This window comes from Crinia signifera, chromosome 6 (genome assembly GCF_055691185.1).
Source record: "Crinia signifera chromosome 6, ASM5569118v1, whole genome shotgun sequence".
Classification (NCBI taxonomy): Eukaryota; Metazoa; Chordata; class Amphibia; order Anura; family Myobatrachidae; genus Crinia; species Crinia signifera.
In genome coordinates this window covers 168,108,162-168,165,361 of record NC_139222.1, presented here as the reverse complement: position 1 = coordinate 168,165,361, position 57,200 = coordinate 168,108,162, and the positions used below count along the sequence as shown (strand labels likewise).

Genomic DNA, 57,200 nt, shown 5'->3' with positions numbered 1-57,200 from the left:
TGTGCAGTAGAGGCCGCTAAAGGTGTCAAACCTGCAGAAATGGATAAAGGTATATTGGGGTAGATGTATTAAGCCTTAACAAGAGATAAATGCAAGGGTGATAAGGAGAGATAAACATCCAGCCAATCAGCTCCTTACTGACTTTTTTCAAACACAGCTTGTAACATGGCAGTTAGCAGATGATTGGCTGGACGTTTATCTCTCTTAATCACCCTTGCATTTATCTCTTGTTATGGCTTAATACATCTGCCCCACTGACTTGACCATGTAGCCACTCTACAGAGTAATGGTGTGTACACACTATCGATTTGGCTTGCGATGCGATCAGATCGCATCGCACGGCAGCATGCGATCTGCATACAATTTGGACTAGATAGTGCAGATCTGCACTATATAGTCTATGCAGCCAAGACTTTCTGCATGCGATCACGATGCGATTTTGACTATATAGTCAAAATCTCAAGCACATTGTACAAGTGTGTACACACCATAAGTATTTGAGCTCCACCAATTCCAATGGCTCAAAAAACAATGACTGCAGAAAGGAAAGAACAAGATCCAAATCCCATGAAGCCGTGGGTGGAACAAACGGAGAATGCAACCGGACCACCCCTTGGAAAAAAACATCTGACCTAAGAGCTATTTTCTTGTTAAAGAAAACTGACAATGCTGAAACCTGTACCTTCAAGGAACCAAGCCGCAAGTCCGCCTGAAGGAAAAGCAGAAGACAGGATGCCATGAACCTCAGAGAGGCCACCCACCTACTTTCATACCAGGAGATGTAAGCTGCTGTGATATTGTTCTGAGGTAACCTTTTTTCAGGCATTAAACATGGTAGGAATGACAGCTAGGGGAATCCCCCCTGCGTCTCAAGAGGGCCCTTTCAACAACCATGTCATTAAACGTAGACCCTTTAAGGCCCGAAAGATTAAAAGGCCTTGCTTCAGAAGATCCTCCCACAGACAAATAGGCCACAGCTAATCTATTAGAAGCGTCTGTAGGTCCAAATACCAAGCCCGACGGCCAATCCGGAGCCGTCAACAGAACCTTGACACGTTCTCTTTTTATGCACCGCAGAAGGTGATGAATCAGAAGAAAAGGAAGGAACAGGTAGACAAACTGGTAATTCCAAAAAATCATCACAAGAGCATCAACCGCCACCGCTGCCGGATCTCATGTCAGTGAACAATATTCTAGTATGTTATGACCCAGGCTAGATGAAATCAGATCTACTTGTGGAAGACCCCACCGTTGAGAAAACATGCAAAAGACTTTCGGATGTAGGACTCATTCCTCTGGATCTATGTCTTGCCAACTTAGAAAGTCAGCTTTCCAGTTGTTGACCCCTGGAATGAATATTGTCAAGAGGGCTCTGGCATGTTTCTCCACCCAAATCAGGATCCGGCTGACTTCCCCCATAGCGGCATGGCTCTTGGTGCACCCTGTCGATTTACATATGTGACCACGGTGGCATTGTCCGATTGAACTCTGACAGCTTGACCCACTAATAGAGAATGCACCAGTTGCTCAGCCCGCAAACAGGATGTTTCTAGACAGTCTTGTCTTGAGTCCAAAGACCCTGGAACTCATTCCTCTGGATCTATGTCTTGCCAACTTAGAAAGTCAGCTTTCAACGTATTATGAGGACTTATATAACATTCCTATAATAGATCATGAGGAGTCAGTTCAAAGTAAGACGGTTAAGTTCTTTGCGCCACTTACGTGCCCGCAGTTAACGGAATCGGAACAACATTTGAATAAGGAAATCTCTAGCGAAGAGATTAGTAGAACAATCAAAAATCTAAAAAATAAGTCCGCTCCAGGGCTGGACGGCTTATCAGCCATTTATTATAAAAAATTTGGTGCTCTACTAATCCCACATTTAAAAACCTTATATAATAGAATACTAGAGGGGGGGACTTTCGAGTTAGAGTCTATGAAGGCCGAGATTATCCTCTTACCAAAACCAGGGAGAGACCCAACACTATGTGAAAGTTATCGTCCCATTGACAAATGTAGATATTAAGATCTTCTCAAAGATACTGGCAAATCGTCTGTCTGGGGTGATTGCGCAACTGGTTCATCCCGACCAGGTGGGTTTCATCCCAAATAGGCAAGCATGCGAAAATATCAGAAAAGCTACTAGTCTCATAGATTATGTGGATAGACTAAAAAAAACCTACACTAGTTATGAGTCTAGACGCCGAGAAGGCCTTCGACCGGGTTTCATGGTCGTATATGAATCACACATTGAGTATGTTTGGGTTCGAGGGTCCCTTTATGGTAGGCTTAAATGCGTTATATGCAAGGCCAACGGCGACAGTAGTAGCAAATGGAATTAATTCTACACCATTTTTAATTAAAAATCGGGACGAGGCAAGGGTGCCCGTTATCACCATTAATCTTCGCTCTCAAGATTGAACCACTAGCCCTTAAAATACAGAGAGAGGAAGCTCTTAGGGGGGTAGAAATAGGAAAGGAAGAATATAAAATTTCATTGTACGCTGATGACATTTTGATGACGTTGACAAACCCAATGGGTTCTCTCCCTGTCCTGTTCCAGATCCTGCAGGAATTTAGAGATATCTCGAATTTCAAAATAAATAGATCCAAGACAGAAGTATTGGATATAAATCTTTCTCAAGAAATTAAAAATAGGATAGCTGGAATGTACCAATTTGTTTGGAAAAAACATCATTTGAAATATTTGGGAATATTTTTAACAAAACATTATAACAATTTATCTCAATCAAATTACCCTAGATTGATAAATGATATATAAAAGGATATAACTAGGTGGTCAGAGATGTACATATCATGGTCTGGGAGGGCTAACGCCTTGAAAATGAATGTACTTCCGAGATTATTATATTTGATCCAGGCCCTTCCAGTAATACTCCCCAGCAGCATGATAAAGAATTTGCACAAAATGTTTACCCGGTTTTTGTGGGCGGGGAAAAAACCGAGGGTAAGATTGAAAATTTTACAAATAGCTAGTAAAAACGGTGGATTAGGGGTCCCAAATATTCAAATGTACTACTTAGCCACGCATCTGGCGCAGGCAATATTGTGGCACTCTAGCCCAACGTCTCGAAGATGGGTACAGGTGGAGTCCGAATTACTTCAAATGCAGTCAATAGCAACATTGCTATGGATACCACGTAAACTTAGACCTGTCACGATAAGTAACTTCCCTACGATAACATTTACGTTGAATATTTGGGACAGAATTACAAAACGATATGAACTAATTACCAACCCCCCTAAATTAATACCCATAAGGGATAACCCCAAATTCCCAGCAGGAAAGGATAAACTATACTTCAAGGACTGGTCAAGGAAAGATTTCTTATTTTTTAATGAAATTGTAGAATCACGTGTGTTCCCATCGTTTGGAGAGCTACAAGAGAAATATGGGCTACCCTCACACTGTTTTTACCAATTCTTACAACTACGGAGTTTCCATGGATTGATAGTGGGTGGATATAACAAGGGGAAGAAAACGGCAGTGGAGACCCTTTGTTATAAAAAATCCACTTCTAAAGGCCTCATCTCAACAGTGTATAAACTACTACTCAATTATGATACCCCTAGACGAGTAGCACATGAATTGGCCTGGGAACAAGAGTTGGGAATACAGATAGAAGATAACTGTTGGGAAAAAATTAAACAAAATATAGTATCAGTATCCCCATCAATTAGATATAGGGAAAGTGCATATAAGATGTATACACGGTGGTATAGGACACCTACAAGACTGGCACAAATGTACCCAAATATGTCCGGAAATTGTTGGAGGGAGTGTGGGAGAAGGGGTACCATGACCCATATTTTTCGGGAATGTCCTAAAATTAGAGGGATATGGTTATATATACAAGATTTAATTAAAAAGGTCTTAAGAATCCAAATACCAGTAGGACCCAATTATTATTTATTACCTCAAAATATTCCAGGGATATTAAACCATCAGCAAAAACTAATATGGTTCATGTGTGGGGCAGTAAAGATAAAGATTGCCTTTCATTGGAAATCAACAAAGATACCATCTAAGCATGCGATAATAGCAGCAATATGGGATATACTGTATAGCACCTGGAATATTTAGCTAGCGTGGTTGAAGATAAACCTGCAATATTCAGTAAAATTTGGGCCCTTGGCTAGAATATAACAGCCTCCCTCCACCGTATACATACGGGCATTGAGGGGGTCAGTTATATGGTATCAAAATAATTAAGGGGGAAAACACATGGGAAAATACCAGGGTTATATTACCAATTAGGCCTCATAGATAGGAGTAAGGGGTTGTACACGGCCAGGACAAAGGAGTTGAAAGATAGGAGAGGGGTGGGGAGTGTGTAGGTATTCAATCCAGGTGTACTTGTATTTTTTTTTTTTTATATATATATTTTATGTATGTAAATTGTATGTTTTTTAAGTTTCTGTATTGATGTTCCGTGTGAATCTGTATAAAGATAATCAGTGTGATACGAGATAGATATACCAAGATGGTGTACGACTGTGGTATGTAAATGCACTGTTTGTATTGTGAAAAATTATGAAATAAAAAGATGAATGGAAAAAAAAAAGTAAAATAGGCTATGAAACATCTCACTATCATGTTACTTGGCTAATTAGGAAAACAAAATTAACTAGGAGTTGTGAGGACACCTTGTGGCCAAAAAGTATAATGCTATTAGGTGACAAATTAGTGACTGCACAATTATGGAGTAAAATAGGTTAGGCATCATCTTCACATGTTAATTGGCAACACACACCACATATCTATATAGTACATACTATTAATACAATTGTATTGTCACTTGTATGTAAGTTCACAACAAACTTGAGAACTACCAAACTGATCTGAATAGTTTTTTTTTTTTTTGTTTACTGAAAACAGGATTTTGGTACTCACTGTTAAATCCATTTCTTCGAATCCATAGGGGACACTGGAATGTAGACTTTACAGTGGGTATAGAAGTAGTAACTGGGAGCTGGCGCTTTAAATAATTTAAATAGTGTCAGCTCCTCCCCTCTATACCCCTCTCTCCCCCCCCCCCCCCCCCCCCAAAAAAAAAGCACCAAGCCAGGAACAGTGCCGGGCGTCCAGTGTCGCCTGTAAATTCGGAGAAATGGATTTAATGGTGAGTACCAAAATCCTGTTTTATACTTCATCCAGCAGGGGACACTAGAATGTAGACTTTACAGTGGGGGTGTTCCAGATCTCCCTGGCAGGAGAGCACCGAGAACCCTGACATACCACACGGCCAAACTGTGCAGTAGAGGCCGCTAAAGGTGTCAAACCTGCAGAAATGGATAAAGGTATATTGGGGTAGATGTATTAAGCCTTAACAAGAGATAAATGCAAGGGTGATAAGGAGAGATAAACATCCAGCCAATCAGCTCCTTACTGACTTTTTTCAAACACAGCTTGTAACATGGCAGTTAGCAGATGCATGGCTGGACGTTTATCTCTCTTTATCACCCTTGCATTTATCTCTTGTTATGGCTTAATACATCTGCCCCACTGACTTGACCATGTAGCCACTCTACAGAGTAATGGTGTGTACACACTATCGATTTGGCTTGCGATGCGATCAGATCGCATCGCACGGCAGCATGCGATCTGCATACAATTTGGACTAGATAGTGCAGATCTGCACTATAAAGTCTATGCAGCCAAGACTTTCTGCATGCGATCACGATGCGATTTTGACTATATAGTCAAAATCTCAAGCACATTGTACAAGTGTGTACACACCATAAGTATTTGAGCTCCACCAATTCCAATGGCTCAAAAAACAATGACTGCAGAAAGGAAAGAACAAGATCCAAATCCCATGAAGCCGTGGGTGGAACAAATGGAGAATTCAACCGGACCACCCCATGGAAAAAAACATCTGACCTAAGAGCTATTTTCTTGTTAAAGAAAACTGACAATGCTGAAACCTGTACCTTCAAGGAACCAAGCCGCAAGTCCGCCTGAAGGAAAAGCAGAAGACAGGATGCCATGAACCTCAGAGAGGCCACCCACCTACTTTCATACCAGGAGATGTAAGCTGCTGTGATATTGTTCTGAGGTAACCTTTTTTCAGGCATTAAACATGGTAGGAATGACAGCTAGGGGAATCCCCCTGCGTCTCAAGAGGGCCCTTTCAACAACCATGTCATTAAACGTAGACCCTTTAAGGCCCGAAAGATTAAAAGGCCTTGCTTCAGAAGATCCTCCCACAGACAAATAGGCCACAGCTAATCTATTAGAAGCATCTGTAGGTCCAAATACCAAGCCCGACGGCCAATCCGGAGCCGTCAACAGAACCTTGACACGTTCTCTTTTTATGCACCGCAGAAGGTGATGAATCAGAAGAAAAGGAAGGAACAGGTAGACAAACTGGTAATTCCAAAAAATCATCACAAGAGCATCAACCGCCACCGCTGCCGGATCTCATGTCAGTGAACAATATTCTAGTATGTTATGACCCAGGCTAGATGAAATCAGATCTACTTGTGGAAGACCCCACCGTTGAGAAAACATGCAAAAGACTTTCGGATGTAGGACTCATTCCTCTGGATCTATGTCTTGCCAACTTAGAAAGTCAGCTTTCCAGTTGTTGACCCCTGGAATGAATATTGTCAAGAGGGCTCTGGCATGTTTCTTCACCCAAATCAGGATCCGGCTGACTTCCCCCATAGCGGCATGGCTCTTGGTGCACCCTGTCGATTTACATATGTGACCACAGTGGCATTGTCCGATTGAACTTTGACAGCTTGACCCACTAATAGAGAATGCACCAGTTGCTCAGCCCGCAAACAGGATGTTTCTAGACAGTCTTGTCTTGAGTCCAAAGACCCTGGAACTGATATCTGCAAGTCACCATATCCCGGCCGAGGCTTGCGTCAGTAGTAAGAAGTGTCGTCCCACACTCCGAATCTCTTTTTCGTTAGCAGGTGTGAGGATACCAGCCACCAAAGGAGAGGTAGTCTTGTCTTTGAGGCCTTGAGACCTTCTACCAATTGAGATGCCCATGCCTCAACAGCCTTATTCATAAAACAACCAACCATAGCTGGATGCAGTCACTCCATTTACCATATAAATGGATATCAAGGTACTGTTAAGCTTTCTGTCAGCAACCTCTTTCAAAGAGGTGGCTCCTGGTAAAGGAAGTACCATCCACTTAGATAAATTTCCTGCTATCACTAGCAACCTTTAGTAACTGGCACACAGCCAGAATCAAAGCTTCAATACCTAGAGGGTCTGATTCCTGCTCTGCTGAGCAGATGTCCTCCTCAGACTCCTTCCTCCAGGAGAGGTGGCTTTTCCTCATCTGATGCTTCAAATCTAAAAAGAGGCCTCTGACCAAAGTCGGAAGCCTCTTCTTAGATAAAAGTGGGGCTCCTAATGATTTAGAGGGTGTTACAACCTTTGATAAACCATATCTACTGAGTCAGTGGAAGTTGATACTTGGGAAATTCCCTCTCTTTTCGAAAAGCTTCCAGTTCTGCAGACAGGTTTAGACAAAACCTGTGTGAGTTGGGATGTCCAAATAGGAGTATCTTGACTAGGGGTCTGCTTATCAGGATCATGTTGCACACATTTATTTTGTTTTATATAAAGCAGCATATTCTGTTGAGCTTTACAATTGGAAACAGTGATAAAAAAAACTGTGTAGTAACAAACCAACATAGAGGTAAGGACCGCCCTGCTCGCAAGCTTACACTCTAAAGAACTTGTGGACTGATTTGGCATAAACTTGTCTAAACATTTTGTACAAGCGATAGCCTTCTGAGCTGCTTCTGAACCTTTTCCAGCAATAGTTATACTGTTAATAAGGACAGAAGAGACTGAACACTGAGCAGAACAGAACAATGAAAGCATAACAGGCTAGATACCAGAAGGGCAGGGGAGCAATTCCATAATGCCCCAAATAGGTTTATATAAGGTCCGTCCTCCTTTAGTAAGTGGCTTTGTTAGCTCCATCCTCCCCCGCCTTGCCCCACCCTGCTAGTCTATTTAGGTTTGCTCCTCTTCCCCGGCCATTTTAGCCATTGATGCATCTTGTGGAGAAGACGTGCAGAGAAGGGGTGTGGTCAAGTGGCAGCTGAGGAAGGTATGTGTGGGCTGCATGAGCAGTTTTTCAGAAAGTGTAGTGGATCTAATAGGCATGTAAGCATAATTACAATTTAAGTATTACAAATGTTTTTATTATGCATTTATCATATTTTTGGGGGGGTGAGTAGACTGGACTCTAGCTCCACCAATTAAAATGGTGCCTTTTCTTCATCTGGAGTATACTCATCTGCATCTGTGCCATTGCCATGCGGTGTCCCACAAGGTTCTATATTATCCCCCATGCTTTTTGCAGTGTACATGCTGCCACTGGGTGAAATAATTAGGCGCCATAGCCTTGTCTACCACTGCTATGCAGATGACACACAGCTGTACTTGTCCTTTGCTCCGGGCACTGAAAACCCAATAGCAACCCTAAATGGCTGTCTAGCTGAGCTCCAGGAATGGATGAGCGCCAGTTGGCTAAGACTGAATCCGGATAAAACAGAGGTCCTTATGATTGGACCTCAACATCAAAGGACAAGACTGCAGCACAGCCACCCAACTGGACTGACAATTGGGGGTACAAAATTACAAAACTCTGATCATGTGCGGAATCTTGGCGTGGTACTAGATGGTGAATTGACACTTAAACATCAGATATCAGCCACAATCAAATCCTCATTCTTTCATCTGAGGAACATAGCCAGAATCAAACACTTAATCCCATCTGAAGATCTGCCAAAAGTCATACATGCATTTGTATCATCTCGTTTGGATTACTGCAATGCCCTTTACCTTGGTCTACCAGCAAAAGAACTGCACCGATTACAGCTGGTACAAAACACAGCTGCCAGGCTGTTAACTAACCAGCCCCGTTCTGGCCACATAACTCCCATTCTCTACTCCCTTCACTGGCTGCCAATAAAATGGCGAATAATTTTCAAGATCAATCTACTGAGTTTCAAAGCCCTACATGACCAAGGCCCAAGGTACCTGAAGCAGCTTCTGATTCCATACTGTCCCACCCGATTACTGCGGTCTGTAGATGAAGGACTTTTAGCAGTACCTAGGATCTCCCGTAATTCATCTGGGGGTCGAGCTTTTAGCCATTCAGCTCCGACTTTATGGAACTCACTTCCCCGCACAGTTCGAGAGACCCCAACTCTAGAATGCTTTAAAAACAGGCTCAAGACTTTCCTATTTACTCAAGCGTTTCCTTCAGTCCCTTAAGTATTGTTTATGAAAAGCTTTTCTGTACTTTATTGTCCCTGTACTGTATTACATTCATTCTATCTGTTAAGCGCCTTGAGTCCTATTGGAGAAAGAGCGCTATATAAATAAAATTATTATTATTATTATTATTATTATTTTCAAATGGCATTTTTCTTTTGCTGACCAGCCTTTTAACACAGGGAATCCTGCTTTCTGGGAGCCCTGCCTATATTTACAAGCTGTCAGTGCCGTCAAGGCTAGTGTCTGCAAGGCACACTGCAGCATCCAGAAATCCTAGAGACACCCCTATGCAAACCACAGCAGAGGGGCGTCTCCCCAGCTTTCCCTAGCTAAATAACAGGAGAAGCCAGAGATGTGACCAGCTCCTGAAGGCACTAAAATAAGACTGGGGAGAGGTATAGAGGGGAGGATTTGACACTACTCAATTTAAAATGGCAGCTTCCAGTTACTACACTTCCATACCCATTGTAAAGTCTCCATTCCAGTGTCCTCATGTGGATGAAGGAGAAAAGGGGATTTTTGTAAGAACTTACCCCATCCTGGTGACACAGCTCAACCTTGGGATGTAGGAGGTGGGCAAGCCGTTACTTATGGCTATAAATAAGCGAAGAACCTCACTAAAAATGCAAAATTTTATTGCAATATTTATTAAATTGGGCGTTTGATTTGTGCACCTGCAACTTTGACTTTGTATGCAGTTCTACTGAAAGGTCTCCGCATGGTCGCACCTCTCAATTGGTGTGCACCCTAGGACCCCACCCCTGTATTACTCAGTACAACGCCTGAACATATTAATATACACAATCACATAATAACCATATAACGGCATTATTTACTGAGCGTAAGGGAGGGATCGCTGGTCACCAGGATGGACTCAGAGAAAGGTATTCGAACGGTGAGTTCTTACAAAAATCCCCTCTTCTCTTTCGTCCATCCTGGTGACACTGCTCAACCTTGGGACGTTCAAGAGCCGGTCTTTTGGGAGGGTACGCTCAGGTCTGCAGTTCTCACTGCTCACCCAAATGGAGCATCCTCCGACGCGAACTCATGGAACCTATAGAATTTGGTAAAGGTATGAAAAACAGATGACCAGGTGGCAGCCCTGCATGACTTCTCCACTGTGGTCCCATGACGCACAGCCCAAGAAGAAGCCACTAACCTAGTGATATAGTCATCAATCCTGTGGGAAACGGTCTGCTTACCATTGTGTAAGCAAAGGCAATCACCGACTGTAAACATGTAGCAAAGATCTGCTTGGAAGCAGGCCACCTTCTCTTATGTACATCATATAGAACAAATAGCAAAACAGTTTTTGCAAACATCATTTACACTGTTCACATAAACGCGCAGAGCACAAAGTATGTCCCATTTTTTTTCTTGCCTCCTCAGGACGACAAAACACCGGGCACACAATCTCCTGGTTTAAATGGAAATTTCAAATTACCTTTGGTAGAAAACTTTGTTACTGTTCTGAGAACAGCCCTATCATTATGAAAAACCAGAAATGAAGACTTGCAAGTCAAGGCCCCCAAATCTGAAACTTGCCTAGCTGAAGCCCTGGCTAACAAAAAAGTAAGGTACTTGTTTAGTTTCACAGCGGCCGAAATATCGGATGCGATATCGACCAATCTGATTTTTGACCTGTTCATAACCCCACTATACACTACGCATGGAGTTGATTTTATATAGTGTGGCGAGCGCAGCGTAGTGAGCATCACGAGCGGAAGCAGATTACTGCGCTCGCCACACTATATAACATCAACTCCATGCGTAGTGGATAGTGGGGTTATGAACAATGACCGCTATGTAATGGGCCACATTTTGGTGGCCACGAAACTCCTTATAGCACGACACTGGCGTACCCCATATGTACGAACTCTAGATCTGGTTGAATCGAGCGTACAGTTACATTGCGAATTTGAGATAGCTGGGATTACCTACTCTTCATCAGCCTTGAACCCCCTGATCAAATTGTTTCGTTGGACTGAACACTGGCTATCCCTGATACCTACATCGTCTAGCCCCCAGCCTCCGCTGACACAACCTGTAGACCTGTCCAACAGTTTTGGAAGTTAACAGGTTCAGGCATCTTATAATATGTCCCAACGCCCGAGATCCCTCTTGTTCGGTGAACCTCTATGTGTAATTTGTTTGCTTTGCAAGCACATAACTGAACGGATGTGAGTTGCCTCTCACTACTCGTATAACCAATGATTGTAACTGCTCAGAGTGTCTCCCCTGAATCTGTTCCACTTTCCCTTTATGTTTTATAACCTATCTACTGTTTACTGTCATTAATGCATTTATACTGTATTGAAATTCTCTATAAAAAAAAAAGATCTAATCCAAGGTCGGGTGTCCAGAAAAGGACATTCAAGCCACATAAAGTCTGAGGGGTCTGTTTCTCCGGCCCCAGGTGGGGGCGTTCCAGAGAGTCCTCCAGCCCCAGGTGGGGGCGTTCCAGAGAGTCCTGCAGCCTCAGGTGGGGGCGTTCCAGAGAGTACTCCAGCCTCAGGTGGGGGCGTTCCAGAGAGTCCTCCATCCCCAGGTGGGGGCGTTCCAGAGAGTCCTCCAGCCCCAGGTGGGGGCGTTCCAGAGAGTCCTCCATCCCCAGGTGGGGGCGTTCCAGAGAGTCCTCCATCCCCAGGTGGGGGCGTTCCAGAGAGTCCTCCATCCCCAGGTGGGGGCGTTCCAGAGAGTCCTCCATCCCCAGGTGGGGGCGTTCCAGAGAGTCCTCCAGCCCCAGGTTGGACGTCCACAGTCTCCAGCCCCAGGAGGGGAATCCGATATTCAGCCTCCAGAAAAGGCAACTGAGTTTTCTACTCAAAGAGTAAAGTTTTTGACCTGTTAACCCCAGAGGGGGTACTGGGAAAATTAACCCTAAAAGAGGTTTACAGAGTTTCAACCTCAAGGGAAGTATCCAGGGCCATTTTCCCTGAGGGAATTTTTAAGGCCACAGATAAAGACACAAACTCCTGCTCGCTACTTTCTGTGAGTGTATCCATGTTGGTAGTCAGCGGGTTAGGATCATTTGGTCTATAGCATGATGGTCAACAGTCATTAGGTCGACATGGGACAAGGTCGCCATGTTTCTAGTTCGAATGGTCATTAGTTGGACAGGTAGTTGGACAGGTCATTAGTTCGACAATGTTTTGGTCGACAGTCAAAAGGTCGACATGGGGTTTTTCACTGTTTTTTTAACCTGAATGTCAACACAGTCGACATGGACACAGTTCAAAGTGCACCGCATCCCTCGCTGCGCTCACAAAGCATCGGGCACGGTGCCTCGATGCGCTCGGCACACTATTTTATTCTCCCACCACACCCTAGTGGATGGTAGGGCATGAAATACAGCCTGTCAGCACATGTCGGCTCAAAAAAACTGTGTAAAACCCCATGTCGACCTTTTTACTGTCGACCTAGACAATGTCGAACTAATGACCTGTCGATCTTCCGACCTAGAACCACGTCGACCTTTTCCCATGTCGACCTAATGACTGTCGACCATCATGCTGTAGACCAAATGACAGCATCCTGTAGGCAGCATGGTCCAGGTCCAAGATGGCCTTTCTGAATTTTCGGATTTAGTTCCTGCCTGCTCAAATTCATCCGGACACAATCTGGTCCCATCCATATGTCCGGTTCAGTCTCCACCGTTTCCAGCCGGGTCAGTTGTCTCCAGATCCAATCCGGGTCTATACGTTCATCTGGGGACTCTTTCAGTTCCAGCAAATTCCGCTGTCTCTGGATCCAATCCAGTTCCAGCAGATCCAAAGACTCCTCTAGTTCCATCGATTTCAAGTCCATCCGGACACAATCTGGTCTCGTCCAAATGTCCGGTTCAGTATCCCCTGGTCCCAGTAATTCTCAGGGTTCAGCCTGGTCAGTCCGGTCCAGTTACAGTCAAGTCTACAGCCTCAAGACCTAATCCAGTTCTGTCTGTAGGTCTAAAACCTTGTACAGTTCCAGTCACTTCAAGTTCTTTCAGGCACCACTCACTTCAAAAACAACAAGATAAAGCAGCGCTTAAGACAAAATCATGAAAGTGTATGCATCAATAGTTAAAATGAAAATTTTATATCACAGAAATTTACATGAATAAAAAAGACAACAGTAAAGATTGTCAAAGGAAGGACCTATTGAAGTGTTATAGTCACCACTGTATGATTGATAGGACCTGCACTGATCTTTAGCTTGCGTCCAATGTAAGTTCAGAGGAAGTCCGTCCTGATGTTGTAAATAACCTGTGGATGCTTGGTTGTTGGCCCGTTGGCAGAATGATGGTATAGCCAGCCCGGGAAAACCTTTGTTTGTATTGTGCAATCCAATAACAGGAGTGAGGGACGGTTCACGGCCTCGAATGAAGAATTGTAGGACTGGATCAGATGAATCAGCAGGTGGTCAAAACAGCTTGTCAAATAAGGTTGGTATCTCTTCTCCAATAGGTGGCCCAAAGTCACCTATTTACTTTGATGGGGATTTATTGCTATATTTAGCACTAGTTGATCGATATCTAACCTTGGTGGAATCAGATCCTTTATGTGAAATTACTCTTTCCAACATTACTCAATATCTGTTTTTATCGTTGAGAGGAAGAGCTTTAAAGTGGGCTAACTAACTTAGGGCCTTATTTTGGTTCATTCTTTCTGACAAAATCCTTCTTAGATGGACAAAACCATGTGCACTGCAGGGGGGGGCAGATGTTACTTGTGCAGAGAGAATTAGATTTGGGTGAGTTATTTTGTTTCTGTGCAGGGAAAATACTGACTGCTTTATTTTTACACTGCAATATAGATCTCACTTTGAAGTAAAACCCCACCCAAATCTAATTCTCTCTGCACATGTTACATCTGCCCCACCTGCAGTGCACATGGTTTTGCCCATCTAAGAAGGATTTTGTCAGAAAGAATGAACCAAAATAAGGCCCTTATTGAGAACAAAGATCTGATTTTTCCAAAATTTATGGACTTTCAGTATTGCAGTATTTCAAGAATTTAGTCCAAAGCCTTCAAAATCTTTCAAGAAAATCTTGTCCAAGAAAGATTCCTGTTCTTCTCCAATCACACTTCAACAGCTTACTTCAAAAGTAGGTTCATGCTGTCCTCCCAAGGGTAATTCTACAATATCCTTTCACATGTCTCAAGCCACACTTCAAGAAATCACTCCCAAGTCATCACTGAATCCCCAGCCAATGGACATAGATCTTCTGTGCACTACTCTGTCCTCATCGAACTATGAAGATTCCAAATACTCCAATCCTCTGGTCTCATCAGTTAATCACAATGGCAATTACCCTTATACTTCTAGATCCTCTGAACCACCAGTTCTTTCAATATGTGTTGGCTCTTCCGCTTCATGCTACTTACAAGATTCCCTAGGTGATAAAACCTCCAAGGGAGAAGAGTCAATACTTATGCTAGATTTAGACTCAAATTCTGATTATGATTCAGATCATGATGCTACTGTCTTCCTAGGAGGTCCCATGATTAGTGATAAAGTCTTCTCCTCACCGAAGATTCAAAGTTCTTTGCCCAAGTCAAAAAATTATTGTAAAAAGAAGAGGCGTCGATGAAGGTCTTAAGTTGATCTACATGAGATTTTCAAGTTCCTCTAAGATTCGATGTGGGTGTCCGGAGTCCACCCTTGAAGAGGGGGGTACTGTCACGAACCTGGGTGTTTGTTCTTCTGTTTCCCAGTTTCTACATGGTCCTTCAGTATGTTCTGCCTGGATTAATTCAGCCTGCACATAGGCTGCAATCACTGTGTGTGAACTATGGTTAGCTCTCCTTAATGACACACCTGTGAGACTTCTCTAGCCCAGTTTCTGACAGCTGTAACCCCTTAGCTCCCTGCTAGCAGTAGTTAGCATTTCTCCATCTGAACTCTCATGGAATTCCTCTATAAGTAATTATCACAGCCTTGGTGCAGCCCTTGATAAACCTCTGCAAATCAGCACTTCGTATCCGGATCTGAAAGCCAGCATTCCTTGTGTATGTTAGGAGTTAGGCTTCAGTGTTTTCCGGCCTACTATGCCTCTCTCCAATTCAAGCCTGCCTGGAGTACTGACATCACAGGGTCTGAACATCTGACCATGAATCATCCAATCATGTGTCTGACTGGGTCTCTCAGAATCACCTGTCTCCAGTCATCAATCACTCAGGTATAAATAAAGACCTGGGGTGTCAGTTCCTCAAGTCACGCAGCTCAGTGTGAGCTTGGTATCTGAGCCTCCAGTCTGGAATTCCTGACCTCCCTGGTTCATAGTTACCAGTATCCTGTGGCAGTTACCTGCATCCATTGCCAGTTACCAGCACCCAGTGACAGTTACCTGCATCAGTTACCAGTATCCTGTGGCAGTTACCTGCATCCATTGCAAGTTACCAGCACCCAGTGTCAGTTACCTGCATCCGTTACCTGTTATCACCTGTGCACCACCGGATTCTGGCACCATTGCACCTCCTGTCGTCCGGTCCCGTATTCCTGCTGAATCGTTTTGGCCTCGTCTTATCCTGTATCCAGCCAGTCCAGTGGTTTCCAGTATCCGATCCAGTACAGTTCTATCTGTATCTTGTCTCATCCATAGAACGCTAATAACCTGTATAATTCAGTCATACAATACATCCATCATTCTGCTTCCAATACCAACTCCATGGTGATCCAGTGGTCAGGATACGGCTCGCTCTGCTGAAGCCCGGGTTCGATTCCCGGTCAGGGATTGATCTCTGTTGCTGTGCTTCTTAGATAAAATAAACATTTTTCGGTACTTGTGTATTAACAGGGCGCCCAGTTAGCATATGTACGCTAGCATACTGCAATAACATCATGCATCGCCCTTTTTTGTGCCGTGCGATGCGATCTCACTAGTTAATATAATAGCAGGGCGGCCGTTATGTAGTTATCGTAGCTGTGCTGTCAGAATCAGCGTAGGCTGCATAAATAGCGTAGTCAGTCAGAAGTAGAGTTCCCTCGCAGATTCAGTCAGAGCTGAAGAAGTGACAGGAATGGCTGCAGTGAGAGGTGAAGGAGAAGTGACAGTAATGGCTGCAGAAAGTGTCACAATGTTCAGCTTGCCAAAGACAGAGGAGGAGGCAGTTGTGTTCTTCCAGCAGCACAATTTGTTGCCAGTAACACAAAATTGTGCAGGTGGCGCTGCCATATCAAATCTTGCCAGAAGAAGGTGAGCCTCAGAGCGGCACATTGGTTCCCAGGATGCCGTTTATCCTTCCTGATGCTTATCAGAAAGTAAGTAGTTTTATTTATATAGCGCACTTTCTCCAACAGGACTCAAGGCGCTTTACAGACATTAAAAATAACAATGCACATACTGCAATACAAAGGGTTATCAGTACAAGGAACAGGCAACAATGGAAGTACAGATGTACATCACACATACAGATATGCACAAGACGCATTCTAATAAGGGACACGGACATGGGGAACATATTTACCGAGCTGTGCAGTACCCAGGCAGCCATTCAGCGGCGCCACATGTTGATTGCACAGCCAGTAACAGTACTGATATATATAAACTGTACATCTGTACTCTAATGAGGGACACAGACATGGGGAACATATTTACCGAGCTAAGCAGCACCGCCACATGGTGATTGCACAGCCAGCTAGGTAGCCAGTAACAGTACTGATATATATACTAGATGTACTCTGATGAGGGACACAGACTTGGGGAACATATCATTACTGAGCTGTGCAGCATCCAGGCAGCGGCGCCACATGGTGATTGCACCAGCCAGTACTGTACATATAGAACACAAAAGAACAGTACAGGGTACACAGAACTAGTCATAACACAATTAAAGCACAATTCTTAGTACACAATACAGCTGAGATATAAGGAAGTGAATGAGAATAGATGCAGGTATAGATTGTAGATGAGAGCCCACACACTAGACAGATCTGCGATCGTAAGATGTGCGCATAAATTAGCCTTGAAATCTTTTGTCCGTCCTGGACATAAGATTTCAGGCCAGCGCAATCGGCCCAAAAATCGTTCTAGTGTGTGGGCACCTTAAGGCCGGTTTCACACACTCCGGCTCCTGCCAGACGGTGAAATCCTGCACGGCCAGGGAGCCATGCCGCACACAGTAGTTTATCATGGAGAAGATGGCCACAGCCCGGCAGCCATCCCTTCCAGTGGCGGGATCCGGCTGCAGCCGTGCGGCCGGGCCGTCCCGTGTGAATGGACACAATAGTGTCCATTCACAGCTAATGTGTGCGGCACGGCTCCCTGGCCGTGTGGGATTTCACCGTCCGGCAGGAGCCGGAGTGTGTGAAACCAGCCTTAGAGAGCTGTAATTGAAATACAAGAAGAGTGCTGTGAGAACAGGAGGGAGGAGGGCCCTGCTCTAAGGAGCTTACAATCTAGAGGGAGGGGGATAGAGACAGGTGACATGAGGTGCAGGTATGGAAACCTGAGGAAAGAAGTAGCAGCAGGTAAAGAGAATGGACAAAGTAGTTCTCTCTCTCCTCCTCTTCCTCCTCCACCTGCACCCTTGACCCCTAACAGCTTTGTACCATGGGCCATGCCACAACACACCCTGCTAGGGGCAGAAAGCATGCAGAGTGAATAGGGAATGCACAGGATTGAGGAACCATGGCTCTGGTATAGAGATTGGTTCAGTATGGAGTTCATTGTCCTGGCTGTGCAGTGTTATCAGTTTAATTTATTCCTGAGCATAGGCGCTGACAACTATCAGTTAACACTAGAGGCGTCTCCAGGGTACTCCTATGTGGCGTTTCTTCTTCCATCTTCCTATACTAACAATAATCTTCTAAAAACCGAGATTACGTTTATTAATCTCTCAAAAAGAGTGCCCCAAAAAAAGAGAGTCTTTCCTGTTTGAATTAGCAGTTATTGTGAGCGACAACTGCAGTTGTCCTATAAAACAGCGGTCCTCTATTACAATTTGATGAGGGAGGCCTGCACCGTCAACCTAATGGCACAGCCCCAACAGCATATTGGCGGTCCCGGTAAAATCGAAGTAGATGAGAGCCTGTTTGTCCAAAGGAAAAGCAATGTTGGACAGATGCTGCCTCCGCAGTGGATATTCGGAGGCATCTCAAGGGACACTGGTGAGTGCTTTTTAACTCCAGTCCAGAAACATGACTCCAGTACTCTGATGGCCGCCATATATCAATTTATTGAAACGGTGACAACGATTAACTCGGATTGCTGGCGTGCCTATACTATGGAGCAGTTGGAGCAGGCAGGATATCACCATGCTCGTGTTAATCGTCAATTTAATTTTGTTGACCCAGAGACAGGTGTTCACACCCAGAACATTAAGCGCCTTTGGGGGTCATGTAAATGGCACAAGCGCCAAAGAGGCACCGCACGCCAGCATTTAGACTCCTACCTGTAGGAATTTATATGGCGGAAGACTGGGTGCTAATAATGCATTTAACCATATTCTTCATGTACTGCTTCCAAAGGCTAATGCAGACTGTGATGAGTGACTTTCATTCATTTATTTTATCTTCATTAAATATTATTCATGTATTTATTCTTGTTGAATTTTTATTGTAATTACTTAATGTTATAATTTATTCTTAATTATAAAGTAAATTCAAGTTAACACATGTTGTAATTACTGTCTCAGATGTACGATATGGCAGGTGTGAATGTGTTCCTAAAACACCCCCACTATCCATGCCAGCCCAAAGTGTGACAAGCCCCGTGAGGGGAAGAGTAACGCGTCCTCCCGACCTTTTCATACCCCCACTATCCACGTCGGCATGGAGATGATTTTATCAAGTGTGGCAAGCGCGAAGCATGGCAAGCCCCGCGGATTACTTTACATGTATTCCGTGTCCACTTGCCACAGGTTATAAAAATCAACTCCACGCCGACGTGGATAGTGGGGGTATGAAAAGGTAAAGCATCTGCTTGCCACGCTTCAGGCATCGCATGGCACAAAAAAAAAAAAAAAAAAAAAAAAAAGACCATGCAATGAGCTTTTACTAAGCATACGTACGCTAGCGTAGTGAAATCAAATCGCATGCCCCATTTTTGTGCCATGCGATGCAATGTCAGTACGCAGAATAGCCCACTAAGCAGATAGGGTAGTGGGCACCGTATTATTACACAAGTACCCATTTTTACCAAGTGGCAAGGGGGGGGGGCTAACATGCCTTGGTGCAGCCATCACAGACCAAGTGTGATATTGAGGCTATTGACACCATCTAACCTTCTTTAGGTGTGTACACAGATTAGAAAAATCAAATCCAAAGCCTGTCGAAATCAAAGCAAAATAAAAATTGTTTAAGATTTTCGATCTGATGCGCGCTCCCGTTTTCTCTATTATTGAAAAGAAAAATGCTGTGCAGGCAAGGAGATATCAAATTTGATGCAGTAAAATTGAATGTGTACACTTGTTTCCTTGCTAAACCGTCACTTGAAGAACCCCTTCTCCCAGTCTAAAAACCCAGAGCCTCTTTTCCACCTTCACCTCAACTTTTACGGTAACTTACTATAGTGGGCGCCCAACTAACATAAGTACACTCATACCCCCACTATCCATGTCAGCATGGAGTTGATTTTATATAATGTGGCAAGCGCAGCAAGCCACCGAGCCTGAAGCATAGCGAGTCCCACGTAAAACTAAGCAAATAGCTTAGTGGGCACCCAACTAACATAAGTACCAACTTCACCAATTCACAGCCAGCATTAACCTCATATGTTAATCATAAATCTCCCTTACCATCACCCCTGCCAACCAACATCCTTCCCCAAGGTATCTGGTGAGGAAGTTAAGCCACATCTGTTACTTACTCTCACCCGACTATCCCCTCCTGCCTCCTCCCTGTGGTCATAACTAGCCCCACTGCAAGCTCTCCATCAGGAGCGGTCCACCGATTTAAAGCTAGTCTCCTCTAGCCTTAAAACCTACCCTTGATCCAAACCTCTTCTCCAGCTACAGAGTATATGAAGTACAACTGCATTTCTCTCCTTAGTCTGGCTTCCATCCTCTCCACTGGAACAGCCCTCACGAGTCTGCAATTATCTCAATGCTGAAAAATTTAGTTTCCACTACTCTATTCTTGATCTCTGCTGCTTTTGACACTATGGACCACCCTCTCCTTCTACAATTTCTTAATCTGCCCTCTTGTCCTACCTCTGACCATTTTTTTTTTTGTGGTCACAACTCTCCTCCTGCACCAGTTTGCCTTACTCTTGTCTCCAACCAAATCTACCATATCTTCTTGGATGTACCAGCTCTTTAAGCTGCACAGGTCTAGTGTAGTACATAGTTCAAATCGAATGTGTACACAGCACAGTGTAATTTAATCTGAATAGAAAGTAAATCTCAGTGTACACTTAAGACTGCATCGATAATCCTGCCAACTTCCCCCACAGTCTCATTATTGATTGTACCATTCCTCTAGCCCCACAAGTGTGCCATCTTGGAGAAACCCTTGACTCATTTAAGCCACACATTGAGCAATGCTATGTGCAAGGTTGTCAATTTCCCTGGAACTCCTGGATATAGTTCATATACCCTGCAATCTTACAGAAGTCCAGTGGCCACATACAGGAGTACGGCGTCATAAATACATACATATCTTCCTGCCTTAACAAGAGATCAGTCAAAGTAGCAATCAACAGGAATGCCATCTATCATGGCAGCATGCATACTAGACAATGTGATATTTGTTGTTCAGAACCAATGATCCACATCATTTACAGTTCAATTTTAATGTGTATGCAGCTTAATACAACCAGAGCCTAGGTCATTCTGCCCAACACACCAAAGTAGTAGTTTGTGGGAAGGTTGAGAGTTATTTTGTAAGAACACTTACTACACTGAATCTTTACATGCCAGTAGTTCAATAGGCATTAAATACCATCATTCAAGATTCGTTACAGTTTAGTAAAGAATGAATGACAAACATTTTCATGTAAGTGAAAGCTAGGAGCATACACTTAAACATTCTTTATTATGTGAAATAAAAACATTTATACTAGAAAAGAAAGCTACCATCTTCCATTAGAGTCAGGAAAACAGTCTTACAAAAAAAAAAAAAAGTAAAAGAACAAAAAAAAGACAAAGTGCTTCGAAACAAGAAAACATGTACAGTCAAACATATGAAAATGCTGAAGTAGTGCAGATTTGTTTAGCCCAAGATCAGACTGGATTTTCCTCCTGGAGGGTTTCTTCTGCTGGGTACTGCAGGAGGAGTGGGCTCAGGGTCTGCAGCAGCTAGGGAAGCTTTTCCAGAATCCATTGTTTCTGCAGAGAAAAATAACTGTTATAAATAGAAAAGTTTTAAATACAAAAACCCAAGTGTACAGTACATACACTGTAAAGCAAGGGTGGCCAATCCAGTCAGATCAATGGTCCATGTTTTCCAAGTCAACTAGCTGGTGCACAGCTGTAGTCATTAGTAAATGTCACATGTTTAAACATGCTGCATTCATTCCTACTATATAGTAGGTGAGACTGAATAAAGACTTGCGTCCATCTAGTTCAGGGGTGGGGGAACCTTTTTGGTGCAAAGGGTCGTTTGTATGGGGAAAAAAATATTTAAGAATTTCTCTTGCAAATTGTCCTGCTGCAGCCGTCCCATGCTCCGGCGGCTGCCACCGAATAGGACTGAGTCTCCAGTTGCTGTTGATTAAGAGGAGTCTCGCGAGAAACAACAACCTCACGTGAGAATTCCCCTGTACTTGACTCCCCGCAAAGCCACCAGGCGGGAGGGCAGACCACTCTAACTGGCTACAGGGGCCGCATACGGTCCTGAGGTTCCTCACTCCTGATCTAGTGCAACCTATTTTTAGAATAGTTTATCCCTTTTTGTATAGCAGGTTCTGATATTTTAAAGACCGATTATGTTACTTATTTGTATCCATGGATGTTTAAAATAAGATTGGATAAACATTTATTGGCTAAACATATTTAGTGTTTGACGACACCACTTCTCCAGGAAGAGAGTTCTAAAGTTTGACTGCTCTGACTAAATAAATTTTCGCTTCTAGATTAACAAAATCTTTTTCTTCTAATCTAAACTCGTGTCCTAGATTCCTTTCTAGCGGAAAAAAGGGTGTTTGACAGTTCATTATACTGGCCCCTAACAGTTACACATGTTGAGCATGTCCCCCCTTAAACATCTCTTCTCCAGTGTAAATATTCCCAAATTGCTTACTCTTTCCTCGTAACTTAAATTCCCTATTCCCCTAATAAGCTTTGCGGCTCTTTGGATTTTTTCTAATTCTAGGATGTCCTTTTTATAGTGTGGGGCCCAGAATTGTACTCTATATTTGAGATGCAGTCTAACTAAGGATTTATAGATCCACAGGTTGCCTGAGCAACATGAACTGTTGGTAGATCTTGAGGACAGGTTTGGCCACCGCTGTTGTAAAGGGTTAACATAACAGGAACTGGTTTATAAAATGGAGCATTAATGCAATTTGTACTTACCAGGTACATCTGCTTCAACCTAAAATAGAGAAGCTTAGAATTAATATACATAAAGCAAAGTGAATACAGATCAAATTTATGCTTCAAGGGTAGTAACCACTGTAAGTGCTGTGATTATCCACAGAAGAAACTTCACATGCAGATATACTCACTGTTCCCAATTCTTTTAGAAATCTTATACTTCCAGGTGGGCAGTAAAGTAGAAACTTTTCTACATAAAGGTGGCCATACATATTGATTCTTTCAACTGGTAACTAGTTTGCTTATATGAACAGCAGTTTGGCATCATATGGGCAAAAGTAAAAATCAAATTGACAGAGGTACTAATTAAGTCACTTGCGGAGGGACAGGACAGATATATTATCAAGGTACCACAATGGTCCCAGTCGATGAATTTTTGGAAACCTCTGAAATAAATCAAATGAAATAACTTTAGACCATGAGTATTCATGTGGCACTCCATGCTAGAATGTATAGTTCCACAGCATCTGCTGCGCAAATCCAGCAGGCTAAAATGGTGGCACATTGGGATGTGCATCACATTAAATAATGGATTAAGGGCCCAGACAATATACCAATTCAATTGTGTTAATATGCATGATGATATCAGTATCATTAAGATATTGCACATCATTCAGTGGGTACCCACCATATTGTCAATGATGAGCGCTCCCGCATATAGTCAGATTTGACTGTTCAGATGAGTCTGCGATAGGTTATCTGGTCAGTGACTGATCAGCTGGGGTCCTGGTGATGTCACTGAATTCTATCATTAAGTGTTTAAAGGACATAAAGCAAGTTCTGTAGCACTGCCAATAATGTTGACCAATGTCGTATGGTCATCTGAGGGTTACATTTTAACACCCAAAACTTTCTAAAGGGGTGGGATGAGCCTTAAACTACCCAATAGTAATTGGATGTAACCTGCATAAATGGATGACTGCTTTCATCAGGTTTGCATTCTTAAACAGCGAAAGTATATCTTTGTTAACTCACTTACATTGCTACAAATTAGTAGCAAACACATACCAGTGGGTGTTTACATTAAACACAAGTCAACTACTAATGCATAGTTGCCATGTTACTAAATTATAGCCCTCTCCTCCCCTCTGTAATCAAAGGGATAACTGCAGGTCCAGTAGGTCAATGCATTCCAATAGAAAGTTCTAACCAAGCCACAGGAAGTGACACATGAGGAATGAAACTGACTCAACCTCATGCACTGGTTTAGTCAATGACACATCTCTTGTTTGTATTGCAGTCAATTGTCATTGAATAAATTGTTTGAAACATTTTACTAACAAGACCGTAAAGATTTCCAAGTCTTAACATTAATTCAACAGTGTAAAGTTAGGAGCACATCAAGTAGAAAGTTAGATACAAGACTGTACATAAGCATGCCACAAGTTAAGGTATTGGACATAGAACAGTCCTAGCCTGTTACACAATGTTTATGCATTAGTTATGCCTGCAAAGGCTGGTCAAGTTCTACTCCATTTTTAGGATAGGTTCTCATTCCTATTTCACTAGAAAGAGGCACAAAGTATTACATGTGGCTGTTAAGACGGCTGCAAAAAAGGTTAATACAAACCATGTTATCTACAGCATCAATGTATTCCCCCTGTGTATACGTTCTGTGTGCAAGAGCATCTTCAGAGTCTCCACAAGCTGCACTTTCTGGAATTACTGCAAGACATAGGACAAAGGTCATACCTTCAAACCAAAGCATTAACTATGGATATAAGCCCTTGTATCAATGCAAGCAGGTAACTATGGCTGCTATCTGGTTCAGTTCCTCTAGTGGAGCATAAACATTAACTACTGAATAGTGGGACCCACATGGAGCCATGGAATGTGCTTTTATTGCCATAGTACAAGGAGGGGGAAGCTTCTTAGCAACCCTGTTCTTATACTTATGTATCTGTCATTCAATTGAACAGCTAATATATCCTGACTGAATAAGTTGGCTTAAGGCATGGGTCTTCAAACTGTGGCCCTCCAGATGTTGTGAAACTACAAATCCCAGCATGCCTTGCCACAGTTTTAACACTTCCTTATAGCAAAACTGTGGCAAGGCATGCTGGGATTTGTAGTTTCACAACATCTGGAGGGCCACAGTTTGAAGACCCATGGCTTAAGGTTTTAGTAATAGATTGCATCTGATCTAGCACAAAAAGCATGGAGTTAATCGCACTGTATGCATACCTTAAAGTCTGACCTTCCTATTCAGTTTTCACACAATGGGGCAGATGTATTAAGCTAACAAGAGATAAATCCAACGGTGATGAGGAGAGATAAACGTCCAGCCAATCACCTGCTAACTGCCATGTTACAGGCTGTGTTTAAAAAAAGTCAGTAAGGAGCTGATTGGCTGGACGTTTATCTCTCCTTATCACCCTTGCATTTATCTCTTGTTAAGGCTTAATACATGGGTCTTCAACCTGTGGCCCTCCAGATGTTGTGAAACTACATGTTCCAACATGCATTGCCACATTTTTTCCTATGAGAGCATGCCAAAACTGACAGGGCATGCTGGGACATGTAGTTCTACAACATCTGGAGGGCCACAGGTTGAAGACATGTGGCTTAATACATCATAATGTGCCCAAATACAGATGTAGCGGGATTCATCTTTGCAGGCATCGCCATCCCCTGCCCCGCCGCCATCTGTATGGCAGAAGGGGACGCGCGCACGAGGTGCGCGCGTCCCCTTCCGACGGTGCTGCCCTCGGTCGCCCCGTGCCCACACCGGGCGACCGCACCCCCCCTCCCCCCCTGTAGCCTCCTCGGGTCCCCCCCTGCCCCTCGAGCGGGAGGCGGACAGTAATGCGTCCGCCTCGCCGCCCGGATACTGTGACGTGCGTGGGGGACGCACGCGCGTCAGTCAGATAGCGGCGCCATGCTGCTGGTGGATCGCCAGCAAGGATGAGGATAGATTCATCTGTAGAACAGCTTTAGCTACATAAAGCATATAAACTACTGGGCAAACTGAAGTGCCATTTGGCTGCCCAAATGGCTTACTGAATGCATTTCAGCTCACCAACACAGGAGACTGAGCTTAAGCATTCCCCCCATGGCTATTAGTATCTTAATGGAGCATTCGATAAATTACATCAGGCAGGATCTAGTGGGACAGCTGTGAGATCAGGATCTCAGCCCATGATGCTGGAATTTGAACCCCAGGATAGAAACCTCCAATCCTGGGATTAAATTGTGCATTTGCAGTTATGCCATTCAGAGTTGAGCACCAGTGACACTTGGCTCAGAAGCTGGTGTGGGGGTGTCACTAGTGTGTCGCTAAACCGCAGCCATAGAGAAGGTTCAAATGTAGCGCCGGCTGCCAGCCAATCAGGGACGTGGACGCAGAAGTAGCTTCAATTGGCCTGCACATTTGAAATATACCTTTTATCTTCATGGCAGAGTCTGAGCAGGGCATTCCAGGAATAGGTAATCTTTCCTGTTGTGCACCACTCCCAGACAGTGACAGGGTTCCAGTCCCTGTGCTGCCAAAATGCTGATAAGCTGCCCCTACCCAGTCTGCAGGAATGCAGACTGCCAGGTGACTACAGGTATTGCGAGGGCACAAGCTATTTGGCCCCGTGTCTATGGCACTTCGACAAGGACAGTGGAATTTCAATCACAATGCCAGCCAATCATAGCTGCGGGTGCTGTATGCATCTCTATGGGGGTCGATCCTATTAGCCCCGAAGGGTGCAAGTTGTGTTCAGGGGCCATTTTAAAGTTGAACGGCAGCTGAATTAACCCTAACTGGTATTCTTCGCAGGGCTGAATTTGCTCACACCCCTATGGAAGTTCAGTGAATTCAGCCCGCCGTAAAGTGTGCCTGGTGTCGTGATTTGCAACTCTCAAATCATCCGTACAGGTCAGGGTTAATCGGATCGAACCCTATGGCTGCCTAATCAAATGCTATTTATGTACACTTACAGCCATCCTGTGTGTCCAGCCCTCCTGCCTCACTGCTACCTTCACATATCCCCATTTTTCAAACAGCAATCCCTACTTAAATCCCAGATTTGAACATTTAATAAAAATAAAATAAAAGATTGGCATCCCATCCCTACTCCTAACTGCTATTTAGTCCAGTTTACTGGGGGAAGATCATGTCAAACAAATCTTATTGACTTTTTTGACTGTGACTAAAGTAATAGATCAAGGTGGGGCTGTAGATGTAGCTTATCTAGACTTTTGTAAAGCTTTTGACACTGCCCCACATCGCAGACTGTTAAGCTTGGGATTGGATTCTAAGATAGTTGAATGGATAAGAGCGTGGTTGCAGGACAGAAAACAGAGTTGTAGTAAACGGAGTACAGTCAAAGGAGGGAAAGGTTACAAGTGGAGTACCCCAGGGATCTGTGCTTGGACCGGTGCTTTTTAATATCTTTATTGGTGATATTGCAAATGGAATTGAGGGTAAAATGTGCCTTTTTGCAGATGACACAAAGGTATGCAACAGGGTAACCAGGAGGGGTAAAACAAATGATTGAGGATCTAGGTAGATTAGAGGAATGGTCAAGAGCATGGCAACTACAGTTGAATGCCAAAAAATGCAAAATCATGCACTTGGGTCTCAGAAATCCAAAGACTGAATATAGTATAAATGGCACTATAATGGAAACTACTGAGGAAGAGTGGGATCTAGGTGTCACTATTTCAGGGGACTTAAAAGCAGGTAGGCAATGTAACAAAGCAATGAAGGCATGTCAGATGCTTTGTTGCATAGGGAGAGGTATCAGCTGTAGAAAGTCATTGGTACGGCCTCACCTAGAGTATTGTGTTAGTTCTGGAGGCCATATCTCCAGGAGGATATAAATACATTAGAGATTGTACAAAGAAGGGCAACTAAAATGGTGCATGGCCTACATCACAAAACATACCAGGAAAGACTAAAAGATCTAAATATGTATACTTTAGAGCAGAGAAGGGAAAGGGGGGACATGATAGAAACTTTCAAATATATCAAGGGCTTTAACAAGGTACAGGTGGGAGACATTCTTCACAGGAAGAGGAGCAACAGAACACGAGGACATGCACTGAAACTAGAGGGAGGAAGATTCAGGGGAAATGTGAGGAAGAATTACTTCACAGAAAGAGTAGTAGATAAGTGGAATAGCCTACCATCAGAGGTGGTAGACGCAAATAAAGTAGTACAATTTAAACATGCTTGGGATAAGCATATTGATATCCTTACAAAAAAAAAAAAAGGATCAAATATGGTTTGAGGAAACATGTTTAAAAAAGGGGCAGACTAGATGGGCCAAGTGGTTCTTATCTGCCGTCAAATTCTATAGGAATCTCAATACAGTTTCCAATCCTTGGTGCCTCTGATATCCATCCTGACCGTGAGATTATTTTATTACAAATACCTTGATTTATATGTCATTCTTTATTTAATTAATTTTTATATGCTTTAATTAAAATTAAATTCTTAATCCCATGGTTATTACTCCTCAAACTAGCGCTGTGCCACCACTTTCTTTTCTTGTTTGTGGGATTAACTACCCCACTTTTGCACAGCAGCTGAGATTTGAACCACCACCAGCGCCTGTGTCCCTTAGGGGACCATCTTTCTGCAAGCACACAATAGCCCCTGACACTCTGCCGGACATTTCCCTGTCACTCTACCTCCCCGTTACCCTCAGTCACCCAAAGCTGGTCATACTCTCTCCGTCACTCTGCCTTTCTGTTGCTCTCGGTAGCACCTAATCTCGATTACCATGTCCCTGTTGCCCACTGCTTTGCACCTTCTGTCCAATCACTCAGCCTGTTTCCCTCTGCTTGTCATGGTCATCTGTCCCAACCAAAGCCTACTTCGCACTGCCAAATGCAGCCTCCTACGCAACTACTGCAGATTACAGCCTAAAGTAAGGTAATCACACACTATTGCCTTTCTCTCCCACTTGTAGGTCCCTGCTTTTACTCTTGCAGTCCTTGAATTTTGGCTCGTATCATGTGGCATAGTGTTTAAGGGGCACTAGTACTAGATCAGGGTTAGCCAACTCCAGTCCTCGAGAGCTACCAACAGTTCACATTTTCCAGACAACCTAGCTGCTGCCCAGGTGCACTCATTACTCACTAACACGTTTAAAAAGATCCACAGGTAGATCCAATTACTTCACTTGTGATTATGTGAGGAGATCTGGAAAACTAACTGTTGGTAGCTCGAGGATTGGAGTTGGCTACCCCAGCACTAGATAGTAGAAGGTGTCCTACTATTGTGGGGTATAAGGGACACCCCCTTTCAAGTGGCCACACACCCTTTTCCAGAGCCTGCACCTTAGTCTCATGCATAGCTACTTCCTTTAGTTGTCCATATCCCCACTTTGAGCACTGGTCTAAAGACTTTGCAAAAAATACTGTAATTTAGTATTACAAAAAGGTTCCAATTTTTTTTATTTAGGTATAAAGCATGATACCATTTTACTTTAATTTAGGTAACACAACAAAATATCTGATACGACTGACTTGCTTTATACATCTCACGCAGATTCCAAAAATTCTAGCTATATAAAGTTTCAAAAAAATTTGGCATATGGAGAGTATACATGTAGTTTAAGAAACATACAAAATAACAGAACTGGAGATGGTGAGGTAAAATCAATGTTTATTAGATATCGATTGACCCTTAAGTCATAGGAAGGGACAAATGGGAAGAATGAAACTTTACAAATTAGGACATAACTATTCTCCAAGCACTGAATAGCCATTCAAATCCGCACCCTGCTAAGATGGACAATGCTGGTACTTGCAGGTGTTGGGAACACTGGTTTTCTACTGTAGTGCCCCATGGTGTATGCACTGCCCTAGTTGACCAGTTTCTGCTTGAACCCCATGAGAGGTGGAAGCAGAAGTCCAAATACATTGCCAACATCCCTTTGAATGTGTCCCTGAATCACCCCTGTAAGTACAGAATAAGTGATAGCAATGTGCGGCATTGCAGTATGGCCATCGTCCAGTCGATTAGACACTGCAGACAAGAAAATTATTGGTAGACGCTGCAGAGTCTATTTGGCTGTACACATGGGCTGCTGCTGGTGAAGGCCAGCCGGCTTCTCTGGCAGCGACTGGCTGATTTTGACTAAGCAAAAAAAAAAAAAACACTTAGTTAAGATCTCCCAACAACAGCCCTTTACACTGGTCAGGAAGCATTTTATGTGCTGGTGACCATTCTTTTACATGTCACTACTCCAAGAGCCAAACATACCCGTTTCAACAGCACAAGGTGCGGGCAGTGGTTCTTTGTCTGGAATGCCAAATATGTTGGAAGCCATCTTGTGCCGTCTAGCAGGTTGTTGAGTCTGCTGATCACCAACTCCAAAAGAGAAGCTGGACCCTCCACCTGGAGGTCTCAGGATCCTAAAGAAAGTAAAAAAGGCAAGATTCCATGTTTAGGGCTCTGCTAGAAGGTGTCGTAGGCCAAGTTATTTCCATTTACAAGCTGCAAAGCGTTTAACAAACCTTCCCTAAGGATTCTCCCAAGTGGCTTAACACAGGCATGCACATACAACTAGCCTCATTGCATATTAATCAGCCCTTCAAATGAAGTCATGGCATGACTATCCATTACAATAAGTTGCATTTGCAAAATGGTGTGACTAGGACACAGCAGCTTATGTTGAGTAAAAGGATGTGGCATATATTCTGTGCTACCATGGCTGCAGTGTTTTCTTAGAACACCTTACCTTTTGTATGCATTTGCACATGAAATACAGGCATGTCATATCTAGTCAGCGCCTGCTTGTGCACATAGTAACGCAAATAAGACCTTTTGGAAAGACCCAGCAATAATGGCATTGCACAGGACCTGTCAGCTGACTGCATCTCTGCTGCAAGGCCTATTGAGGCAATATATGAGGACAGCTGTAGATTTGTAAATGCCTTATATTTAAGAACAAGATAGATAACTCTTTAGGGGCACTAACTTTTACTGTTAAAATTGTTTAAGTTTTATTCATACATATTAAAAGACAATACACTGTACAGCCCAATCTCTCCTGGAGAACAAGAAATGAAAGGAAAATACCAAGAAAAAATATAAAATATCAAAAAAAAAAAAAGAAGAAATTATATTTCGGAACGAAATGTGATGTGTATAGGTGAAGAAAATGATGCAGATTGTTGTAATTGCCACTGCAGGAGCTACTTCGTGCTTACATGTGCAAACATTATGCCTATGCTCTCCTAACACTGTATAAATTAATACAGCAGTAAAGATTTGTGTGCAATAAATATGATACTAAGGCCAAACAAGCTACAACTGGACCATAATAAGTAATACTATAACAGAGAATGAGGATTTATGTACAAGGAATATGGTGCTGCAATTAGTCAATCTGCAGCTGGACCATGATTTGACACTAGAACAAAAATTAAAATATATTATTTAAAGTGACTATATGAGCTGATACACTTATCAATGAGCACCACTTGTGATCCTCCACAGAATCACTTTGGTCATTAGTCAACTGAGCTGATTCTTTATTGACTGACTAAATCAATATAACAAAAAAATTAGTGAAATATCATATTTGGGTGGTGTCAGCCACTTGCAGGAGACCCCAATTTCATTAATAGCAGGCATGTCCGACCTGCGGCCCTCCAGCTGTTGTGAAACTACACATCCCAGCATGCCTTGCAATAGTTTTAGCATTCCCTAAAAGCAATACTATGGCAAGGCATGCTGGGATGTGTAGTTCTGGAGGGCCGCAGGTTGGACATGCCTGATTAATAGTATCCTATGATCCTACTTCATTATACTACGCACATACAAAGAAACATGGTTATAGCTGAGCTCTTGATACAATGAAACAAGTGTGCACCCCTAGAGTATGATTTGTAAATGCCTATAAGCAGTTTATTAGGTAATGTAATAAACACACAGCTTCCACCAGTGCTTAAACCATACTTTAGTATATACCTCATTGAGTATTTAAGATACGCATTACATTTATTTTTTATCATGGCTTAAAGCAGGGTTGCCTACTTGACCCTCTCCTTCAGGGAGAAAATGCTCTGTTCCTGGGCTTCCCTGGTAATGTATGATGGATAAGAAAGGTGGTTCACCACAGGTGATGGCAATCATACATTACCAGGGAAGTCCAGGAACAGAGCATTTTCTCCCTAAACGAGAGGGTCAGGTAGGCAACCATGGCTTAAAGCAGATTTTAAGTGTACAAGAATTAGAGATGTGAATGTTTGGTTTTATGGTTCTTGTTTTGGATAGCCAATAAGAACGGAGTAAAACCAAACCTGCACATCTCTAACAAGAATTAACTTTAGCTGGTGTGATTTGCCTTATTCAGAAACATGTCCATGGGCATCATGTCAGGAGGGGAAGCCAGCAGAATAGAATCCACACTTCTGAACATTAGAAGTTTTGCACTTCAAATCCTCTTTTGGCCTGGGCTCTCAACCAGTGTTAGGTGTTCGTTTTAAGTGTATTCTGAATATTAAACATTCTAGTTTGCCATGAAAGCTGGTACTTTTACACACTAGAGAATCCAATACTGGGGCATTTTCTTCAATCCTAGGAATTGGGATTGAAACTGACCAATCCTGGTATTCCCAGGATTAGCTTCCATAATAAAACCACCCCACATTTACTTACATGTGCAGCTGGGAGCTTGGTAAGATGTAGAGGAACAGGGCAGGCAAAAAGCGTGCCCAGGATAGAGGTAGGCTGTGCGGCTTGGGCAGCATGACTGGCACATACCTTTTCACTCTGAAGAGCCACACAGCTGGGATGCAAGAAGCCAGGCAGCATCTGCTCAGATGCCGCCTGGCATATCCTGAAATCATGCCATTTTTGAGGCCAAATCCTGGGATCCTACAACTGGCCACTGTAGTACATAAGTTCTAAGCCTGAAGGAGAAAGACCTGTGTATTGGTCTTGTACCACTTTATTTTTTTTTAAACCCTTGCCCACTTACAAAGTAAGCAGAAGTCACAGGTGAGCAGTGGTCAGGTTAACAAATATATTGCCAAGGTAACCAACGTCCACTAAATACTGCATCTACATCTGTAGAAAGAATTTTCAATATCTTACCATGATCAATATTACAATACCCTTTTTACACTGGTCAATGCACGTGAACATGTAGCAATACAGGCTCCCCAAGCTATTCTAATCACAGCACTGCTAAGACATGTGCCAGCAATGTATATATCACTGGCTTATAAATAGCATTGGTGGCCAGTGGTGTGTATTCTCCAAATGTTGGAGTAAGAGGAAGGAGCGGGATGTTCTGCCAAGCTGCGTGGATGGACGAGGAAGCAGGGGTGTTGCTAGGGTGGGTATGCATGTGGGAGTGGGGCGGTCAGCCAGGCTGAAAGTGACTTATCTTTCAGCCTGGTGGCCGTACACACCTAGCAATAGCTGAAAAACCAGCCAACACCGCTAGATGTACTTTTAAAACCAGCAGATGGACCACCTTGCATCACTACTAGCTGTCCATTGCTGGGGCATACACACTAGGCAACCAAGCTCAAAGTCACTCAAAATGGCAAAAGCGTGCCATTATGAGCTGAAGATTGGCTAGTGCATGGGCCTTTACTATGATGTCCGTTAGCCAATGAAATAAGGTTTACCATATATACTCGAGTATAAGCCTACTTTTTCAGAACATTTTTTATGCTGAAAAAGCCCCCCTCGGCTTATACTCGAGTGAGGGTCCCACTTGAGTCAATAAGTTTTCCCAGTTTTTTGTTGTAAAATTAGGTGCCTCGGCTTATATTCGGGTCGACTTATACTCGAGTATATACGGTATATTGTCTGAAATAAAAGCAGAAGCCATCTATAAAGATCAAAGTGGCAATTCATATCAAGGATATGCAGTGGTGTGGCTTAAAAAATACTGTAACAAACATTACACTTTCCTGAAAATCTTTACTTGAGACGTTAATGGTCAAGAGGTGCCATCAGTGCACCCATTTCTCTGGTACATTGCGGCCATAGCAGCTAAACCTCCTACACATTAGCAAACTCATTGGCAGCAGGGAGCTGGCATTAGCACTTGCATATTCACTTGCTGGAGGGGAAGCAAACGATGGCGGGGTAGTGACAGTCAAGCTGTTAAAGAGGATTTCCCTCGTCTGAGCATGCAGGATGAGGGAGAGGTTGTTACCAATGTGTGGGAGCATGCATTTAATGATACTGTGTTAACACTTCATGCCATAGCGCCTAGTGTATGGCGCTTTAAGCCCCATACACATTACCCGATCTCCTCCAACATCTAAACATAGCATCGGCAAGTGCATACACTCAGATGCCAGGGTCATGCTGCAGCCGGTCTCGGGCAGCGTAGTTGTTGGCATTACTACATCAAAGTGCTGAGGTCAGGGGTTTGATTTCCACTATGGCTGAAATTGTGTGGAGTTTTTATATTCTCCCCATGTTTGCGTGGGTTTATCCCAGTTTCCTCCTACAGCCCAAAAATATACTGCTAGGTTAATTGGCTCCCAAGAAATTAAACCTAGAGTATCAGAATTTTATTCATGACTCCACTAGGCAAAAAGTGGATTTAGAGTTGTGGTTTTCCTAAAGTAAAAATTGTATTATAAGCAAACCTTAGGGTCAATTATGTGGTGATAGGAGTTGCTTCTGTTTGTCCACATATTGTATCACTGGACGCCACAAGCTCTGGTTCTGCTCATGTCACTGACAAATAATTTGAATTATAGGAATGTTCTGTAAAATATATGTGAGCTATATAAATATGGCTGTCATTAATGAGGACCTCCCTCATTTGAACATGTCCAGATAAGGGAGGGGGTTGTTCGTGTGGGAATGTTCATAGTTGACATTGATTTTTTTTATTTTGATTTTTTTTATTTTTATTTTTTACATACTAGGCGATATTGTGAATATTGCCTAGTGTGTATGGCAGTTAAGCTAGCTATGGACATGGGCTTGAGGCATGGAGATTGACAGCAAAGATGCAGTTAGCAGTCTATCTGCGACTTGTTAGCTGCATCCTGCCATACCCAGCTACAGCCAAATACACTATGCGGCTGCTTCGTTGACGTTACCTTGCCTGCACAGTATACCGCCAGGCGATAAGAGTCACCTTCAAAGCGATTTTGGAGTATCTAGTCAAGATCACATGGCCAAATTGCTCAGTGTGTACACCACAAAATTTTAGTTCCCTTTAACATAGCAGGCTCCCCATGTAAATATGCATTTGTTATAATTCGAATGCATAGCCTACATTAAAATCAACTCATGTGCAGCCAAGACAAATTTATTCAGCACAAGATTGCTTACTAAGCCAAGACCACCACTAACATGCCCATATTAGACCAATTTTTAAATAAAAACAAGTCTGGGGACTTGGCATTACTGTTAAAAGGCAAAAACCACATGTTCAGAATAAGAGGAAAGGTACCCTTGTTATCGTTAAGATTATGGCTTTCTTACTAGACTGCACATACCTAGAGGGCAAGTGAATACAGTAGGCTCTACACAAAGAAACTGGGGTCAAGTGGTGGTCTGACAATCAGGATACCGAAGGTCAGTATCCAGTCATCGGAATCAAACTGCCGGTGCTCCGACTTGGGGGCGAGTGCAGAGGCCCCTTGCAGGCTTGCCCTAGCCTGGGGTAGCCAACCCTAGTCCTCGAGTGCTACCAACAGTGTTTTGCAGGTCACCTCACAGAATCACAAGTGAGCTAATTAGCTCCATCTGTGTATCTTAAAATGTGTCAGTGATTAATGAGTGCAGCAGCTAGGTTGTGTCGAAAATTTGAACTGTTGGTAGCTCTCGAGGGCTAGGGTTGGCTACCACTGCCCTAGGTTCTATTCTTCTATGGAGTCAGGATACCAACTGTTGGGCATTGAAAACAGTCAGGATGCAGACTGTTGGTACTCATCAGAATCCTGACTGTTGGGCAGTCATCCGGCACCCAAGTAAAAACAGGCCATCAGCAAAATTTTACATCCTCATCTCACTAAATGGATATGGAGCTGTGCCAGAGTCACCGCTTCATATTACTCAAGCATAAGGGGCAATTACACTTCGTTCTCAAACCCAGTCTTAAGGACCCCACAACAGTTTATTTTTCAGGTCATCCAGCTGGTGACCCAGTGTACTCAATACCAACACATTTTATTATAGCCACAGGTGGAACTAATTTCACTTTATTCTGTATTGAGACCTGGAAAACATGCACTGTGTGGGGTTCTGAGGACAGTTTGAGACCCTGTGCCAGTTAAGAGTTCTCAAAGCATGCAATTAGAGAACAGTATTTCTGGCCTGCATTTCTTATTCAAGGCCTGTGCATCAGACATTTCTTTTGTTAGGTCAACCCCAATATGCTCTGGGAATAGAACAGCTGATGTGCCTCACCCAAATGGGACTGAAATATTGACTGCTCCCACCTAGTAATTCAACATGTACAGTTCAGCAACATACCACCAGAAAGTGCTCAAACAACCCCACCCAAAATGAAGTGTCAGCACAGGAAAGGATATTAGTAAAAGGAAATGCCATAATTACATTATAAAACAAAAACAAGCATGCTGTATAGATCTACGTAACCATACAAGTCTGATGAAGGCTTGTCTGTTGCTCAACACCTACTTTTAGCACTGTTGTAATAGCTTGCAATGGGGCAGATGTATTAAGCCTTAACAAAAGATAAATGCAAGGGTGAGAATGAGAGATAAACAACCAGCTCCTTACTGACTTTTTTCAAACACTGCCTGTAACATGGCAGTTAGATGATTGGCTGGATGTTTATCTCTTTATACATGTGCCCCATTGTTTGATAAGCCAAATGTCTTCAATTATATATTTAGCTAAAAGTTTAATACCCTACAGACAAACTAAAGGAATGGTACCCAATTACCATTGTTTAAACATCTGAAGAGTTTGTCAGTGAACACAGGTTCAGTGAAACCTGTTTTCACCCAATGCAGTCCCAGTTTTGACAACTTATGTCCCTTTCAGACCGCACTTTAAAAACGGTATATTGCCGTTTTTTTACGGTTTTAAAACGGTAATGTGTGCGGTCTGAAAGGTGCAGGACCACTTAACCGGTTAGAAAAAAAACGTTTTTTCTAACCGGTTAAAATGCAGGGTCCTACCCATTTCAGAACCGGTATTTTAGGCTCAAAATCGGTTCTGAAACGGTATTTAGGACCCAGCCAATGAGCTGGGTTCTAAATTCAGCACGGTGAATACTTAATGAGCGCTCATTAAGTATTCACAGCACTGGAGCCCCCCCCCTGTCGATACCCCCGCGCGCGTGTCGACGCCCCCCGCGTCGACTTACCCCGTGCCGGTATCTCCGTTGTGGTTCCCGGCACTGCAGCTCAGTATGCTCGGAAAGCACTTATGAAAAAAGTGCTTTTCAGAAAATGGCTGCCCCCATACGAAAGACAGTTTTTTTAAACAGGGTTTCCTATGGGGCAGCCATTTTCTGGAAGACACTTTTTTCATAAGTGCTTTCCGAGCATACTGAGCTGCAGTGCCGGGATCCACAACGGAGGTGTCGACACGGGGGGCGCACGTCGACACGTGTGGGGGGCGTCGACACGCGCGGGGGGGGGGGGGAGCTGCACGGAGGGGAGGGCTGAAGGCTGCACTGGCTTTGACCCTGTATTTGGAAAGTTTCCAAAAACAGGTCTGCCAGTGTCAAAAAAAATCGGCACTTAAACGGTAATATACCGTTTAAGTGCTGCGGTGTGAAAGGGGTTTTATCTGGAAGACCCGTTTTTGGAAACGTTTCCAAACACAGGGTCAAAGCCAGAGATGCGGTCTGAAAGCAGCATTATTGAGGCTAATTAGATAACAGGTAATAAGCTCTCAGGGCCATCAGCCTAAAGGTGCGTACACACGTACAGATTTTCTGTCTGATCTTTCTGGTGGGAACAAAAACCTGGAAATGTATGGAAGCAACTGACAATCAAAAAATTGTTCCCAAACACTTGAAAACAGACAGTGATCAGTCAGACAAATTGTTTAATCATTCTAATATAATAAATTTATTCAAGCATATATTTTTTTTCTGTTTTCCTGCATTTGGTTGGAAATTTTTGATTGTCAGTGGCTCCCATACATATCCAGGTTTTTGTTCCCACCAGATAGATCAGACAGAAAATCTGTACGTGTGTACGTACCTAAAGTGTCTGATGCTTTTGATGGATAAATGCAGCAATTTAAGTATATATGGTTGCCAATCATCCCTACATGAGTGTTTCCAATTAACCCCTTTCCAGCTACACAAACATTGGGGTAATAAGATTCTGCTGCCTCATGGGTGCACCTGCCACCAGCAGTGACATTTCTGCTAGATTCCACAGTAGAACTTGGCTAGGAGTGTTCTGTTTGCAAGTCCAAACCACACTTTTTGCAGTACTTTAGCAGCTTTGTGTGGCTAAACCTAGTGCATGTTAACAGCCCAACCTCAGACCTCAACGTAACCTTAAAAACAGGCCAGCTTTTAAGGTCCCCCATGCTTAAGCACTGGTCACTTAATTAGTAACTCCATTTGTATGATTATTTTATATGTGCACACGTATGGATATGAACACGGACAGTTAAAGTTCCTTGAGTTTGTAGAACCTTAAAACTAAATTGTATTCCTATGTTTAATAAGTGCTAGACACAGAAGCTTAGATGGTGTTCATTTTGGGGAGAGTTGCTGTTGTGGGATACATGTGCTATCCCAGGGTTTATGATGCCAGTGGTAATACTGACCCCATCAGGGTCTTGGAAGGAAACCTTCATACTTAACCAATAATATTCCCAGCTGTCTATTCTGTCCTCAGGATCCTGATTGATTCAAGTACTGCTGTTGAGGGGGATTGAGATGCCAGCATCTGTATACTGAATGCAAGCATTCCGACTGCTGGAATGTCAACCTCATCCCACTGTTGCAATGGCATAATTGCTGGCCTGATCTTGCAGGGACTCCTGGTTTTTGTATTCCGCCCTATAGAGCTGCAAACAAATCATTCTGGCAATACCACAAGTACTGTGTAGTTACTCACAGGGATGAGATCACCACTATTTGAAATATCCCATAAAAAGAAAGCTGCTTATAAAGAAGTGCAAGAATTCTCTTCGATACTCTAAAGGGGGGCTGGAGTTCCTGAAGACCAAAGACGGACTACAGATCATAGCAGTTATAGCATACTGTGCCAGGGCAGTGAAAGTGAAAGGTGTAGTAGTGCTGGGTACACATTATGTGATAAACCAGGGGCGGGGGATTGGGTACTTTTGAAGGATTAAATCAGGAAACTCTGCAACCAACAGTATATTGTGAGTACATCAGGTGTACAACTGATAGGATACTAACCATACCAGTGGTAGGGGATACAAGAGGTCTAAAGACAGACCTTGGCATCCTGACATGTAGAGTCACCATCTCACCATGCTACAGCCCTACTTAAACCTACCCCACACACCTAACCTTAAGTACTCCCACTAGTGCCTCAGCCCAACCCCCTTCCCATATACTCACTGATATGGATGCTGGCTTTTTTTGGCAGGCATGGAAAATGCGAAGGATCAGGATGCTGCTGCCATCTTGACTGCAGGCAGGATGCTGGTGTATGTATATTGAACACTGGCATCCTAGCTGCATACCAGTGTGGGTTGACTCCTAGGGCCTGGTGGAACCTAGGGGGACTGCCTGTCATTTGCATTACTAATACTTTTTTTAGTTAAATTGTAAATTACTGTAAGGGGAGGTGACCAGCACAGCTGCAAGTAAATACTTAACAGGGGGGTAAGGAATTTGGTCCTGCACCCTAAGAAAGCCCAGGCCTTGGACACCAGCATATCCTGACTGAGGAGCAGATAACCCTTCAGTGCTTGCATCCAGTTCTCTATGCAGCTTTACCTCCTGTACTCTGCTTGGGTACAAGCTCCAGCACTGAGCAAGAAAAACCCACATGTAGGAACCCCAATAGGCCAGCCCTGAGTGTAGAAGTAGTGATTGCTAATGCAATAAATACATCTGTAAGGGACTTATATCAGGGAGGATTCCTATTGATCTTCCAGTACCTTTGAGGAATGCAGCCCATAGGCTACAAATGCTAACACCATTTGCAGATAGCATCAACTACAAAGACCAAACCGTTTGGTAAATTTGCCATTGGATTAGCCTGCCGTCATCCCCTGTAGATACATCCCTGGGATAATTAACATTTGCAGGCTCAGGGGATATCCCACAAATACTCCTTGATTAATGGATCCCAATGTCCTATCTACTGTACGTGCTTCCATTTAGGCTGCTCCAATTCTGTAACTATACACATTTGTTCTCTTAAAAAAAAAAAAAACAGACAAACCACAAGCATAGGGTAGACTACTTAGCATAAAATACATCTACAGCACATAGTCTGGTCCAGTGGTCACCAACCCATCACTTGAGGAGCGAGCCAAGTGGCTTGTCCATGTTGCCCGCCCCTTCTGAGGGGAGGGGAGCGCATCATGTGTCTCCTTCCCTTCAGTGTATCCCTTTGACTGGGCCGTCAGCCAATCATGAGCAACAATGGTGAGTTGTGCCAGGATTTCCCAGCAGCACATTTTTTGGCATGCGTACTGCAAGCTTATTTATTTAGAATGGCATTCTAGGGGCATTGTGTAACTATCACTGCTGGTGGTATGTATATATGGAACAGCATCTATTCACAGGCCGGGGGCATGGCCAGCAGCTCTGAGTACCATGATAGTAGGTCCTCACCCCTAATTTTGGACGCATGCCTTCGGCACACGCAGATGTCCCTTCTACACACGCAGATGTCCCTTCTCTGCCTCCAGTGTTGGGAGGTATGAATGAAGCATATTGGACATTGCAGTGTGTGGCATAGTGTCTGGGCTATTTTGGCACAGCGTGTAAAGGGCATTTTTCAATTATGCAGATTATTTTTTTTAGTAGCTGTTCAGGCAGTTTATTTTGTCTTGAGTAGCTTACGTGCACCCCCCCCCCCAAATAAAAAAAAAAAAACATTTGGAGACCACTGATCAAGTCTATCAAGCATTCCTAACCTTGGGCCTCAAGTGCAGATTTTAGTATTAACCAGGATTCAGCACAGACGTTGAGTCAAAACAGGTACTGATTATGGCACCTGTGTACACGCCTGGATATCACCATATTAAGGATAGAGGTTAGGAATGCCTGATCTATATAATCAGAGTGCTAGAGATGCAAACCCAGGGCATTTTTCTAAATCCCGGGATTAAAAAATGCTCAATCTTGGCATCACTAAAAGAAACACACCCTGTCCACCCCTACGTGGGCCAGTGCGTGGCAGCCGGGCAGACAGCAGCGCTGCGGTGGTGCTTGCCTGGTGCCTCCAGGTAGGTAAAGGAGCACTAGCTGGGCAGGAGGGGAGACTTGGAGTGGTTATCTGTAGCAGGAGGCTGCAGCCTGCGCAGTGTGACAGTAAAAGGTCACGCTGCGCAGCTTCTGAGTTGGTGCTCAGAAGCTGCCTGGCATTAGACTGCATCCCGAAATTGGAGTATCCCAGACATTTTGGTGCCAAATCCTGGGATTGGCCACCCTAGCTACAAGTATACAACCATGTCCTGTTTATCACTGTAAAACTAGTGTTCAAATAGATTTCACATACTGGACCTTCAGTCAAAATACCAGTGAACCCGAACAAAACAAGCAATCAGAACATTGACTTAACATGAGAGAAATCAACCCCCAACTTAAAACATACTAGAATAAAGGTGAGGACATTCATAAAGTAAACTGTGGAAAGGAGAGATCTGATTTATGCAGACCATAAATCCAAACCACCTGCTCAGTCATGATTGTGTCCATACTTCCCATCAGCACCCAGGAAGTCCGACTCATGAATCGTTTTTTTGGCACAATCCATTGAAAGATCCAGCCGCTGCATACAACTCGTAGTCTTAAAATTGGCAGTTTAGGTGCATACACTCAAATGACACCTGTTGTATGAGCCAGCAAATGACCAATTGCATGTGCTTAAAAAGCAGTTTGCTTCCAATCACGACTGATCAGATGTGCAGCACATCTGACTAGAAAACCAACCATTTGACCCACTGGGCCACACATTGACTGATTGTATGCACAGTCATATAACCCTTCAAGATTGTACGTTTTGGTCCAGTCCCATTAAACCAGTATCTTGCCTAGGGCACATTGTGGCCTTAAGGCACCCATATATCTACAATGTATTGTGGCAACCCCCCAATGATAACATTAATATCCCTTTCACACCAGAAATGCAGGGACAATCCCGGGACATTCCCAGGTTTGGACCCAGTCACACCAGAAAAGTCCCTGCATTTTCTGGTGTGTGAAGGGACAGGAAGGAGGCCGGCAGGAGGTGGGGAGGAGGGGGGCAGTCGGCAGGATGACGTCGGGCAGTCGGTGGCGGAGGTGGGGAGAATACTCACCCCGGTTGCTGGTCCTCCGCACAAGCCAGGGATCCACACAGGTGGCGCAAATGACGGGACAGGCGGCGGATGAAGATGATGCAGCTCTCCCGAGCCCTCACGGAGAGCTGTGTCCTCATTATCCACCGGCTATCCCGTCATTTGCGCCTGCATAAAATCCCCGCTGGACAGGACACAGGACCTGGCAACCCATTCACACCAGCCAGGTCCCCAGGAACAACCCTGCTACCTAGAAGGGTTGGATTGCCTGCAAATTAGCCCGGTTGTCCCGGGTACCTTTCACACCAGAGATAGTACCGGGTTGTTCCCGGACTCAACCTGGGAATTTAGGCTGGTGAGAAAGGGGTATTATATTAAATAGGAACATAAAAAAATCCTGGTGGGACAGCAGAATCAGGCATTTTTAACATGCTTAATTTCCAAAATCCTCACAGATCACAGATCAATGCCAATCAGCAGATCACACCAGCTGGTCTACAGGATCCTTTTAAATCAGCTCTGTATGGATAGCCTAAAAATTGGAGACCATTAGTTTAAGTAAGGATGCACAATACCACTAAAGCAGACTGCTAGACTTACAGCTTCACCTTTACATAACCCATAAGCAGATTGTTATAGACTGAAGTAGGAACAATATTTCCACTTAAGCAGTCTTCCTAAACCAGAGCATCAGGGGTAACACCCATCTGCATATTTCCTGCGCACACAAAGGACCAGAGAATGGCAGGGCCATCATCTTATCTAGCACATGTGTGCGGCTGTAGCGGTACCCAACCCCAGTCTCACACAACACCGCTCAAGGCATCAGTGACAAGTCATTTTGTAGCGGTCAGCAGATGGTCGCTAGCTGCCAGCTAGGGCGGTGATACTGCTAGGGACGGATAACAACTGGCACATACTCAGCATCTGAGCAGTACCGGCAGCAGGGCGTGTTACCCGGTACCGGCAGGGCGTGTTACCCGGCCTAGCATTACACATGATGTACGCCGCAGATAAAGCAGTGGCACAGCCTAGAATCATTGCATTGCCAAAGCTTCAGTGGAAATAGTGCTGCCTGCTGTGAGAATTAGTGCCACAGCGGTGTAAGCCACGAATGCACTCCTAGAGAAATATCCCCAAGCAGACAGCATGTGCCGGGATAAGGCCACCACAAGAGGATACAGAAGACCGGACACCGTTATAAAGAACCCTCTAAAAAGAGACCCACCGCGGGGGTGAGCGTTACCTTGAACTGCTACGGCCCTCTGGGTCCAGGCCGGAAAACATGGATGTAGTTGTCATTACTCCAATACGCAGCAATTGTAAGTCCACCGGCTCACTGTTGCGGCATTTATATAATGGGCCTCGCCTCTGCTGCTCGCTGATAGGTTGCTTTATACCGTTAGGCGTTATTTCATCGGAAGGCAGACGCAGCGATTGGCAGATAGAGATGTCTTTCTAGATACGGCACCTGATGTCTGAGCATGTGACGTCAGAAGGTCCCGCCTGCTGCTACAAGCGGCCAATCAGGAGTGGAATCTGGGATGCTGAGATTTTCCAGTCTTTTCCCTTTGTGACTAGAGATGGGCAGTACGATTCATTGGAATGAGTTGAGTCGCACGGCTCAGCTCAGTAAAGTGTGTTGAGTCAGTGACTCGACTCTCGAGTCACGACTCATATGGAATTACAGGCACAGGGAGACAGTGCAGGGCTCACAGCACACTCAGGGACTTGCAGAGTCTCTGTCCCTCAGTGTGTGCTGTGTGCAGGCAGACAGGATGTTAGTCAGTGGCTTGGCTCATGAGTAGTGTGGAATTGCAGGCACAGGGAGACAGTGCAGGGCTCACAGCACACTCAGTGAGTTGCAGAGGCTCAGTCACTCAGTGTGCAGGGAAGACAGGAAGTAAGACAGTGGCTTGGCTCACAACTCTTAGTGAGTTGCAGAGGCTCAGTGAGCTGGCAGACAGGAAGTAAGACAGTGGCTTGGCTCACAACTCTTAGTGAGTTGCAGAGGCTCAGTGAGCTGGCAGACAGGAAGTAAGACAGTGGCTTGGCTCACAACTCTTAGTGAGTTGCAGAGGCTCAGTGTGCTGGCAGACAGGAAATAAGACAGTGGCTTGGCTCACAACTCTTAGTGAGTTGCAGAGGCTCAGTGTGCTGGCAGACAGGAAATAAGACAGTGGCTTGGCTCACAACTCTTAGTGAGTTGCAGAGGCTCAGTCACTCAGTGTGCAGGGAAGACAGGAAATAAGACAGTGGCTTGGCTCACAACTCTTAGTGAGTTGCAGAGGCTCAGTGTGCTGGCAGACAGGAAATAAGACAGTGGCTTGGCTCACAACTCTTAGTGAGTTGCAGAGGCTCAGTCACTCAGTGTGCAGGGAAGACAGGAAATAAGACAGTGGCTTGGCTCACAACTCTTAGTGAGTTGCAGAGGCTCAGTGTGCTGGCAGACAGGAAATAAGACAGTGGCTTGGATCACAACTCATTTGGAATTGAAGCAGGGCAGGCACAGAGAGACAGTGCAAGGCTCACAACACATTAGGGAGCTGCAGAGGCTCAGTCCCCTTGCTGCTGCTTAGTAACCGAACCAGCTTTAATAATGATTGTGCAGTTCATCTGGCAGAGGCAGGCAGCTGCTTATGCAATGAATGTTAATAATATACCAACATAGATTCAGTGTTATGTAATTACTATGTAATTTACAATTTTTATTTAAATATTCTGGTGGTCTTGGATTTACAAATATATATCTATAGATATATAAAGATGAATATCTATAGATATATAATCTATAGATATATATATATATATATCTATATATCATCCCCTATTAGCCTGCAGGGGGTGTGCCACAGTCACACTGGCTGAGCTGAGCACAGTGCACTGCGGAGGCTGCTGCTGATTCTGATCCATCAGCGAGTCATCAGATCACTACTGAATAACTGAGCCTGCACACAGTGAGAACTGTCTCAACTCTCACTGCAGGCTCAGGGATTCGTCCAAGGCACAGCAGCCCTGCACGACTCATGAGTCGTGTGAGCTAAGCTTAGAGCTCATGTCCCTGCCTCCCTCCCCACTAGAAGTTACCCAGGTTTGCTGGCCAATAATAGCTGAGCACACTGCTCAGCCCCGCCCCTGTGTCATTGACTGACATGTTTCATCACCAATAAAATTATCTCCACTCTTCCAGGCCCCCCTCTGAGGCAAAGGGAGTTGGGACTCGGGACTGCTGTCTCTGTCTGCACTAATGCTGCTGCTGCTGTCTCGACTCATCCAACAGTGAGTGGCTCGAGTCATGTATTCAGCTTAATGACTCGAGTCACTGAGTCGAGACAGCGATTCACTAGCCATCTCTATTTGTGACTGAAGAAGGCTGGAGTGGAGTGAATCCTGCTGCAGCTGCTGCGTGTAGTCACTGTGTGTGTGCTGTGCTGTGCCCAGTCAGTGTATCAGTGCATGGGGAGGGAGAATGAGCTTGCAGAAAGAATGAGGAAAGAGCATCAGACAGTTTGGGTGCGGTGTGTGAATATGAGTTCTTATAAATAACGTGGCAGAATATTTAATGTCTTTTGGGTAATTGCACTAAGAGTGTATGCTATTATAACGGTCATATAGATGTGTGTGTGATTTGTAGACAAATCTAGAAATGTATGTGATAAATGGGTGTTGTAAATCTGCAACATTACAAAAAAAGATGCTCAAAGCACATTGATAACAGTTGTGCTGTTCAGCAAAATGTAACATCTTTGTTGCACAGGCCCTTCAAATAACACGCACATTGCAGGCTATTTATGTGCTGCTTCCAATCCAATATCAAGGGGTCTGGGCAGGGGCAAATTATAATGGGGGCACAAGAAGTCAGTACCCCTGCCTCCACCCCCCCTCCATCTAGGGGCCCCCTGTGGTTGGCATGTATATATATATTTTTTTTAGCTAATGGTTTTGTGCATGGGAGTGGGGTAGTGCTGCAGCTTCACCTATCTGCCAATGTGACAATAATTAATGGTGCTGGGCATCAGGAGTCAAGGCACACTGACTGCACAAGTGTGCAATGCATTACTGGGAGACCCATAAGACTTTGCACAAGAAGTCAGAGGCTGAGAGGCTTGTGCTGAGCTCTGCTTGGTGGAGTTCATCATATGTTTCTCAGGCCCATGAATGATAGCAGCAGCAGCTGCCTTGTCATGGGAGGGTTTTTAATCAGATGCAGCACTGAGCCTGTCAGGGCTCCTACAGAGTAAGGTACAGAGGAACAAACACAGGCTTTTTGTGTGATATTTTATATATGTTTTTATTAATACCCCCTGCAGTTGACCATTGACCAAGTTTATACTGCCATTACTCTGTGTTTTGACAGTGTAATATTCTCCTGTGCAGTTTGCAGCCAGTAATCACAAGTAGGAGGGGCCCCACTTTCTAAAGTGCCCCAGGCCCCCCGAAGGCTTAATCTGGGTCTGGGTAAATACTAGAAACATAGTAAATGCCGAATATGGACAACTTATATGAGTACAAATTAAATTAATTATACAATGGGTACAATCAGCATGAGATTTTGACTATATAGTCAAAATCGTATGCAGATCGCACAGGTTTTTTTACCTTGCGATCCCAATGCGTGCTCCCATGGCAGCACAAATCAAAACCCAGATAGACAGGGCTGCAATGACTATATAGTGCAAATCGAATGTAGATAGCATGAATTGTATGTAAAAAGTACAGAGATAGCAAAGACTGTATAGCAGTCAAATCTTAAATCGAACAGCAGTACACAGCATAACCCTTGTGATTTAAAGCCTTTGATCAATTTAGAAATAATGCTACTTGACTAGCATACATGTGTACACCTGATTCGTTAAGGGGGCCATTTATCAATTATGATCATTTCCCATTCTCTGCCTCATCTATGGTACAATTGTACCATAGATGAACCAAGAAGGGATTGGGAAACCCTTAGGCCGGTTTCACACACTCTGGCTCCTGCCGGACGGTGAAATCCCGCACGCCCAGGGAGCCGTGCCGCACACAGTACTTTATCATGGAGGGGATGGCCACAGCCCGGCAGCCGTCCCTTCCAGTGGCGGGATCCGGCTACAGCCGTGCGGCCGGGCCATGGCCGTCCCGTGTGAATGGACACAGTAGTGTCATGACTTACTGCCATTGTTTTGGGTGGCAGTTGTGCATGTCCTCTATTTAAATTTTGGACTGTGCCGCAGCCACCCTCTGGAGCCGCCACTGGTGGGGTCTACTAATAAGATATAGAATTGCCATGTTTTGTGGAAAACAGGGCTTTTCTGAGCTTCGGGCAATAAACGGAGCAGGTTACCGTGGAGAAGTTCTTGACTTGTGGAATTCAAATCTGTGGTTTCTGCTTGTCCATGGTGTTTAGATTTACCATCGCAGGATGGCAGAAGCTGAACATCTGGCAGAAATTGCAAGCAAGCTAAGTGCTTCCCTGCTCTGCACCAGCCATAGCTCTTCCCCTTACCTCCCTGCAGCGTCCCGGGACCTCTGGCTCTGGAGCATGTACAGAGGCACACGTCGGCTGAATCCAACACCACAGAGGGGGACAGCAGGGGTAGACAGCCCAGCTGGAGCCCGATATACCACATCACATTGCCGCATACCTCCAAACTTTCTGAAAACACAACGGAGGTGCGTGTCCAAAATTTTGGGGCATGGCCTGTAAATCACTTTACATCTGCGAGGCCACGACCCCTTTTTCCCCACTCTGGGGGCATGGCCAGTGCTGTGTGAGCTGCTGGACATGCCCCCAGACCCTCTGTTTGTGGTAATAGAAGGAAAGCAGAAAGAAGGGGCGCTCCATAGTCCATTAAAAGATACATTTAATATACCACATCAAATAAGTAAAATCCAGGTACAACAGGTATTTGCTCATACAAGACATAAAACCCTGTGGGCTGGCTACCACATGGCGTATTATTGATAGACAAACAGCTACTGCAGATGTGTAGTCCTTCCATTCAGGAAACCTTGTGTCGCCACAAATGCTGACCCGTGTTACAGAGTCCCGGGAACCAGTAGCAAGATGAACACCGGAGACCAGTGAGACCGCATTAGGCCCTGACGTGGCTTTTGACGCTCTCCATCTGACATGATCTCACTGCATCCAATTTTTTTATTTGGATTTAATGTAGTATATTCAATTTATCTTTTAATGCACTCTTTCCACACATATACAATTTTAAACACACACTTAATTCAGCAGCAGCACCTGCATAAAAGTTCACTCACTGCATCCACCACACAGTGCAGTGGAGGAGGTGCACTAGCTGCCTCGCAGCTTACCTTGCACTGGTTGTGCTGAATCTAAACCAAGCTCAGTCGACAGCACGGGAGGAGGGGTGCTGGCGATGTTCTCCTCCGGTTTAGGCAGCAGGAAGCTCTCAAGTGCAGAGCACACTGCCAGAGTCTTCTCCCCTACCCTCCTCCTCCTGGCCGGAGGTCGCATAGCTGACAGAGGATGCCTGCAGCGGTGTCGGGGCTGGGGTGATAAGCAGAGATCTCCCCTGGCAGTTCGGCACCCCCTGCTGCTATCTGACTCCTGACATCCTGCCCGTACTCCCTACCCCCAGGGCTGGCTAACTACGCTCACTGCCCGACCCGCTCGCACCGCAGCGGGTCAGACAATAAATCACCCACCATGCGGCTGCCAGGCACATTTCTTAGGTCCACAGGCCGCGGCACCCCTGTAACAGCGCTGCGGCACCCCAGGGAGCCGCGGCGCACAGTTTGGGAACCACTGGCATATGGCATACAATGACATACAATGGCATACAATGCGATGGTATACGATTTAAAATTGTATAACATCGGCTGCCATCGCGTTACATCGCATCGCATACCATTGTATGGCTTATGGTATGCGATGTGATGGGCGCCGTGCTAGGAAACAAGTACCCTTATTTATGTTTCACTTGTGTATTTGTCATGTTTATTGGGCTGTAGGTATGACCCTTATGGGCTGCCCTGCTCCCGACGTATTGAAGATCTCTTCTACCAGGCAGAGCTAAGTCTCTAATCCCCAGAGGATGCTTCAGCTATCCCTAAGAAAGTCGCAAGGCAGAGGGGCCCATTTATCATACCTTGTGGTCCTGCTTACTGCACATGCACAGCCAGTGCCAGATTAAGCCTTCGGGGGGCCCGGGGCACTGTAGACAGGGTGACCCTTTGCACTTGTCATTACTGGCCACATGGGAGAATGTGCAATGTGGCTACCCGGCTTCCAGGTGGGTGTGCGATGTGGCTACCCCCGGGGGGGGGGAGTGGGATGTGGCTGCCGTGCTGCTTGGGGGGGGGGGGGGGGGGGGAGTTCGATGCTCACTCACCGAACACCTGCTCCTTCCTCCGGCTCTCCTGCTCCTTTGCTGCTGCTGCGGTGGTAGCTTTCCAGCTCACTACCGCCCTCCAGTGGCCGGCGCCCTAGGCAAATGCCTAGACTTGCCTAGTGGTGGCGCTGGCCCTGCCCTGCACAGAAACAAAATAACTCACACAAATCTAACTCTCTGCATGTTACATCTGCCCCACCTGCAGTACACATGGTTTTGCCAATTTTGAGAAGAAATTTGTAATGCGATCAGATCTGAATAAGGGCCATGGTGGGACAGGTGCGAAGGATTGCATCATCATATCTGTCCAATCTCCCCTCCACCGACACTCTTTAAACAATTGCATTATTGCACTTTCAGAACACTCACTGCTCTGGTAAAGTAAGCAGATACAGTAGACTGGTTAAATATCCTGTTAGTCCTGAAGAACTACCTGACATTTGAGAATCTGTATATTCTGGGGGAATAAACAAGCATCAATAATGGACTGTCCATAGTGGATAGGAGAAAAATCCCTGACTTGCAGATTTCCATACATTTCTGGTCGGAATAATCGAATTTGTGATTTCCAACATGTTTAATTTCCTTGGTTTCAGCAAAACAATGGGTATAGGGCAATATATTGCAGATATATGGACCCCCATACTGCATACCTCCCAACATGACCCTATCCAGGAGGGACACAATGCTCTGTTCCTGGACTTCCCTCTTAATGTATAACTGCCATCACCTGTGTTGAACAGGTTCATTGTGATCAGTGATCATAAATTAAGAGGGAAGTTCAGGAATAGAGCATTGTGTCCCTCCTGGAGAGGGTCATGTTGGTAAGTATGATACTGTAAAAAAAATGTATATATTTAAATTGTTTTGTAAATCCTAGTCCAAACCACAGCTACGTTTCAGTACCTCGGATTCAGCTAGATTCTGCGTACACATTCGGATGATGATCAGAACAGTCACGTTCCATCCTAATTGTAATTGTCTCTATATTTTATGATTGGTTTGCCTGCCCTAGAGGGTGCGCATTTAGGTGCTGTAAATAGATATGGTAAATGAATGGTACCTAGAACCTGCCTGAACTCGACTGGGGGATGAGCTTTCAGCATTGTGGCTCTGACTCTGTGGAAGTCTCTTCCCCGCACAGTCCACTCAAGCATTTCACTAACATCCACTGTTAATCTTTTTTTTTGCGCTGTAAGGGCAAATGTAAAGCACTTTGAGTCCTATTGGTAGAAAAGTGCTATATAACTTATGGTGTGTTCCCACAGTGCGAGTACCGTGCGATGCGATCCCGGCGCGATCAGATCGCATCGTGATCGTACAGCATGCATGCAAACTGTATACAACTTTGTCTATATAGTGCAGATCTGCACTATACAGTAAATGAGGCCAAGACTTTCTGCTTGCGATACATGAACGTGCATCGAGATCGCAAGGGTTAAAAACCCATGCTATCTGCATGCGATCCTGATGAGATTTTGACTATATAGTCAAAATCTCATGCTGATTGTACCCATGTGTACACAGCATAATGCTGTTGTTATTATTATTATTATATATTATTACAAATAACAGAATAATAAAATGTAAAAGTACAATAACAAAAGGCTGCAGTAACAAAACATAAAAAAAAGCATTACAATTCAAATAAACGTGTACAAATAAAGCAATGTCCACAACAGCAGTCAGGAGACATAGGGGCCCATTTATCAAGGATTGGAGAATATTACCACCCAGGATTGCATTGTAACGTGCAATCCCATTGGCTGGATGCCTTAAACTGGGGGGTCTGCGCATGCGCTCGCTCATGATTCCTGGACATTGATGATTCTTTGAAAATGATTTAAAAAGATTTCCCTGTCGTCAGTCCCCGGCAAAGGTGTGTTCATGTCTTTTCTGTCTCTCCCCCTACCCCTACAGCACACATCTACCCCACCATGTGCTTTTCCTGTAATGTGTACCTCCACAGATTGCACACCCTGCCTTACTGTGTGCTCAAGGGTTTCTTTTGTCTGTGACTGTACCAGGGGCAAACGCAGGATTTTCAGAAGGGGGTTTCCAGAGAGGGGCGGAGCAAAGCATAGAAATGGACACTTAGGTGACCCAGTATATGCCGGGACAGTTAAAGTATTATAGATAGACCAAATGTATATAAATAATAATAATATACATACATATATATATATATATATATATATATGAAGCAAAGGTGCGGCACTCTCGGCGTAATAAAGAGGCAAGAAACAGTTCCTTTACATCAACGTTTCAATTTAATTTGTGAAATTTTCATCAGGATCCTGATGAAAATTTTGCAAATTAAATTGAAACGTTGATGTAAAGGAACTGTTTCTTGCCTCTTTATTACGCCGAGAGTGCCGCACCTTTGCTTCATGTACTACCTTCTTGTGAAGGCACCGGCTAAAGTTATTTCTTTATTGGGAGTGCCTGGCCCCCAGCTCTGTATATATATATATATATATATATATATATATATATATATATAAGTGCACTTACCCCCCTTGAGAGCGAGGATGGAACTGGCACACGGATTTGTAGGTGAAGAAAAATACGTATTTATTGTACACACATAGTTGCACAAACAAACAGCTGTAACCTAACAGCTGTTTCAACCCACGTTTATAGTGGGGGGGTGGCGGGGGGTGCATTTAACATTATAAGCACCCATTAGGGTGCTTATACAATTTTTAATTGCATCGCATTGTATGGCATTGTATGCCATATACAATGTCATACAATTTTAAATTTGTATGACATTGTACAACATCGCGCGATATTGTATCGCATCGCATACCATCGCATGCCTTTTAGTATGCGATGCGATGGGCGCCGCTATAATACACAAGTAGCCATATATATATATATATATATATATATATATATATATATATATATATACATACACACATAACAGCAGTTTAGACCCCTGGGCATAGCAATGTATTGGGGCCCCTACCTATCCTCCAGCGGTAGGGGTGGGGGGTGCTATGAGCGGAAGCTTTGATGTCCCGTGGGTAGTAGGGGGTATTATATCAGCCGCTCAGCATGTAGGGCCTGGATCAGTCATTTTTACTAGTTACCCCTTTACTGCACAGATGGTGGGAGAAGGGGGCATTGGGCTGAATGAAGGGGTCCTGATACATAACTTCCAGGGTGGTAGAGGATGTATAATATGCAGAGATGGGGTGTATAGTGGAGTGAGCTTATTATTCATAATTTTCTGGTGGGAGGACAGCTTGCTTAACTGCAGATATCTCCAGTTCCCGGAACTAATGGAATTAAAAACTAGAGAATCCCTCCTACCAAATGGTACTGGGGACTAGGGGATCAGAGTTCAGGATTCAGAGCAATCTGCCAACGAGTATATAAAACTACATACCAGGTGTGTGGAGCTGGAGCAGTAACCAGCTGCTGGAAGGCTGATATCTCTGGTTCTGGGCAGAGTAGAGACAAGCTACTAGTGGCCTTCAAAGGAGGAGAGTCACAGCTTTTGGAATATACCCTCAGAAAAATTCTAAGTCAGAGAGAACTTGAAATATATGCCTGGGAAGTGCAATTAACAGGCTTGGATGGGGACCACTGCTTTGAAGTCAGATATCTCTGGTTCACCAGGGCCGATTTTTAAAATTCTTGTACCCATGGAAAGAGGGGACCCTCAGCTTTCAGTCCCTTAGATTCCTGGGGGGGTTCTGGATACTCAGAAACCCCCCACTGCATGCGCTACTGGACTGTACCACCAACATCCTCTGTATTGTGTGCATTGTTATAATGTCTGTAAAGTGCTTTGAGTCCTGTTGGAGAAAGTGCGCTATATAATTAAACCTACTAACTTACTTACTACTAATTCTAGGGTTAATTTTTTGGGAAGCCAATTAACTTTTCCAGTATATTTTTGGATTGTGGGACGAAACCGGAGTACCGGAGTAAACCCATGCAAGCACTGGGAGAATATACAAATTCCGTAGTTTGCAGGGTGGGAATCGAACCCATGCAGGGCCGGCGCCACTACTAGGCAAATCTAGGCATTTGCCTAGGGCGCCGGCCACTGGAGGGCGGTATTCCCCCCCCCCTTGCCGCCCGGGTACCTGTCCAGCGGCGTATATGTGCGTAAAAGCTGGCGGCGGCGGCGGCAGCGGGGGGTCCCTGCAGTCAATAAGAAATAACGAGCGCTATCTGCCGGGCTATGCGGAAGCGCTTCTGTTTTGGAAACACTGGCCGCACGCTGATTGGCTGAGATTCAGCCAATCAGCGTGCGCCGTGCGGCCAGTGTTTCCAAAACAGAAGCGCTTCCGCATAGCCCGGCGGATAGCGCTCGTTATTTCTTATTGACTGCAGGGACCCCCCGCTGCCGCCGCCAGCTTTACAGCGCCGCAGGACAGGTACCCGGGCGGCAGACACCGGGGCGCCCCCACCCCGACTTGCCTGGGGCGCTCTGGTGCCTTGCACCGGCCCTGAACCCATGACCTCGGTCCTGTGAGGGAGTATTGCTAACCATTACACCATCCGTGATATTCCCTGCATACTTACAGAGGCAGAACTACCATTGGTGCCACAGGTGCATTGCACTGGGGGGGCCCTCAGGACTTGGGGCCTTTTTCTGCTCAGACCAGCAATGAATGTCGCCTGGGCCCCCTGCAGACCATTTTGAGCAATGTCAGATGAATGGCCCAATGCAGAGAGTGTGGTGGATTTCACAGCCTGAAAGACCTGTGCCTTACTTTAGGGCTGCAATGCTAATCTGTGGCAGCTGATGGGTGGCAAGACTCTTCTATCGGCAGTATTGATCATAGCCATATATATATATATATATATATATATCTTATATATTTAGCCAGATCTGCCACTCATCCCCTGTGTAGCTAACGTTCCCGCCCAGCGGCATACACAAACCCGCCCCCCCCCCCCCTAGGGAAAAGACCAGTGTTTTATGTGTATAACGTTTTCATGTGTATAACGTTCCACCCCCTTGACATCACCTCCCCCCCCGCCCAGCCAGGGCTACAGTACACGCCCACCATCCACCATTACTCCACAGCCACCATCCACCATTACTCCTGCACCCCCCCCCCCCCTCTGCCAGCAGTCCCACCTGGACCCCCGTGACCCCCCCTCCCGCGATTCCCGCGACCCCCCTCCCGCGATTCGCGGGACCCCCGCGACCCCTCCTGCGATTCGCGGGACCCCCGAGACCCCCCCTCCCGCGATTCGCGGGACCCCCGTGACCCCCTCCCGCAATTCGCGGGACCCCAGTGACCCTGCCTTCCGCGATTCGCTATGGTAGCCTTGGACCCAAACAAGGAAGAATAGCCCCAGTAAATTGGGATCCCGACTGTCGGGCATTTTACAGCTGGGATTCTTATGTTGGTGTACCAACAGTCTGACCTTTTGGGGCGTCACCTGGCACTCAGCTGCCTTCTAGTGTAACTTCTCATTTTCTTATTTTTGCTTATTTATGTACTCTGTTAGGCGTTGCATGACCTTTGTGGCACCGTATACATAAAAACTAATAATTATATATAATATTGGTATTGTGCCATTATTGATCCTTAAATTTAAGGATACATATTCTGAACTGTTATGACTGCCTTGAAATAGGGACAGCTACAAGTACGTGGTTAGAATATTTTTTAGAATATTCACCATTGGCGTCCAGTAACAAGTATTCATTTAAAATGTCTGTTTTACTAAAGTGCAAACACAGTGATCAGGAGTCACCAGGAAGTCCTTGTATCACCATTGTTATTCCATTTGTCATCAGATGCCTCTCAGTAACAGGTGCATATAAGTCATTACAGCAGCTGCCACTTTGCTATCTCAGCCATCAAGGCAAGTGTTGCAGCTTGCCACTTAATGGCGTAGTGGCATCCACAGGCAATAGCAGCTGTGTGCCCCTAACAGTAACCTTATCTGCAGGGGGCATTACACGGACTACAATATAAATATAGGATTTGAAGCTTGCATAAAGATTCAATAGACAGAGGAATGCTACATTCCAGCATCACTAGTACATGTCATACATATATTTCATTGGAGTGAGAGGGAGGAAAATAGTTACACGAGTCAACATCAGTTAAACTTGCTAGAAATCTAATGCATGAAGAATGTGCCAACTTACATGAGTAGCTCTTGCAGATAGCATTTGTTGTGGTCATGATACTACTGACGTGAAAGATAAAACAGCATTAATATATGCCCAAAACATGTAATTTTACACTTTCAATGATATTCTAATGTTTACAATTTACAAATGATTAATTAGCTTGACTCACAATATCAATTGGCTTGCCTCATTCTGCCTTTGGAGCAGGGGCGTTTTAGGAGAGGAGGAGGCCCAAGTGCAGCCAGGCCCCCTCCTCTCTGCGGGAGCAGCAGCTTTCAGACCCTACTGCGCATCCATGAATTTGAATGGTGCAGTGGGCAGTTTTGCAGCAATTTTTGCATCATTGCTGCTGCCGGCATGAGCAAAGCATTGCAGAGTCTGAGCATTAGAACGCTCAGACTCCACTGCACATGTGCAGATCACTGGAAAAATGGCCTTTGTGCCATTTTTCCAGGGATTTCAGCAGTACTGCTGCCACTGCCACTCGACTATGGATGCACCTATTATATATACGCCACTGCTTTGGAGGTTATTCAAACCTAATAGCATGGTTGTTAATTTGCATGCAGGGCAATTATTAATAGACTGCGCATGAGTACAAATTTTATACAGTAATTTCACATGGCGCAAAATGCTGCCCAAAATATATATCTCCCAAGGTGTCACCTACACCTTAAAGACAGAAAGATCAAAATAGAAGAGGAGAATACTTTTTAAAGGCGCATAGGTCTACAGTTCATGACTGCAAAATCTTAATTCATGAGTTGATGGTGTACCCCTACTCAAGGTAGGTTAGGATGTCTTCAAGCTTATAAAGGTTTCTTTTAATCGGAAGAAGGGATCCAATCCTCAGATGTGGGGTTCAGACAGCGGAGATGATACTCTTAATGTGAAGAAGTGAGAAAATGGAAAACAATAATCCAGTGTGAATAAATTTAAATTAAAACACGTGGGGTGATAATCGTGATCTGAGGTTGGTAAGTGAATACTCTAAGCCACGGCGTACCTCACTCACCAAACTAGGTGTAGCGAAAAACACATCAAGGTATCTTTAAAATAAGTAAATCAATGATGGGCGAACCCCAAATCACATGCTACAGAAGTGGTCTATTCATATAGCAGTTTCGTTTTGTATCGTTTAGGACTCAATCAGGGCTTCTTCCACCATAGTTGGCTGTGATAATGTGGTGGTCGATATAAAAAGATAAAATATCCAATGTGTAGAGCTATCTTTATATATATATTAAATTTTAGTATAGACAGTGTGCATACCTTACTTACGTAAGGATGGAGAGAATTGGATATATAAAGGTTTCTTTTGGGACCAAACACCAGAGAAGACAAAGGAGGGGCTCATCCTTAATAGAATGTAAAACGTGCTCATAATGGTTTCTTTTTATGGGTAGACCACCATGTGCAGATCCCACCATAATATATATCATAATGTCAGTAAGCATACCACACCCACTGGGAGATGGAGGGTTTCCACATGTTTAGCTGTGCCTTTAAAGGTCTCACTTCATATCCCAGGCATATTCATAACACACTTTTTTTGTACCAAGTGCAAAATGGTAAAAAAAATAAACACTTTCCAATTAAGAAGAGTTCATAGGAAAAGATTGTGTATAGGTTTTTATGC

The 57,200-nt window shown here is 44.4% G+C and overlaps 1 protein-coding gene across 1 annotated transcript; it reads right to left on the bottom strand.

Moving 5' to 3' along the window:
- Nucleotides 1–21,192: 21,192 nt before the first annotated feature.
- On the bottom strand, nt 21,193–43,497 carry JPT1 (Jupiter microtubule associated homolog 1). The gene is made up of 5 exons (XM_083148041.1): nt 43,344–43,497; nt 29,942–30,093; nt 24,311–24,405; nt 22,720–22,738; nt 21,193–21,531 (listed from the first exon to the last, which is right to left on the bottom strand). Exons 1-5 carry the CDS (start codon nt 43,397–43,399, stop codon nt 21,416–21,418), a joined length of 438 nt encoding a protein of 145 aa, XP_083004167.1. The 5' UTR covers nt 43,400–43,497; the 3' UTR covers nt 21,193–21,415.
- Between the last annotated feature and the right edge of the window lie 13,703 nt (nt 43,498–57,200).

Excerpts from the sequence above, each read along its gene's own strand:
- JPT1 (XM_083148041.1), bottom strand. The coding sequence starts at position 43,399 with ATGACAACTACATCCATGTTTTCCGGCCTGGACCCAGAGGGCCGTAGC. Across the intron at positions 30,094-43,343 it reads GAGGGCCGTAGCAGTTCAAG|GATCCTGAGACCTCCAGGTG; the intron begins GTAACGCTCACC and ends TACTTTCTTTAG. Across the intron at positions 24,406-29,941 it reads ACCTTGTGCTGTTGAAACGG|TAATTCCAGAAAGTGCAGCT; the intron begins GTATGTTTGGCT and ends TATGTCTTGCAG.